Here is a 72,089-nt window from a genome sequence, read left to right as displayed (position 1 = left end):
ATGTTGCTAAGAAGATTGGGACATTGGTTGGTCTTCCAAGATAATTTCTCTTGAAATTTCCATTCTCATAACAAACTAAAGGCTCCTACTTCCAACATGGAGTTTTACAAGAAGGAACCGTGTGTGTGTGTGTAGGTGAAGGTGGTGTGCCTCACCGTGCTTGATCGTGTTCATCGGTCAGTGTCCAATCATCCACATTTATCTCTTTATTTTTTATACATACAAAGAATAAGAATCTCTCACTTATTCTCATATTGTGCTCATACGATGAGATTTGGGAGTTCCACCCACATCTTGTGCTCTCTCTCTCTCTCTCGTGCATTCTCTCCATCTTCATTACACGCATGCACGTCTATGATCCATTCCTTCACAATTGGTATCAGAGCTACGGCGATGAACGGCGTGCACAATGGCTTCTCGACAAGACGGAAGAGACGGAGCTCGGCTGTGGCGGCTTGAGCTTGGTAGCGGCGGTGAAGAGATCAAGAAAGCTTGGAAGATTTGTAAGAATATTAATGGGAGCTTGTGGGTTGAGAGTGATATTTTCTCTTGTGGAAGCTCAAAAGACAGTATGGAAAATTGTGTGTAAGTGAAAGTGCTGCCCTAAAAACTATGTGTACAGTAGCATTGTCTTTAGAGTCGGTTTTTTAGCTTGTAGAAGACACATCGTAATATGCTGCCCTCCATGCCCATACATTTCAACGTGGTCTACAACTTTGCAGAAGAAATTTTTTTAATGTAACATTACCAACTGCAGCTATCAAAGGATGGTAGTATAACCAGTAACCCTCCTTCCATTACTCAGAAAAAAGCATGGATAGCTAGCACCTCACCATGCAGTCAGCCTTTATATTCCCCATCAGTGTCAAAACACCAAGATAATAACCATATGGAAGATTCGATGTCATCTACTAGTATTACAACTTAAAAAAGGCATCAGATTCAAAACAATCCTAACCTGTGAGGCACCGGGTGTCGAATATTATGTTTTCAAGAGATGAATCAATCAAGCACCATTCCTTCCTCTCATTCTTTCCCAAGAAAAAATAACAAAGTCTAAGTGAGGGAGCAGAAGATCCCTCACCTCTTTATATATGGTCTTGAAGCACCAAGGAGGATCACATAATGCACTCTTTAATGTGATAGCAACCTGGTTTAGAGCCCGAGCAAATGCAAGATACCACAAAAAGGCAATCCCCAAAGAGATTCGGGGCCGCGATACAGTATGAGAGCCGCGACAGTTTGATGAAAACCAAGCAGAGTCAATGAACTCGAAAGCCGCCCAAATACTCAAGAGGCCAAAGTATAGGTTTGTAGTTAAGAGATAGATTAGGGGGTAGTATCCATAGGGTAGCCCCAAAAGTTGGTAAAAAGCACTAACTTCACCAGCAGTTGTACAGCACAGGGTAGCAACTCAGTTTTACCAAGTGTGTGTGTGTGTGTGTGTGTGTGTGTGTGTACCCGCCCTAACCCAAGCACCATACACAATGGATCTTGGCAGTAGGCCCATTGTGTATGGGCCTACTGCCTCACCAGAAAGATGAGATTTTTAATTTCATGAGTATAGAAAAATTAAGAGTGACCTTCAAAAGGGAAGAAATGTCTGTAGATAAAAGTCCTCAAGGAAGACATTACTCATGTAGGAGTTTTAAGGAGTGAACCTCTCTCTCTCTCTCTCTCTCTCTCTCTCTCTCTCTCTCTCTCTCTCTCTCTCTCTCTCTCTTCGTACACGCACTGCATTCACACACTCACAATTGGTATCTAAGTGCATGGTGATCACGGGAAGCAAGATAGTGTCAAGAAATTTGAGGCAATAGATTGCTTGCTCTTGCCAGTTGAGAGATCAAGAAACCTTGGAAGCTTTATGAGAACGCAATGGGAGCTTGTGAGCTCACCTGAGAGTGATGTATGCTCTTGTGGAAGCACAAAAGAGTGTGTGGCAGATAGTGTGTAGGTGATGGTGTTTCGCTAAAAACTATGTACACAACAACACTATTTTAAAATTCATTTTCTCTCCTTGTAGTTTGGAGATTTGAAAATTCTACCCTAGGTATCCCTTTGTTTTGACGTAGTCTACAAATTTACAGAATAAAATTTTACAAATTCCTCACCGTTTTGCTGATATTCAGCTCATACTACCTGTATGTAGAACATTTCAGGTTTTTTCTTTCACACAATGTGTGAGTTTGATGCACTTTTGGAAGCATGGCAAGTCCTCAAATTTAGGTGCATAGATTCTGAGCTGAAGATGCAATTTCAGCTTGTGAAAAGCTTGTGGTTTGAGAGTTTTTAGTAAATTCTGGCAAAGAATTTACGGAGGCATGTGACACACCATGAAAGCAATCTCTTGAGAGTATGATCTTTGTGGGTTGATATATTTTGCTTAGTTTATAGTGGTTGAGAGCTTCTTCACTTTGGCATCTTGGATGCAGTTTATGGCTTGAGAATTTGCATTGAGATTTTGCTCATTTTGTACAAGAGGCTTTGTTTGATTTTTCCTAATTTTTTTACCATAGTTTTGGCTTGATTGCCATAAACTTTTTGTGGTCATTGTATCGAGACGGTGATTCCCTCTTGTTTTGTCGACGTTTCTCCCACATTGACAGGCATATGGTTGTTTTTAGACATGGATTGATATTCTTGTATCCACTCTTGCAAGAGTGAGATTTGTGTATGCTCATAATGGCTACAAGTAGACAATTGCACAGCACAATATGGTTGCACTATTGCGGGAGACTTTATGTGTTGATGTGCTTGAGTACTACAAGTGCTGGTGAGCTCTTTTGAGAGTTTTTTTTCCTTGCAAGGAGCTCCTTTTGTTCTAGGTTTGGTGCACTTCTCTTCAACATTGGTTTATGCATATTGCCCTTGTACATGCATTAGAGCCATAGCTCTTGCTTATCCCATGTTGAAATTCACTTATGGCAACTGATATGTGTGATAGTTCTGAGTCCATGATGATGACTCATGTAAGACATTGGTCTCATTCACGTTGACACTTGAGATGTTGGCATTTCATGGGGTTTAGGCAGATCCGTTAAGTGTGGTACTCAATGAAAAATGATTGATGTGATCTCTTTGTTCCTTTTGAGTGCATGCAAATGTTGGCATTTCATGGGGTTTAGGCAGATCCGTTAAGTGTGGTACTCAATGAAAAATGATTGATGTGATCTCTTTGTTCCTTTTGAGTGCATGCAAATGTCATCCATAAACAATTTCCAAAAATTCCAAATATTTTTTTGGAAAGCATGGCACATTATGTGCTAAAAATAAGCTGGAGATTTGTGAGCCCAAAAAGAATCATACAATATGCAAATATGACCGATTCAATAGAAAAAGCCATCTTATGTTGGTCTAGAGGTGCCATCCAAATATGATCGATTCAATGGAAAAAGCCATCTTATGTTGGTATAGAGGTGCTATGCAAATGTGACCGATTCAATGGAAATAGGCATCTTATGTTTGTCTAGAGGTGCTTCCTTTCTTAATACACCCTCTAGTACATGGTTTCTGATGGGCAAAGGGTAATTATCTCAGATGGTGGAAATATTAACTTCTTAAAGATAGATAAAAACTCAATGTTTTCCGTTCTTTTTAGGCATTACCAAATTTGGAGACACCACTCTATATGCTTAATTTTGTAGAGAAACTCTACCTCTAGCAAGTCCTTGATTTTTTTGGCAAGTGTTTCATTATAGGCATAAGAACCTTGTTTGTGACGTTCGGCTTGGCTCCATCCTTGAGAGGGATTATGTGTTGGCAAATTAAAGGATCCACCCTTGTTACATCCTTGTACGATCAGAAAATATGTCCTTGTACTCCTTAAAAGTAGAAATCAACAAAGTCTTCTTGGATTTACTTAGGCATGTGGCTATCCACACCATTGTGGAGATTCAATCAATTCAGCTAAACCCACTTGTTTAGCCTTTTTTTGGCTAGTGGATGATTCTCAAACTAGCCCTGCTAGTTCTCGCGCTTGGGCCTTTCCAACACAATCTTTTGATCTTGTGTTGTATAACATTTGAAGTCTACTTTCATTTTGGGTTTTGGTCTCCTTTACTTGCACTTGTCTCCACAAGCTCTTCCTAGGCCTCTTAAGGATCTCATTTAAGGATATTGTTATGTTCTTTGTGTATTTATTCTCCACCTTGGAAGGCTTTAAGAAATTTTTTTGCTTGTTTTTTACTCTTTAAAAGAGTCTCATATTTGGTCAGTTTTTGATCTATTTGGTCAGCTTATGGATTCACTCGACATCTTTTTGGGCCAAATCTCACATTGTTTATGCCATATCCCTTGTTTCCATTGTACTACTACTTCTATATTTTCATAAGCCTCGGCATGGAGTAGGAATTTCGTTTTTTATTACAAAGTCCTTTGGCCTCTTTGTGGCCTTGGACTAGTGCATTTTTGTTTCCTTATCTACCTTTCCTACTTCATCTCACAATACTGAGTGTATATAAATATTACAAAAACAAAAAGTTACAATTAAAGCCATGCTCCAATCGAGCTAGGGCATCTACCAACGCCTAACCCACCATCACATCCAGGTTATTAGGCTAGAATTCTATTGTGAACAACTGTTTTACCAAGATTATTTCATAGTCCATGTTGGTATCTTTGTTTATAGTGCCATTTCCTAAGAACTCTCAAAGCCACTACATGAATCCTAGGAACTCGTACCTGGTGTTTAAATGTTGAACTATGATCTTTCTATCTTGACTCATATACTTTTTGTAGTGAGAGGATGCATCAAATTTGTCAGTGTTCAACCCCTCTTCACTCTCCATTTGGGTCATCCAAACCTCTTTCAAGGTTTTCTTCAGCTTCTTGTATTCATGTTTTTGCTTAGTTTTTGTCATCTTTGATGATGTTTCACATATGTGTTTGGATTTCCTTTGGATTCCTTTTTGGCGAAGCTTGTTTCACTTGTTTTCATGTGAAATTGTCCCTGACACAGTTATTTTCTCCCATGAACATCAAAAACTTCCTTCTGTTCTTTAAAAGAGGCATGGATTTTCCTTGCATATTTTCCTAGTTCTTCATGCATTTTGCTCGATACCTGTTTTGTATTCTAAATTTTTGGTTAGGAAAATCATAGAGAAACACCTCATTTTGGTTTCATTTTGTTTCATCATCCGAGCTACTCAATAGCTCGTCCTCATCACCAATCTCTCTAGCGTATTGGCTAGTAAATCTTGGAACTCTTTGTCACTTTCATCACTCACATCTTGGATGGAAACCTCTTCAATTATTCATTTGCACTCAACCATTGCAGGTATGTCAGCCATCTTTGCTTCAAAGTCTGGTTGATCTTCCATCTGTCCTCGTACGTTTATAATAGAGCACTAGTGTGGCCGGCGGCTTCGCCGCTCTCTCTCTCTCTCTCTCTCTCTCTCTCTCTCTCTCTCTCTCTCTCTCTCTCTCTCTCTCTCTCTCTCTCTCTCTCTCTCTGCGGCCCGGTTCTCTCTCTCTCTGTCTCTCAGCGACAGGTTGCAGTGCGCACACCTCCGGAGCTGGCCGGTTGAAGCTGCTCACGAAACGTGGCCAGGGGGGGGCGGAATCCCCTCCCCTTTTATCTATTAGTATAGATGCAAGGATTCTAGTACTTTTTCCACTAAGACTGGACCTCTTGATGATATTTTGGAAGACACCACTCCTTCCACCCTTTCCTTGTTTTCTTTTTCGCGTATAAGGTTCTCCCTTCTTTGTTGTAGCTATGTCTCCAAGGCAGTCTTTTCTTTTATCCTCTTAGCTTTCATTTTGTCTCTTTTTTATTTCCAGGATTTTCTCCAAGTCCTTCCTGTTATGCTCTCAAATTCAATCTGATTTGGCAATTTTTTCTCGTCCTAGACCGGCATGTTTCTTACAGCTTCCTGAGCCTAAGCTCCCATCACTAAGCTCCCATCACCACTTTAATAGGAATTTTTTATTTTGTTTTTTATCCGTTCAAATAATACAAAACTCCAATCACATTTTTTGTTGCTTTTCCTTTGTTTTCATGATTCTTGGGGCACTTTGGAAGTAAATGGTCTATCGGACAACCATCACAAAACCCAAAAATCTTTGTGCACTCACCCTTGTGTGGATAAATTTGTGCCCAATGATTACCTCCACATTTATAGCAAGGACCTTCTGGTTGAGTGCCTTGTTATGTCCCCAGTGGTTGTCCTATGCTAGGAGGGTATTCCCTAGGTTTTTAGTTCAGATTTGCTATGATCATGAGCATGTTTTGTCCATTGTATAATGATTCTGTGTTGGCTAAGCAATGTATGAAGGTTCTACAACCTTGTCTGAGCTTATCTAGGAAGGATAGACCTCGTTGGCATACGTAATAGCCTCAGGTTTTCTCCATAGGTCTCTACTGGCTCTTCATAATATGAAGTTGGTGGAAAATTTTGTTGACTTGTGAGTGCTTCTACTGGCTACGTATATCAAACAATTGCCATGTTGTCTTGAGGTAAGGGAGGTTGTTGGCCCAACATAGGTTGAGTCTTGTCTCCTCTTTGTGTTGCATTATTTTGACCTATTCGGTAATTCGATGGTGGCGACAGAGGTTGTACCCTTGGAGGTCCATATGGCATTTCCCCCACGTGTTTTTGTTTGTAAAAATACTTGTTGTCTCATGATTGGTGTACTTCTACTCGATCGCACACCACGTCCATATGGAATTTCCCTAACGTATTTTTGTTTGTAAAAATACTTGTTTGTCTCATTATTGGTGTACTTCTACTCAATCGCAAACCACTTCAACATTCATGGTACATTTTCTATTGCAGGTGGTTGTTGTTGTAGGTTTGCATTTTGTCGATAGCTCTGGTCTCCTAACCACCTCCTTAAGCATATGAGCAACATTTGGTGCATTTGAAATCTAAGCACTCAGCTTCGTTGAAGGCTCGCTTGTGGTTGAAGAGGCACTGCTAATGATATGGTGTGCATCTTTTGATGCCTCCATAAACCTTGCAATTGTCAACTAGATACAAAGCTTCTCTATTGACGTACTCGAATTTGGTGCACACTTTCAGGTGCAGGTCCTTTTGAGAGTCTTGTTTCTGAAGCCCTCATAAAGGAAGTGATAATATCTTGGCTTGCAGTAACTCTCTAACAAGTCATCTCTCGATGTATTCAAGTATGCAAAGCTTCCTTCATCGTTTTGTTCTCTTTCTACTTAAAAGTGTAGATTTGGAAAATTGTGCGATGCTTGATTCTCCTTTTTAAGAATTCCTCCGCAAACTCTCACAAGAGTTTCTCTATGTTAGGGAAATCTTTGTTGTTCAATGGTTGGCACCATGTCAACGATGATCCTTCCAAAGTTAATCCAATCCCTCATACTGAGTATAGAAATCTACTACTTGTTCAACTCTCAACACTTGCTTAAAGAGTGAAATATCTACATATGGATCCCCTGACCCATTGTACTCTTTGGCAACACATTTTTCCACTTGAGATGGTCTCATGGTTGCATCTGTCATGTTTTGGCAACCATTCTCATAACTCTAAGTTCTTCTAAAACAACATGTCTAGCTTCATAACCCCAACTAGGAGCTCTAGTTGGAGTTCTCTCGGTGACCCTCTCATGTGGTTGCATATCCCTCGATTCAGCCCAGACATCTGGAACTTTTGTAGTATGGATTGTGCATGGACCTTCAATGCCCCTGTGTGTAATCATTTGGACCCTCAAATTCAAGGATCCCATTGGTGTTGATACTAAAAATTGTGGTTGGCTAAATGAGTCTTCCACCGTGGTTCTATGAGGACTCACTCTTTACATTTCTGGTCTGGTTTTTGAAACGGTAGGTCTCAACATGCTAGGCGTGACATAATATTGATGGAGTGGTCCTCCAAAGTATGTATATCTCTCTAACTCCTTGAGGTCCACTCTAGAGTATCTTTTCCCTACTTATCAAGCATGATTACATGGGTATGTCTGCCTTCTATATGTGTAAAAATATACAAGCATTTTTGTTTCAGCAACACTCCAATGTAGGGCTTGTCACACTTATAATAGAGCATTTTTTCTTCGTTATCATACTTATATAACCCCACATGAGTGTTATCCATGTTGACTCAAGTCATCTCGTCCACTTGTTTTAGCTTTGCATCAAGAATTGCAACAATAGCAAAATTGATAATGATTATACTTAAATGAAAGATCATGAGACAAAGAACACAATGCACTTCTCGAGAATAAAATTATGATTACCAAATTATGAGAAAAATTAGTTACAAGTTGTTGTTGAATAGCCTCTCACAGTTGTACGTACAAAAGCTCTTCAAAACGCTTTCTGATAATGTTACAATGGTCCTCTCAGACTAAGGATCTTTGAGATTTATACCTAGGGCTTTTCATATGGCCAATGGCCGGCTTACAAGGCTTTTAGGCTCGTGACAAAAGAATACATCTTTAAATATACAACGTTCGGTTTTGAAAATCATAATGTCTCTTTTACAAGGCTTTTCGGTAAAATGATATAGATTACATCAAAATTTTAGACTTGGGCAAGGCGTGGTCAGCTAGGAGGGCACCCATCGGCTACATTTGTCAAAAGTTGAAAATCTAGGTAAGCTTGAGGTTACCATATTAATAGGGTCCTTCAAAACACCACAGAGGGAAGAAGTGATAACACATGTACCCAACACCTCGACATGAAAGCCACACAAAATAGTATAGTAGGGAGACACGCTCTTAGAGCTTTTTGTGTTATAGGATTACTTCAAGCTTTTTGACCCATGGGATCATTCTCATAGCGATGCAGTGATTCTTGCACTCCCTATTAAAAGAGCAGTTGTTATCATGGCATTTTTAGAGGCAAAAAGGGATGCAATAAGTTGTCCCACACAAGCTATGGGTAGTTTTTTATTTTATAAGTTTTTGATTTTTTTTTGCATAAGCTTTATTTGTATGTTATCGGCATTCCCACAAGTTCTTTTTATGGTTGTTTTCATACACCAAAAATAATTTTAAAATTACCAAGTATCACCTCATGCACTATTTCCTTGAGTACATCTTTGCACTTATTTAAAGCACCGTGCAAAACCCAGAGTTCAAACCACAACAACACCAACTAGAGATAGCATTTTCTTCAATTGAATTGGATTCATAGGAGGTATGAGGAACAAAATATTTGAGGGAGAGGAAGAGGTCAAGTGAAAGGATGAAGACATGTAATTTGTCATAGATATGGAAGATGAGGACACTATGCTAGGGACTGTTTTGAATGGAAAGTCAATTTTTTAGAAGAGGGAGATAGAAATGAAGAGGAGAGAATTGAGAGAGGTCAAAAAACCTTTGAAAGAATGTTTTGATTTTCCCATTGTATTGTTTTCATGCACATTGTTGGGGTTTGGGCCACTCATTGTTGGATTGAAGGAACTTGGGGCACCATGGGTGAGCTACACTACCACTAGAGGTGTCTAGGACATGGATGTGTACAATTTGTAACTTTGAGGGGTTTGTTAAATTCCTTGTATGGGAAGAATGGAAAGATGCTTTTGTGAGAGGAGGAGGCTGAGTCAGTCTAGTCACTAGTGGAAGCCTATTTAAAGGCCCTTTTAAAATGAATTAGATGTGTGCTCTTTTCTCTAGAATGAATGGTGAAAATTGGAATCCGCCTTAGTTTTCTTCATCCCCTACACCTATAAAATATGTCACTGGCACATTACCTGGGATGCATTGGGGGGTGCACAAGGAGATATGAGAGGATAGCACAAGATATTTGTCTTTGGGACTCTCACATAGGTGATCACTGAGAGCATATAAATTTAGGGATATACTCTATGAGAATAAGGATACATTACCATGTACACACAAATTAGCATGTTTGGGGACCATATTATGAAAGCACTCGTGATAAAGGGAGTGATAGGGAACATATGCATGCTACCCACCATAATAGAGTTTGGACTATAAAAGGTATTGAGGTGAGGGTATTATGAGCACCACACCATAGTTGTGACAGGTGAAGCAAATGGGATAATGAGCACGACCTATGCACCATATAGTTGGTTTGGGAGCACTAGGAACACATTGGCAAAGCAAGCATTGCATCCCTCTATTCCTTGAAGTGAGGGTATTATGAGCACCATATCATGGTTGTGAGAGGTGAAGCAAATGGGAGAATGAATACTACATATGCACCACATACTTGGTTTTTGGTCTCTAGCAAGAAAGGAAGACCAAAAACTCTAATAGCCATTGTTACTAAATTTTAACTTACAATAATAATCATTTAAATAATTTTTTCACTATTTAATTATGATAATTTATTGATGTAGACATTCAAAAAAATTAGACATTGACACAATATAGAGGGCTGAATTTTTTGCGGCCAATCCGCACTTGAAAGAACTTTTCCATCATGATGGTAATTCCAATTACATGTAGCAAGAGATTATATTATTTTGAGTGACTAAGTGCAGTGGACAGCAAGCTGTATTTTGACCATAACTCTTCACTGGAGCAAAAAAAGAGAATACACTCTAAATGATGAGTTTAATTAACACTAGATTGGTAACATGACACTTTTATGTCATGTTAACCAAGCAATTTCCTAGAATTATTGTAGGAGATACTAATTTGGTGTTTGAATGTTTGATACTCACAAAGATAGCTTATGCGCTGAAAAAAACTTGAAATATTTTTGGCCTATTGATTTTTGCTCTAACATGGTGTTTGATAAGGATTTTCCAACCTAAACTGTCCCAAAAAATGTGTGCTATTTTCTATCATTTTCCATAAAATTGGCTTCTAAGGCATAACAAGTGTATAATTCAAAGCTATTGCCTAATTATCAAAAAAATTTCGATAAAGATTTAGTGAGAAATTTCACAATTTCATGATTTTTTTAGATATGTTCATGTTGTACAAAGGTAGTTTTGATTATGCATATAGTCTCATAACTATGTAAGGCTTATTTCATGAGTTTTGGGGATCCTAATACCCCAAAGAGCTAAAAATACAAAGTCAAAAAGAAAATTTCACTTTACCAAAATCACATTCATTTTGAATTAGAAATGTATTATGTTCAATATTGGTCATTACATTCAATGAACATTGTCAACTTCTAGCTTAGGTCCATATCTAAGCATGCAAACCCAATTTGGGTATAAGTAGATTTTTTTCAAGGAGGCTAGGATGACCGCAATGTGGAACCCAATTTTTTCATTCTCACAATTTTTTGTGTCTTTTGGTTGTGTCTAGAATGATCATAATAATACATGTTTGCATGTCTTTGATAGTTTTTGGATGTCAATATGAGGGTGAACTACCAAGATATATCAATAGACACGTTATATAGTGCAAAATATGGGCGTGGGCAAGCAAACACGGAGAATAGGTCAATAGAATGCAAAAAATGCCACTTTTTGGTATCTAATTCTACACATAGTTTAAGAATTTTTTGTGGCTATAGCAGCCATATACTAAGACTAGGAACCCATTGAAGTTCATGGGGAAAATAGGATTGTAGCATGAACAATTTTATATATGGTGTACCATGGGGGTAACTATGAAAGTATGTTGTTTTTGGTAAAATGCAGCACTAGCTACCTTGACTTTGGAAGCTTGTCATGACCAAGAAATAAAGGGATAGGTATGTTACTTATTTTTCAGAATTGGAATGGGTTCTTAGCTTGAAGCTCATGTAAAGATTTTTGAAAATTCACACATATACTATGAGTTGATTTTTTTTCAAAACCCTAAAAGGACACTCTTATGTCCTGCTAGGTTAACAAACTACTTTTAATCTCTGATTCAAAGGGTCCAACCTGATTCATATCGCTTTAGGAGATACGGCCAAAATAGTGTCCCTACCGCCTATGTGACAACATTAAAGAAAAGGGTTCTTGTTATGCATCTACATGATCATAAACACATTGTATGCTTATATCACTATGCTAAACACAATGGGACAAGCATGGAACATAATTCTACACCTCTGGGAAGCCCATACTTGCCTATGTACATTGAAAAGCAACCATCGAGTGCGTAGTTTCTTGAAAACAAAATTAGAGAGAGAAATAAATGATGGCTATGGAATTTAGAACTCCTTACCGTGAAGAAGAAGTGATTATTGGTGATCAAAATTCTTCTTTCTTCTCTACAAGAGAGCGGTGATGAGTGCTACATAGAGGATTCTGCCACGAAGTTGATGTAGAGTGCATACACCATAAAAAGAGAAGAGAATCAAGAAAGAGAGTAGAAAGATGGTTCTTCTTCTTCTTATTCACATGCACAAGAGGGATATTCTTATGGAGATGGTGATAGAGAGCTTGCACCACCTCTATATAATACGTATGTAGAGTTTCATTGTATTCTATGCAACTAACAATCGTGAAAATTGAGTAGTATTGCTCTTTACAAACTATTTATGTCAGGTCAGAGTGCCCCCCAAGCTGACAGATCTTGTCCCTCTCTCTTGCGAGGAATAGATCTTGCTTTTGGAAAAAGACTCAAGTCTTTTTTTTTAAACAAGGGTTTTACTTTTTTAAGTCGACGCTAGTCATACTCTTCAATTTAATTGCAGTAATTGGCTCCGTAAAACAACATCTATACAACTAATGAGACCATAAGTGGACTAGACCATATCACAATTTTGCGATATAATCAGAACACTTATTGTACCGCCTCGGTGTATTTATGATGCCGCTTTTGATAAAAACAAATTCCCATAAAAATTTTGTTTAATCTTGTTTCTCTAGCGTATGCTCGATTTTCATTGGCATATGGTGATCAAAAATAATATTTTTGAGATTAGACCATTTTAAAAAGCACATTGCTTGTTGGGAATGCTAGAAAGCACAAAATTTCTAAAAAGGCACGAAAAGCTTACAAAAAAATTCAAAAATTGAACCGTGTCTTCATCTATAGCCTACTTGAACTAGAAAATGGACCTGTTTTCCATCAAAAAGCACCGAAAGATGCAAGAAGTGCAAAAGCACTCAAAAATTAGATTTTTACAAAATTGAACCTTAGTTCCCCTAGAACTTCTAGATTAAAAATATGGCCCTACTTTTCACAAAAAAAAGCATCAAAAAGCACAAAAAGAAAGAGAAAGCAATTCTTTTTCAAATTTGAACCAAGCATCTGTCAACCTATCAAAACATGGACATGGCCTTGCTTTCCACTTTAAAACCTTCCAACATTCCAGAAGCATCCTAACCAAAAATAAAGTAATGTATGCTGGAAATCTAGTTTTCATATTTTTAAAAGAGACCCAAAAATTGGGGATCTTACACAATGTGCCTAGCTTGCAATTCCCATGTGAGTGGGTTAAAAATCAAGAACTCTTTCTCAATAAACCCTGTCACAAAACATTCGTCAAAGGTTTGCAAATAATGTGATGGAACCTTGCATACATCCCATGATTATTTTCTTTGAGATACTATTCCATAGATCCCAACATAATCCCCTATTACCTTCAATGAACACCATCCATGGTTGTCTAGCCTACTCCACACCATATAAAGATTATATAGTTGGGATTATCATTTTGGAAATTTTGCACAACATATAACATGCTAAATCTTAAACATCCCTTGAGAGAGTCATTGTTGTTCTCAAAGTCTACACCATGTAAGTTTGAGAGGGAATTTCCCTTTCAGAGAGACTCACTAACATTGGATAATTGAGCATTATTTTCTAGCGATCTTCCATGCGACAAAAGATATCCATGCCATTCTTCTAGAGATTGGGCAAAAGTGGGGTTGAATCTAATATGTTGAGGTGTAAATTTGTGATATGTTTCATGAGCAAGACTTTTCTCTAGCCACATGGTTCTCCATAAAGGTCAGTTATTAATATCAGTGTTTCTTTTTTATTTGTTACTGCAACCCCTTGTGCATTGAGTTTGAGGGTTGGCAGCAACTTCTTTCTCCATAAGTACACTTCATGTTTGAGTAGAGGAAGTGAGAGCATCTCATGTAGTGCTATTGAAGACATAATCTTCAATTCCCACTTCATGTATTCTTTGGTCATTCCCTTTGGCATCTCTTTGATCCGTTTTGCCATTTCCTCCTTTTCATGAACCATTGTCTCTTGAGGCTCTTAATCTTGATAGAGAGAATCCGCTTGCAAGATGCTTGTGGAAAATTTGACCTAGACTTGAGCACTTCTAATGGTAGTATTGAATCAAATTACATTGCCAAAGTGATTGTTGTGTTTTGATCTCTTGCTCCATTTTTACTTTTCCCTTGTCTAATGGTTCTTCCATTTCTTTAATTCTTTGTTTTCTTTAAGAATTTGTGGCCATAATGTTACTAACTAGAAGTTGTCAATGTGCTTTTTCTACTTTAAATTCTCTATCTAGTCTTGCCAATTCTTCATCATGTATTGAGCTTGATAGAGTGTCCATTGAAGTTTGTAACACCAAATTTAGCAATATTTGTAGATAAAGTGGATTAACTATGTCGTAAGTTGTAACAAATGTTCTCATTGTTTTGTTGCTCTTTGGTCCCTTCTTCCAACTGTTGTATTGTTTCTAGATTTTGGCTATCCTCTGCAATGAGAGACTAAACATCTTCTTGGGTAAGGTGCAAATCCTCTTCCAGATTCTTCTTTTCTCTTTAAGACCTCTCTCTCTCTCTCTCTCTCTCTCTCTCTCTCTCTCTCTCTCTCTCTCTCATTTTTCCTTAAGCTTTATTCTTTAGTCACTTTGGCTCCATATGCAACTTTTACCTTGTATAATTTATTTTCTTGAATGGGAATGATTGATTTGTGGCTCATAAATTTTGTTTCGAGCATTCCAAGAATCACATCCATGTCAAAGTCTTTGAAAACTTGAAGTTTTCTTCATAGAGCATCTATTCTACTCTATCAAAATCTACTGATGTTTGTGTGCTAGCTTGTCCATGGTCTTGAGAAGGTCCACCAACTTCAATGGTGTCTATGCTCTTGTGTGGTGACAATATTTTCTCGCCCATATCTTGCTCCTTAGATTCTTGCTCACCCGGATTTTCCATTTGATCTTGACTTGAATTTTGACCTTTGTCATTTCTTCAGAAGTTCCAACCACCTCAATTGCATCCACTTGATGACTCGCAAGTAGTATTCTTTCATCCAAAGATGGTTCTTGTGGCTCCAACGTCGAAAGATTAGCAGCATGATCTGAGGGAGTAGATTGGGTCTATGTGCCCCGGCTATTCCATGATTTATTGCTCTTTTAATGTTATGTTCTTAATTGTTGTTGTAGTTGCAATCTCTTGGGATGCCTTTGCCGCTTCTTCTTTTCTTAGTTTTGTCAATGGATCCTCAGTTGTTGAAGCATGGGATTGCTCCACTTTGTCTTGAGAGATTAGGGAAAAAAATGACTTAAAGTTGACATTGAGATAACATTTTAATTGTTTGAGAAGCCTCTACAGCATGGGGAAATGGACACTAAAGTTCCAAAAGCCCAAGACATATACATTATGATGGGGCAAATTATTCAAGAAAACCAGCAAAACTCCTACATTCAAAAGGAAGAATCTCATTTTTTCACAGGGGGAGATTGTACCCAATGCTAGTCTCTCTCTCTCTCTCTCTCTCTCTCTCTCTCTCTCTCTCTCTCTCCTCCTCTTGATATTGTGCATACGTAGCACTCTGGTTGCAAAAGGGTGTCACGCCACAGGGTATTGTAGCAGGTATGCTAAGATCTTCCTAGGAAAAAAGGGACATTATATGAAAAATAACAAATAATCCATAAAGTTTCTCTTCTCTCTTGAAAAAATATGAAAGAATGTGGATTTTGACATTTTTCAAACGCATAGAGATGTCATAAAACAAAGAGAAAGACAGTGTAAAAGCTATTTCTCACAATATGTAGACTAGTTACACTAATCAATGATGTCTATGTGTTTTCCAAGTCCATTCTTTACTGCACAAGGAGAGTTCAAAAAGGATGTATTGTCAAAGTGTATGATTGCATCATTACTTATGGTTTTTTTTCTTTCCATGTTTCATCCGATAGGAAGCTACACTCAAAAGCGCTTTTTGATCCATAAGGTAACTTTCCAAAGTGCAAGAACCACAATATAATTGTTGCATGGGGTAAGCTCAATTAAAGATTTCCTTCGAGAGTGAAATTCAACTCAGTCAACAAAATGCAAGAAAAATAACAGGTTTGTATGCCTAGATACATACCCAAACCAAGCTTTGTCCTTATCTACTCAAAATCGTTATAACTTCTAGGCCCTATTTTTGGGTGTGCTCATAAGACTTACTATAACCTTATCTGATGTTTTGATAAGGACATTGCAACAAGGAGAAAAGAAGGAGAAACTATTTAATCTTCGCTCTTTGCATTTATGAAACAAAAATATTTGATGCAAGTTCAATATCTTACCTTATTAGATGCAATGGTTAAATCTCTTACCTTATTAAAGGCGAAGGTTCAATAAATTCCTTCAGAGATATTCCAAAGTTTTATCATATACAATAAAAATTCCTAGATTCACAGGTCTACTCTTATTGATAACAAGAACAAGCCAAAAATGTGTGTTGATCATGGTCTTACAAATGATAGAACAAGCAATGGAGTTGTGTTGATGTCGAAGGCATAGGAATACAATGATTTGTAAACCTTGTCAAAGTGGAACGAAAGCAAGAAGAATGAGAGAGAGAGAGAGAGAGAGAGAGAGAGAGAATAATGAAAATGCAAAGGGCAAGCTGCCCATTCTCTGGACCAAGGTGCACTCCCCATGGGGATGGCACCACACAAATGCTCGATGCTTTGAGAGAGGGGGCAGGGCTAACTCTATATGGAAATAAATCCCAGTAGATCAAACATAGCAAAAACCCACAATCTATAAATCTAAATATGGAAAAGAAGCCCTACGATAGGGCACCCTAGAAACAAAATTATAAGACATTCAAATGGTCTAGCTAGCCACAATTTGGCATGGCTAGATTGCAACCTAAATGAGAAAGCATGGGTGGCCATCTTGGGAGCACCCTAGCCAATCAAGTTGTAAACTATTCCCAAACCCAATGTGGTTTCCTAATGAGTAAGATATGGTTTTTGTTCTTTGTAGAATTGTATTTTTCATGTTTGTTGTGCATGTGTCATAAAAGAGATATCTTTCTTCAAAACCTTCACCTACCAATCAACTCTCGTATCTTGACTCTGACAATTGTTTTCATTGCATTAAGAAAATTTTGACTCCAATTGAGCTCTTTTGATTAAGGAGTGATTAGGAATGGATCAACCACCTACTACCTAGGAAGCAATAGGTATGTCAATTTTTTTCCTCTATTTTTCATGGTTAGCCAACCAAAACCACTTTGTGGAAGGCTTCACTATGGTTTCAATTTTCAAAGATGTTACGGAGGGTATGTTTCACTTGTCAAAGATGTTATGGAGGGTAGGATCCTTCCTGGCACAAAGTTTAAAATATTAAGGGAATATTCAAGTTTGGAACTTGAAAATGGTGGCAACCACAATTCAAGTAAGAGGTTTTTAAATGTTGAAAGTTAAGACTAAGTGGTCTCATACACATGGCGTGGCCATATTAGAGACTCAAAGGCGGGCAAAAGTAGCGTTCATGTGTGGTGTGGCCAAACTGGCACACATGCTAGAAATCCTCCATACATTTTGTTGTATAAAGAGGAGACCATGCGAGAGAAATTTAAGGCAATGCCCAATAGTAGTCATCATCATCAGACTCCCAATGGCATATACTAATAAGATCCATCTCTCATCATATTCTATTATAGAGTGAGAGTCATACATACACCTTTTTTTCCAAAAAAATTTGAAAGCCTTATTGAGAAACCTATTGGCTATTAAATATTCAACCTCTTTTAAAATCCCTATGAAGATTTGAATCTAGCATTTTTAAACATTTTTTTTAAACTTGCAACTCAAAAGTAGAGCCACAAGGCTATTATAGTCCTTACAAGAGGAAGAGGGGTGCATTCAAGAGGCCAAAAACCACTTGGTGGTTTCTCATGTCTCCTTAAGCACCCACAAGTTAGCAACTTAATCAAAGTCCTTTACAAGGCCCATATGAGGTCCAAAAATTTTCTAATGGCACCCAGTGTGCTATTTGTATCTTCCACTAGCTCATCCATATAACCATCATTGGGATGTATTGATTTTGGACATGCCCATTGCACCACCATTATCGTATCAATTTTGCCTTAACAATTTCCACTTCTTTTAATGTTGTTGTTCTCCACTTTACGCACATTGTCTTGTTGAGCATGTTTTACAACATACTTGAAGCGAAGTTGAAAGATGTGTTTTTGATGCCACTTGCACGGGCATTCCCTTCCATGCATTACATTTTTCCCCCTCCATTTTACACCTCTTGAATTGCATTTCAATTCACTTGAGCCTCATCTTCCATGTAGCCACGGAAGTCCGATAACTCACAATCGTGTTTGACCACAACTCCATTCAAAAATTGCCAAAAGAGATATTGTGAATCCAACATCCATGTTCTCCTCTTTGATTTTGCAAGTGGAAATTGTGAGTAGTTCTTGCATGATGCGATATCAACCATGGCTCACACAATGTCCTGAAGCATTTCAAATGATAGAGAAAGAGGAAGGAAAATGAAAGCCAGCTTTGGATCATAGACATGGAAATTCATAGTCACCCAATCATAGACATGGAAAACCATAGAAAAGTTAAGGATAGAAGCTAAGATGAATATTTGGAGGTAAGGGTTTTGTTGGAGCAGCTCCATCGTTTTCCCTGCAATCTGTAAGGCATGAAGTTGAGGAGCTTGAAGATGGTGCTACGATAGGGTGTGGTGAAGATATAGCATGATGGGGATCATGTGCGTAGAGGTGCTGGAAGGCGATTCTCTCTGCTATGAGGAACTTGGAGGGGGCTACCCTCCTCATCTATGGCCTCTCTATGCCCCCCCCCCGCCTCTGGTTTGCAATATAAAGAAGTGTCTGCTCTTGGGCCACCACCACGCTTTCCACTTGAACTTGGACTCGCATACATGCAATAAGGAGCTCTCAAGCCCTTCAACAGCTTTTTTGATCATCAGTCTTTCAATCCCATCAGGGTGGAACTGGGTAGCCAATTGTTCTCTTCCTTTCCATCTCTTGTTGTTGCTATCCCAAAAATAAGCAGTCGTTTGAGCCCTTTCTTATTGATCTTTTTTGCAATTTCTCTCCAGAATGGGTTCAATAAGATGCTTCCTGCTTTAGAGAACCAACGGGACTAATGAGTTATGGATTTTTGAAATACCTACTTATCTCTATCCACTCCAAAGCCTTCGTTTCTCTAGTACACTTTTGTTCTAGCTTGCCTGTTATGTCTCCTAGTCTTAGGTTGGTCCATTGAGGGGTAAGCAATTTGTCATGCACCTCTAGGTCTTTCCATTGGACACCTTGAGAGAAAAGTTTCACCTTGTCAATCATGTCCTTTGTCATAATAGCCCACGTCTGGTCTTGCTTATTGATTGAGGTCGCAAATTTGGCACATATGGTCTTGCTTAGTGATTGAGGTCACAAATTTGGCACACTGAGCCTCTGCGTGGATAGCAAAGTTGAGGATCCCGATGCCACCTTGCTCCACTAGTCTCATGATAGACTCCCATTTGGCCCACTGCTAGGGCATCAAGTCTTTGGTGTAATTTTCCATAAGCATCTTTTCACCATTTTCAAGAATTCTTTCTAGTCACACTTGGCTAACTTGAGGAGCGGACCAGTAAAGGCTATGTACGAGAGCATAAACGAATTGATCACTTCACCCTGCTCGAGAAGGGAGGTGGGACATACTCTCACATTTTCATCTTGTTGCTTATCTTATCTAAGACCCATTGGAATCTTTGCTTGTGCCTTACGTTAACCCCCAGCGGACCACCCGGGTGACAGAAGATCTTTCCTTTTGATACTATATCTCCAGTCTACATAGATGCATCAAAGGAGTCATTTTTTACAAGTGAAATCAACCTAGATTTTTCAATGTTGCACTTCGACCTCGAGGATGTGGCAAATGTTTGCACAATCTCTAGAGCCTTCCTAATTATCCAAAAGCAAGCTTTGAGGAAGAGAAGAGAGTCATCCTTTAAAAATTTCTCTAATAGTTGGTCATTGTTAGGCAGGGTCAGCTTGTGGATCTCCCCTCTTGCAGCACTGTCTTCAAACATGGTAAGTAGAGGATGGGAGCCGATGGAAAATGGAAATGGGGCTAGCAGATATCTTTGCTTGATTGATTATTTGACTTCAAATGCATGCACCCACAATTCTATTATTAAAAAGGAGCTCAGATTGGCTGCTAGCACCAAGGGTGAACCAACCGACACAATCACGGCCCAAAGCCCAAAGATTTCATGACATCTTCTATGAATGACCATGTGATCGGGTCATAGGATTTGTCTACATCCAGCTGAAGCAGGATAGACTCTTTCTTGGTGGAGGTTGTGTACCCTACGCCAACCATTGCTACCAAAATGTTATCATATATTTACTTTCCTTTGAGATGATAAATCCATGTTGGCGAGGAGTAATTGCTTTGTCCAAGATGGGAGAGAGCCTAAGGGCTATTTTGGAAATAATTTTATATATCGCTAACATCATAGTAATGGGACAGGAGTGTTTCAGCTAAGAGCAACAGATTTGCTTTGGGGTAGATTTTATTAGGTCCCTTTTTATGCTTGTTCTAGGACTCCATCGACCAAGGCCGGGTTAGTCATTCACATGATCTAGGACTTAAGATCCTCCCAAAATTCTTCCAAGAACTTAGTAGTCAATCCGTCCCATCCAGGGGACTTCATGCATGTAGCACAGAGGAGCATTTCTCCTCAGTAAAAGCCTTCTCAAGCGAGTTGGCTTATAATTGAGGTATCGTCTTCTTGACACTCCTGAGAAGAGTTTCCTGGCTTCATTCACTTCAAGGGAGTGCTTGCCTCTGATTTGGGATAAGTGGTCCAACATCAATTTAGCCATTTTATCTTGGTCCTTCACTACATTACCTTACCCATATGTGAGCGAGTGGAGAAGGTCTCTACTTCTCTTGACTTTTAGGGCCCTGAAGAAGTTTGCTTCATTAGCCACCTCTCGCTATAGGTAGGTTTCATTGGATAATAATCTAGCCTTCCTAACTTCCTCAAGTTGTTGTTCGGACAGGTTATTTTTTGCTTCCAGCCACCTTTTGTGCTCAGCTTTGGAGATTGACCTTTCCTGTTTTTTAGTGGTTAGTCGTTCTACTTTATCTGCAAGTTGCTTCAGACTCTCCTCGTAGGACTTCTTCATTCTTGGGCCTGAATTTTTTACCGCTTTTTGAATGCTCCTGGCAAAGGTATCCCAAGCTTTAGGGTTTGTTGAATCAACTTCTTTACAAAGCTTGCTCATAGCTTTATTGACTAGGCTTTTGAAAAGAGAATCTTTGAAAAGGAGCACCCCTATAATAAGTAGCTTCTTAGACCTTTGGGGTATTGTCCTTCTCCTTTGGATTTTTTGAGTTTCATGAAAAGTGGCAAGTGATCTGACAGAGACTGTAAGGTTACCACCTTCATTTCAAGTAGCAATAGAATCTGGTCGGCTTGATGAGAGTAGTAGAACTTGTCAAGCCGAGATGCGGTTTGGTCATACTGCAGACTTGTGTACGTAAAGCCTGACATGTTGTTCCAAGCACCAGCCTCCCACATGTCAACCATTTCCCATTTCCCACACAACCTTAGCCATTTTCTTTTTTCATATCTAGTTAGCAGACTTAAGGAGCGTCTTCTGTCCTTTCTCTTCTCCACCATATTAAACTCTCCAATAAGGATCCATTCCTCTTCTACAGGGGTGTCTTTGAGGTACACCCACAAATTGCTCTTTCCTTAGCAGTGCAAGTGCCATATATGTTAATAATGGTGATTGGTTGATCACCCAATGGACCCTCACTCCTAGAGCTCTTGTGGATGGATGATTTTAGACCACCTTAGGCTCTAGGGCCTTGTCTACAGTTGTGAGGGTAGCATTGTACCCATCAACTCCTTCTCCATAAAATACCATCTTCTTCCCCATTGCTTGCTTACTTTTGCTGGAAGCATAGAGGTGATGCTCTTGGATGGGTTAAATAGTTAACTTCCTTATCTTTTCTAACTTCCTCCCATAAGAGGGTGTTCTTCTTCCAAGTTTTTAAACCTTTCACATTCCATGACTGGATAGTGGCATCTTCCATTATTGAGAAAGGGGTACGAACATTATTGAGAGATGGGTACAAACTCCTCCACTTCAAGGAATCTTCCTCAATGATCTCTTTCTTGATGTCCTCCTCCATTGGCACTTTCCCACATAGTCTGTGAGCTTGCCATCTTATTTGTGATGATATTCTTGGGATTTAAACCGCTTATAGGAAATGTTTGGATACATGCTGCCAACCTTCGTCCTCCTTCCTAAAGGAGGGTGACAACAAAAAAGAATTGGAACACTGGGGTTTTCGTTTTCTAATGGACGGTGGACGAGAATCGATATCATAGGGTGGCCTTTCCATTGCTATTGTGGGATTGCAAGGGCTTCTCTTATTTCTCTAGGTTTTTGATGTTCTCATTAAGCTGCTTATCCTTCCCTAATTGTTCGATAACGTTATGTGGTGGGGCCCCCATTTTTTAGTAGATGTCTGAGGTGTTGCTGGCTTGTCTTTTTTCCCATCAATATAGCCTACTGCCATGATCGAGGCAGCGAACAATACCTTGCAAAGTTCCTGGATTTGTTACACTTTAAGCATCCACCAAAAAAGGTACCAAAGTCCAATGGGATGAACTTCACGTTGGCCCCCACATTCACTACAATGTTCTTGGGCTAGGGCTTTCTGAGGTCCCACCATATGCAAACCTTATTTGTTATTGAACCTGCTGCCCTTGTAGATGGCACAAATAGTGAGGTACCAGGGGATGTTGCCAAGTCTTTCAATTTGTTCCTCAACCACAACGGGAGGTTTATGAACACCCGCACCAGGCACATGTGTTTGAATGCATCAGTGGATTCAAAGAAGGATCCCAAGGAAGTACGCATTTTGGTGCCTGGTTGAAGAACAGGGGGCTTTTGGCTAAGTTTTTAGCCACTATTTCCTGATCGTTAACAGGTATTGAGAAGAAGCCTTTTGCAAGGTATCGGGAAATCACAATTGATCCACTGTGATTGAGGACATTAGTGCGTTATAGCCAATTTATGAGTTTGGCTTTGGTGGGTACCCTGCCCATAAACACGAAGACTAGTGTCGAGCTAGCCAACTTGGCGAGACTGTTAAGGGGTTTTGTCTGATAGCAAATACAAAGTGTTCTCGATTAGTGGGGGGTCAAACTGTTAATTGAATAAATGCATCATCCACTGTTTTTAAGTAGATTCACCCTCTAGGGATTGAAGGTTCTACAAGAAAAGAACCATTTTGGACCAAGATCAATTCTCAGATGTAGAAAGTATACCATCCAATGCCCAGGTAGCTACCTTGTTGTTTACGAAGTTTCTATAGGAGTGTAAGATGGCGGCCAGAGAATTACGCTTGAAAATCATGAGGGAAAATCTAGAGAGTGATAATCTCGGCTATTTTCCCATTGAAGTGGAAGCCATCATTGTCTCCAAGGGCAAGGTTCAAGGTTCAAAAAAGGGCAAAGGAAAAGGGAAGCTTGATGAGGACAGTGGTGACCAGAATTCCATTGAGAAAAACGACATGTCTCACGTGGCAGCAACCACATTGGCCTTGGCTACGGGCAGTGTTTACTACAACATGCTTTAGCTAGAGAGAGGCTTATGAGCGGTAGAGAGGGCAAAAGAATCTCCCTAACGAACGATTTGGACCCATGTGTTGGAGTTCAAGGCACATGCATCTGGCAAGGACCCAACACAACGTATACAAAACACTATGGATGTGTGCACACAATCCATTGTTGTTGGCCAGATTATGGATACGATGTGTTTTAAAAGTTCATTGTCTAGAAAAGTGTGGACGTGATGTGTTCATAGTTCACGAATGGGGATTCTTGGATGTGTTATGGTCTACATTTCAATTTTTTGTGAGGCAACCCATGCTTAAGATGGCATTTTTCTGAGGAGTGGGTTGGTAGTTGCAAATTAAAGGCATATTTGATAGTAGATGTACTACTAGGGTGTCCATGGTAGCTTCTTCATCGAGTTGGCCTTCCTACATATGTCCATTATGAGCTGCAAAGAGGGTGTTAAAGTTATAGCATCTCAAGTGAATGGCCCAATGTCATGTCAATATTTATTTTGGCTTTAGGTATTTATTTTACTTATTTTTCAAACTTTTAAGTGAGGCAATTTGTTGAGGGGCCCTTAGGCTAGTATATAAGAAACACATAGCCCCCATTGTGTAATCATCTATTTCATGGCCCAAGTTGGTTGGTTCGGCAGTCTCTCTCTCTCTCTCTCTCTCTCTCTCTCTCTCTCTCTCTCTCTCTCTCTGAACCTAGTTTACTGCAAAACTTTTTTAAAAAAAATTAATTACATAGGTGCTTTGAACTCTTCATAGTTGATAGTTAAGAAGCAAATAAAATTCACGGGCTATAATATAATATAAAGGCTACACGTCAAAGCATTTGTAACACCAATTGATCTAATGTTGTGAAAGTATCAAAATATGTAAACTAAACACAATCATGATGAGTTCAAGCCCCACTTCACGTGAGATAGTACTTCTCACCAAAAACTTTTTTCCTAACCAGAGAGGAAAAGGGCATACCTAGAATTCTTCCAATTTTTTTGTCAAAATTTGAAGAATTTTTTAAGTTTCTCCCTAAAACTTGTATTCTTTACCAGTTTCTTCAAGGCAAACTCAGTCCCTAGCCTAGGTTTTCAAATTTTAGCCGGTTGAAAATGCACTAAAGGCCGATTTTATGTGAACATTGGTTCAATAGGATCCCACATGTCAACAAACATTTATTCTAAATCCATGGATCCATTACACAACCATTATCTGGAATTTAAGTCTATCATGACATTTTAATCAACAGACTTGGTTGCTAGGTTGTAATAGCATAACCAGAGGAAAAAAATTCACGCTCAAAACTTTTTCGAATTTTTAGTGAAAACTTAAAGATGTAGCCAATTTTAACACCGAAACTTGTCAAATTTTAGCAACTTTCTTCAAGAAAACCTTTAAAAATAGCCAAGATTTTGAAATTTTAGCCCAATAAGGATCATTTTAGCAACAAAGATTGTCTCATTTCTAAAACTAATGCATAGACCCTAACGATGAGGTACCTATTATGGAGTGAAAATCATAAGATTCATTTAAGATGTTAAAAAAATAAAAAGTATTGAAGAATCTTTAATTTGCGATTGCTTGTCATTCAAGGAAAAAAGTTGTCCTTTAGAAACTTTTGTCTATACAACAACAAGAAAGCATTTCCACTGTGAACCTTAACTTATTGGGGTTGAAACTAATGTGACTTCAATATTTTTATTGGATGAAGGTTGTTCAATTCTAGTTGTGAAACATGTCCCTCAAAAATCCTTAAAAGTCTTAAAGAAAAAGACATCATGTCCTTTCAAATGCTATTTCTGAGAGCTGCATTCATTTTTTGTATAAAAGGCTATAGCAGGAATAAAGGGTGTATACATAATAGTTTGATCCATATTGTGAAGTGTCGATTCAATATTTGTTTTTTAATATTTTGATTCATAAAGAGTCCTTTCATTTAAAGACTTCACAAAAATTTCTATGCTTATTGAATCTACCTTTTTTACATAGACATTAAATATTCTTTTGTTTTAGTTTTTCAATGTATCTTTTTGTTTTATTGTTTTTATTTTATTTTATTTTGGTTTCAAATGATGACGGGCAATGTACACCTTTCACTTTATTATTTTGAAAGATCACCAAAATACACCCCTAATGTGTGAAAAATCCCAAAATATCCCTCAAGTTCCAAAGATTTCCAAAATACCCTTGTATCTATTTTGGTTGGATTGTTCAAAATGTTTTAATGATTATTCCTTTTTGACAATTGAGATGCGCTTTTGAATGATTAGCGTGTAATTTGTCACAAATTACTTCGCAAAGAAGGCCAATATGTCTAAAACTAATGAAACAATTAATCTCTAAAGCCTACATAACTAACTCAAAATTCTAGTTTTAGCATCTTGTATTCATAGGCAATCAATCTTCTTATGAAAGCCTACAATTTTTTTAATCTTTGGAGATATTTAATATCACAACTAGGGGTTTTTGGGAATTTTGGAAAATTTGAAGGGTATTTGGAAATTTATGACATAATATTGGGGGTATTTTTGGAAGTTTTGAAATCTAAGAAGTATTTTGGAAATTTTTACAAACTACATGGATATTTTGGTAAACATTTTTTCTTATGTATATATAATGGATAATATAATTTCTATTAAAACACAACAATAATTCCATGTGATTTTAAGCATTTATTAAAACTCTCTTCATAAATCTCATACTCCCCTTAACTTAGCATGCCTTTGTGCTTCCTCACCTTGTTGATTTACTTTGGGCTAATACTAGCGTAAACATCTATATTATCATGTTTAGCCAATTATTGGTTTCTAAAACTTTCTCTAAATGTTTTGATCAACTCAGCTTTGAAATTGAAAGTTAAGAGTTACCTCTCAATTTGTAGGTGGGAATACACTCAAGAGCATAGGGTTTTTGAGCACTGTGCGACATGAGGGTATAGTGTTTACACCGCAAAATGGAGCATTTTCTATTATGCTGAAGGGCTACAAAAATTAATATCTACAGAGACGTTTGCAAAAATGATAAGAATTTTCAATTGGAAATGTTTTAGGACATTTAGAAATTTTGATTTAAAAATTGCGTGTTTTAAGAGGTATTTTAATTTGTGTGATTGACAGTTGCCCCCCACCCCCTCCCACTCCCAGACACACGAACACAAAAAAAAAACTGCTAGATATGGAAAAATAAGTGTTGTATATGCTAATTGTGCCCCTATTGAAAACACCCCTTCCTTACACTCGCATGATATTATACGGAAGGACAGTGAATCCCCAAACATCTCCAAAGCTCTGACAAGAAGAGCTCCAAAGTCCCTAAGTTTTGCAGATTGTGTTCTCTGTATTCCCTCATCACTCGTCGAAAGTGATTACAAGTATCATATGACAATTCTCTAGAAGTCAATCTTCGAGTGTTAATAGAAACAACCCAACCAAAGTCGCTGTAGTCAACAGGATTATTACCACAAGCAAGCATTCCAAATCTTGCAAATTCTTGTCCAGTCAGAAAAATTTGTTAAATATTAGTACTAGGGACATGACCTTAGCAACAAGAAGACTTAGTAGACTTCTTAATGTCTTAGCAACGGCACCAACAAACCTACAAGACCAACCCGACAAGTCTTGCAAGAGGGAAATGCAATCGGGAATCTACTGCAATTGGGTGATAGAAGAGTGCCACGAGTCAAAGATTGGCGTGTAAGGGTGCTGCAAACAATTGGACCTGCATCAGCAATAGATTTGGTTCTGTTGATGGCACATTCACACCATACAAGCCCAACCACTACTGAACACAGTGGGATAAACACATTACCATAAGAATAAGTGCAACTAAGTATGTAGCTGCAAGCAAGCACAATCTATAATATTTGCATTTGATAACACTTCAGCCAATTGAAAGTAAGATCTCAAACATCCAAATGCAATATTTGTGATTGCCTTTGGTGAGGCACTAACACAGACCGTCCTCGAGGACATCACACAGCATTATAAAACAAGATAGTATGGGCCAGCCCGATATAACTCTTGGAACTAGAATCGATAATGGTAAGAGAAAAAATGGTGGAATAGTGAAGATCGCCCAAAATTGGCCATAGGTGCAAGATATGAACAGTAATTAGCTTCAGTTGAAGAGGCAATAGAGAAGATTTCCAAATGCAATAATCAAAAGTGATTTCCAAGTGTCCACTACCAAAATCATTTTCACCAAACTCTAGCCCCACATTCACCACAACCTAATAATCTTGACCCAAGCTAAAAAAACCGAAGGTCTGCAAAAAAAAAAAAAGCCAGACTTAATCTAGAGGAAGCGGCTCAATAAATAGAGGTTAACAATACATTCGTTCACCGTACAGAGAATCTAGACTTCAAGCAAATATCTCACTGCTTTAACACATACTCTCTCAACAAAACCTTCCATAATCATGACCAGTTAGCACAAACTTGAGTGCATGTTATACAGAGCAATTGTCATGCCAACACTTCTGCCTCCCAGGGTGACACCACCAAAACATTAACTGTCAAACACTACTCATGTTGTTGCTCTGCTGCTGTCATTCGCCCAGCTTTCAAACAAATTCTCCACTGGCTGTCAGTTGACATTTTCGCTAAAGATACTAGAGACCCAGCAGCAATAACAACACTAATCTCCGGCAACCTTCCAAACATTAAAATCGTTACATCCACTTGGTTTCCATACAATGATCCATTTGCAGTCGTAAATTTGCATTGAGCAACCTGTATTCCTCAATTCTGGGAGTAAGACGACAGCAAAGATTGTTGAAAAATCTTTAGTGCACAGCTCTATTGAGTTTTTAACATCGCAGTTATGAGAGCATGCAGCCACGCTAACAGCCCGATAAATCTCCACTGCCCCAACGTTCACCACTCCATATGAAGACACTCGCCACTTTCTTACCAAACGCAATGGCATCCCAGCTGAATTATAATCACCGCACTCAGTTAGAACTACTGCAGCCAGCTCCAAACACAGGTAGAACATTCAAGCCATTTCAAAACATCAGAGTACCAGATGAGTGACCATCAGGTATTGTGCAATTCTGCCATCCCCTTTGAGCCATTTCAGGCTAAAAACCATTAATGAGTAAGTGAGGAAAGCAAGCCCCTCTACCGAAACATCAGGAGTGCCGAAGAATCACTTCACGGATCGTAGAACTCTTGTCACTACAGTCATGCCTGCAACCCAAAGAAAAAAAGAATTGTGATGGTCCATTCACAAACAGTTCTTGTCTAATTCAGCATGAACCTAAGCATATTAGGGCAAACATACAGAAGAAAGAACCCCAGAAAAAGCAGCAACTTAAAGCAACCAGACACTTGATGAGAAACAATGGATGGAAAAAGAAAAGTGATATACAAGGGACAATTTGATAGATGGCATGTGCATGTGCGTGCGCAAGAGAGAAATGAAATGATATATTAGCGTCTTCAAGAGGCCAAAATGACCTATGAGACCAAGCTGTTACAAACTGGTGAATCTGATACCATGTTTTGGGGGGGGGGGGGAGAGAGAGAGAGAGAGAAATGAAACGTTATGTTATATTAAACATCTTCAAAAGGCCAAAATGACCTATGAGACCAAACAGATACAATCCTTGTGGATCTAATCCAATATTTGGGTACAAAAATCAAATGAAGTAAAGTGAAAGACTAATCGTCAAACTGAAAATCATCATCATCATCATCCATGCCCGAGGATGCCCGGCACTGAGCGTTGTCCAAGAAAGTATTGCGTCGGTCGTCGAAGAGCTTCGTCAATGTCCACCTCTGTAAATAGTCCTTCTCATGTCCTACTAGGATAGTCCTGATTCTCTGGTGGAGTCTCCGTCTAGCTCTTCCACTAATATACCTCTGGTAGAAGTGGGCTCTGAAGTCTGCTGTGAAGCATGCACACCCAGCTGCTGAGTCCCTGCTCTAAAGAAGTCAGAGGTCTCCCTCTGTGAATGTCTCCCACTACCTGGTCTCCTCAAGAGACTTTCCCGCTGTCTGTGCAGCTCTAGCAAAAACAACCCAAGACATCTCTAATCCTGATATCTCATAACTCTAGCCAACGGTCCAAAGCCCTCTCTGAATAGACAGTGGAAGCGGACTCGTATCTCATAGTATACCAGACAATGACAAATGTGATGTAACTCTGTCTCTAGCTCTATATGGCATAACGGGCATATCCTGGCTTCTGCTGGTACTCTCCTAAATCTACCAGTCTCAATCTCTAGCTGATGCGATGATGTACGCATCTGACCAATAGCACATCGTATCCCATAGGATAAATGAGTATACCTACATGAATCCAGGATAAGCCCAGATTCACCCCTGAAGGAAAGTGCCAGGTATAGACCCATGGTAGTCACCCACAAGACAATATAACCATCAGCTCCATCATGCATAGTATTGACTAAATACCACGACATCCCCACTAACGTCGTCAGTGCCCAATAGTGGGTGTAGAACTAGGTACTAACATATGCTCCCCAACACAACACACACTACACGCACACACACATGAGCATACATCAACACAAAGTTCAGCGTACTGAGTTTCTGTCATGACTCCAGAGATCAAGGGCAGACTCAGCCATAATGAAGCCTAGCACTAAAAGAAGCATGAAATCGAAAAAATTAGCACAAAAATAAAGTAGTTGATAGGGCATACGCACCACAAAAGATAGAAAGAATTAGCACAATATCTTCAGGGTTGGCAGGCAAAGCATGATGGACTAAGCTGGTACTGACAAAGATATCGGAGCATCCACTGCCCACCAAGATATCAATGGAGTTATCATTGAGAAATCCAAGGAGACTCAGAACCTGGTTGGCGAGGATCACTACGATTCAAGTCTCGTTTGATACTACCATCGTTATGAACTATGATCCTAATAATTGCGTTGTTTCACTGGCCTTAGCAAGAACAGGGTTTCCAAAGGTTGATGGTGCTTCTGCATTCGGGTTTCTACGCAAATTTGAACAATTTGGTTGCATGCTGGCATACCAGCGGTGATCATCTACAAGCTCCCTTCTGCCTTCGTACAAGTTTCCTTTTGCCTTTGCACTCAGAGGCTGGTTTCCGTCCATCCTGAGGAAACATTTGAGCACAAACCGTGCATAATCCATCATGCTTTGGATTTTGAGAATCCTTTTTGAGTTTTAGAATGCCGATCCGCAGAGAAATCACGTCCTTTACCATGATTCAGTTGAACATATCACATCCTTTACCATGATTCAGTCAAACATTTACGAGAGATCTGCCTTGATCACCATTACAATGCCGAACTTGTGAGTAGGACCTTGAAGTCGAAGAAGGCACTGTTGATTTCTGCCTAAATTGAGAATGGTGCACTTCAAAGGAGGTATGTTGACAGTAATGCTGAGAACCTCTAGTATCACTGTCAAAGAGTGATCACCATAAGATCCATTGCCAAAGTGTTTGAAGTCCCTAAGTGTTTGCACAGAGCTCACCTCACGCCAAGAGTACTCACTGATCATCAATCAAGAAAGAAGTATTGAAAGGGGCGCTAGACTTTGGGGCCAGTGCATTTGGAAGCGGAACTCTACCGCTTCATGCCGACTTCTCTCTCTCTCTCTCTCTCTCTTCTCTTCTCTCTCTCTCTCTCTCTCTCTCTCTCTATATATATATATATATATATATATATATATATATATATATATATATATATATATATATATATATATAGAGAGAGAGAGAGAGAGAGAGAGAGAGAGAGAGAGAGAGAGAAGTCGGCATTTCTAGCTCGATTAGAGCAGGATTTATACCAATTGTTTTTGAGCCAGGACTCTAGTGAGGCATGGCGACTCTTCCATGGGTGTATTTTTCCTATTGCCTTCTTTGAATATGTACTACATATTTTTATTTATTTTATTTTTACTTGTTTTCCATAGAACCCTTGAAAAGGTGCAAGTGGACATTGCATGGCCAGTGTGAAACGGCTTCGTGACATAGTTAACAGTTGCCACGTCCTCGTGGACAGATACTGTCTACGAAGCATCCTCGTACAATTATGCTACCGAAATCGGGCCAGAATAGGTCATTTTTAGCCCGGATTATGCGAGACATCTCGTAAGAGATCACAGATTCTATTCCCACTTTAAATACAATAAAGAAATACCGAAAGGGTGCTTGGTAAGCCGTGTGTGTTTGAAGTGTCAATTCCCGTTACAGGTTTTTATTTGCAAAGTTTCTTTGTGTCCTAAAGTCTAAAGTAAAGGTTCGGGTGAAAGCTGTCACAAGACGGGCACCACGTGCCAATAGAAAAGAACAGACTGAACAAACTTTTAACACTTCAATAACAACTGAACTGAAAGAGAGAGACGACACGCGACACGGAGTGGCGGAATTCCACCCCAAAGAGTATTGGCCCCAAACCTTGGCGCCCCTTTCGGTATTTCTTTATATTGCATCAACACAGTACAAGCAGGTACTCCAGACTCTGCACTTCCTCCAGGAAGCATGCTAGAGAATGAGCCCTAGCCTCATATTTAAAGGCCCTTGGCCTGAAAAGCAGTTACAGTAAAAAGCCTTTAAAACTCAAAAGCTTCTGGTTCAAAAGCAAAGCCAAAAAGCTGCCAGCGCAATTTACGAAAATCCGTACAACCTGCCACGTCCTCAGCCAGCGCAAAATGCGGAAATCCGTATAACCTGCCACGTCATCATGTCAGTGCAATTTTCGGAATCTGTCTGCTTCCCTTAGGGTTAGGGTTAGGGTTAGGGTTTTTGCAGTTTTAGGGTTAGGGTTTCCACAATTAGGGTTTCAACAGTTAGGGTTTCTGGTGGAAATTAGGGTTTAGGCCCCTCGGCCACATCTATAAGTTGACTCCATTCTTTAGGCTTTGACACGTCAACAGTTTGTTACATCTCCCCTTCTTGAAAGAGAGTAATCGTCCGCGATTACAGCATATTTTCGAGGGTCATTCCGAGGGACAATCAATTTGCTCTTTTTATTAAGGAGTTAGCTTCTCCTTTCTGCTCTTTTGATCAAGGAGTTAGCTTCTCCTTTCGGCTGTTTTGATCAAGGAGTTAGCTTCTCCTTTCATCCAGATCAGAACTCTTGATATTCCGGCGTAGTAAAATTAGCAATCACACCCAGACCGTACTGATCTTCCACGGGTGTCTTGATGCACTAAAATTACATAGCCAGGTAATCTCATCCAATTAGGAATATTCAGTAATTGGCACATCACAATGCAACACAAATGCTTACATATGCATGTTACAAGACACAACAAACAGCGCCGTTGAGCACTCCCCTGAGACAAACGGTCTGCGGTATGAAGCTACTCAACGACTACCTCGTCACTCCCTCCACAAATAACCTAAAAAAGGTCCGAGCCATGAGCTCAGAGGACTATACAACCAAACGCTCCCCAGACCCCAGTCTGCGTCGCTTGGAGGTTCAAGCATACAACCAAACACTCCCCAAGCATCAGCCTGCATCGTTCCGAGGTTTTCTAGCATACAACGAAACGCTCCCTAGGCATCGGCCTGCGTCGTTCCGAGGTTCAAACAATACCAAAACAGTATTTCTCACTTCTCCACCCGTGAGTAAAAATCACCAATCAATGCCAATCAATGAAACCAGTATTAAAACCAGAGTCAAACATTTCAAATCGGCACCAAAGCAGGTTCAAAACAGATACCATCCATTTCAAACAGATTCCAAACAGAATCACCAAACAAGATCAAACAGAACTCAAACTTAAAAAGCAATCTCGCCATCACTCGAGCTCGAAAAGTCGACTGACTTTTCATCTTGAAACCTACACCAAAAATTAGGGTTAGGTTCCTTCCATGAGAACAGACTGAGCAAACTTTTAACACTTCAATAACAACTGAACTGAAAGAGAGAGACGACACGCGACACGGAGTGGCGGAATTCCACCCCAGAGAGTATTGGCCCCAAACCTTGGCGCCCCTTTCTGTATTTCTTTATATTGCATCAACACAATACAAGCCGATACTCCAGACTCTGCACTTTCTCCAAGAAGCATGCCAGAGAATGAGCCCTAGCCTCATATTTAAAGGCCCTTGGCCTAAAAAGCAGTTACAATAAAAAGCCTTTAAAACTCAAAAGCTTCTGGTGCAAAAGCAAAGCCAAAAAGCTGCCAGCGCAATTTACGAAAATTCGTACAGCCTGCCACGTCATCAGCCAGCGCAAAATGCAAAAATTAATACAACCTACCACGTCATCATGTCAGTGCAATTTTCGGAATGTGTCTGCTTCCCTTAGGGTTAGGGTTAGGGTTTCTGCAATTTTAGGGTTAGGGTTTTCAAAATTAGGGTTTCAACAGTTAGGATTTCTAGCAAAAATTAGGGTTTAGGCCCCTCGGCCACATCTGTAAGTTGACTCCATTCTTTAGGCTTTGACACGTCAGCAGTTTCTTATAAAAGCCAAAGTCTACAAAAGGGCCCAGGGGCGCCAGTCTTTGGGGCCAGTGCGTCTTGGCTCGGAACTCCGTCATGTTGTGTCGACTCTCCTTCTCTCTCGCTATTTAAGTTCAGTGATTTTTGCAATTTCTGTTTGTGTATTGCTATTGATTTCTCAATTGGAGTGTCCAAGCCTGTAACAATTGTATCAGAGCTCAAAACGATTCTTCTTCTACAAAGAATCCGATCCCTTCTGTAGCACAAATGGGTTCTCTCAGAGAATTCGACAGAGACAACACCCCTACGTGAAACCGGCCCGTAGGGCGGTAGGTGTTGGCTTTCACCCGAAATTCTTTACTTTAGACACACACAGAGCACTTTGTAAAGGTAACCTGTAACGGGGATTAACACCTAAGTACACACACGGCTCGAAAGCTAGAATGCTCCGAGCAGACACTGACAACTTGTAGGCCCCAAAATTGGCACCCCTTTCGGTATTTCTTTATTCTTTAGCAAAGGGAATAAAACCTGTGATCTCCTACGAGCTGCCCTGCACAATCTAGGCTAAGAAACACCTGTTTTGGCCCGATTTCGGTAGCATAACTGTACTAGGACGCTTCACAGTCAGTATCCCCACGCAATAGATGACTTTCCCGACGCATACGGACACTTTGCAAAACCTGGCGAGAATCTGCAGCACGCTGAATTCTCTGTTTTCTGGCCCATAAATGCGCCAGATCACCTGTACAACTGTCCCCTTGTGAAACCGGCCTGTTCAATCCAAAAAGGACGGTCGACTTTACTTCAAACCTTGATTTAGCTTTCACCCATTATTAGCCGTCTATTTTACCTGTACTTTCAAGACACAACAAAGGGGAGAGGGCTACAGGCTGCTAGATTGCACCTGTATGAGTAGACCGACACCAGATTGGCCCCTAACTTAGGGGCCCCTTTCGGTATTTCTTTATTGCTTAAAAGAGGGAATAAACGTTGTGGTTCCCTACAAGCTGCCCCGCACAAACTTGGCTGAATTTCAACTGTTCCGGCCCGATTTCAACAGCATAATTGTACTAGGACCCTTCACAGTCAGTATTCCCCCGCATTGAATGACCTTCCCGATGCATACGGGCACTTTGCAAAACCTGGCGAGAATCTGCAGCACGCTGAATTCTCTGTTTTCAGCCCCGAAAATGCGCCAGATCACCTGTACAGCGGTCCCCTCACGTCCCCGAACCTCCTGGGGGTATTAGGGACCGTTTAGGGCCAAAACCCTAAACCTGCAAAAATACACAGCAGGCTGTAATTTACTGTTTCGGGCTCCATTTCGCGTGCCGGTCGCATCCGTAGCAAGTCCTCAAGCTCCCGCACCTGTAGGGCTACTTGCCCTTTGAATCGGACGAGATTTCTGGCGTGAAACCTCTCCGAATTCACTTGTACCTACGGGGGATCAGCCGCTAGCTAATCCAGTACCTGTGCAAGAGGCTCTTGCCTCGGCAATCGCGCATGAACCCACACAACTGTACATTGGTCAATTGAAAAGCCCACTAGAGGGGCATAACATACTGCCATAGAGGAGAGAGAGGACAGTGCGTAGAGTGCAGGGCATCACTCCTGGCACCGCACTGTACATAGGAGGGAAAGCAAGCACTCCATAGCTCTTAACTTGTGACAAAATCTACAAATGAGCCTCTCCCAGCTTAAAATTCAGCGCCACCTTCTCTTGCATGAGGAAAGTGCACCAGAATGTGCCACTTGGCGCATTTACAAGCATTTTCCCGTTTCGGAGTTGCCGCCTAAAAATATCCTAACCGGTTGTCCAGTTGACTTCGCGGCAGAGTAATAAAATGTTCCTCGTGTCATTCCGGAGGTAATGACGCGAACACATTTTCAGGTCCCAAAATAGCAGTTCCCTAAATTTTAGGAGATGCTGCCATTGTATCTTTCTAGGTCATCAGACCCCCTTTGTACACTGCAGCCACACCCAGAACTGAAATATAGCCTCTGTAGCAAAGGATTCCACTTTGGCTAGTCAATGACCCCACTTTGGCTAACCATAGTCCTTGTCCAACCTTAGTGCTCTCTTGCCCTCAGGCCTGGACTCCCTCTGGACAGTTCCACACTAGCTATGCAATGCAGGGCAGTTAGATTTCCCGAGGGGTGTTTCCAAAAAGTGAAAGTAAATAAATAATAAGAAAGAAATCAACAAAAAGGATAGATAGTAGTCACACGCTGGTGACACCTCGCGTCCATGAAACTCCTAGGGGTATTAGGGTCCGTTTAGGGGAAAAACCCTAAACCTGCAAAAATACACAGTAGGCTGTAATTCCCTGTTTTAGGCTCCGTTTCGAGTGCCGGTCGCATCTGTAGCAAGACCTCGAGCTCCCGCACCTATAGGGCTACTTGCCCTTTGAATCAGACGAGATTTCTCATGTGAAACCTCTTCGAATTCACTTGTACCTGCGGGGATTAACCGCTAGCTGATCCAGTACCTGTGCAAGAGGCTCTTGCCTCGACAATCGCCCATGAACCCACATAACTGTACATTGGTCAAATGAAAAGCCCACTAGAGGGGCATAACGTACTGCTCATAGGGGAGAGAGAGAGCAATACGTAGCGTGTAGGGCATCACTCCTAGCACCGCACTGTACATAAGAGGGAAAGGAAGCACTCCAGAGCTCTTAACCTGTGACAGTTTGCAAATGAGGCCTCTCCCAACATGAAATTCAGCACCACTTCTTCTTGCATGAGGAAAGTGCACAGAAATGTGCCACTTGGCGCGTTTACAAGCCATTTCCCGTTTCGGGGTTGCCGCCTAAAAATCTCCCGATCGGTTGCCCGGTTGACTTCGCGGCAGAGTAATAAAATGTTCCCCTTGTCATAACGAAGGTAATGACGCGAACACATTTCACGGCCCAAAATAGCAGTTCCCTAAATTTTAGGAAATGATTCCGTTGGGCTCCCAGCAGTCATCTAACCGTCTATCTTCATGGGGACCGCATCCAAAAGTGCAATGTCGCCCAACTGTCAGATACTTTCTGTTGCTAGTCACACCTTGACTTTAGGCCTTTATTGAGTTCACTCCCTAGTATCCACTAACTTGCTAAGTGCGACGGGGGGACCTATATGATCTTGCTCTTAGCCTAGACATGCTCTTACTATACGAATTCTAGTGCCGACCACTTCCCGTTTGCGGGTGAAACTACCGTTCACATTGGCCATACAATGTCCGACCGTTTGCTACTTCAAGAAGAGGGTCCCAAAAATAAAACAAAACCCATTGGAAAGAAACCAACAACTAAAGTTAGCAGTTGCCACGTCCTCGTGACATAGTTAATAGCTGCCACGTCCCCGTGACATACCCCTCTCTTGAAATCACAAACGTCCTCGATTGCATACCATAAATACACGCCACTGATGATCTTGTGCTATTAACACTCTTTTATCATCGCATGTATCCGCAAGAAAGGTCATAACACATAGATACAAATGACTTAATGAGACCTTCATACTTTTGTCATTTCCATCTAGTACACCAAATTCATATGTACATTTGATGTACTAGCTCTATCATTACCCCTCCTTTGCACACGTTGGGTTGGGGCATAAGTAGGCTGTAACCCAAAGGCTTCAAGGTAAAGCTACAATTCATTGGGTGACTCTGACAGTTCATGCTCTTCCATCCACTTTGCATCCATAGGCGGATAGTTCTTGAACTTCACCAAATAGCGTCTTGCAACTTGTCCTTTAATTTTTCTGTCCTTATGTGCCAAAACTTGCTCAGGTTTTAGGATCTCATCAAGTTTCTCAACTTCTGGCTGATCCTCATCTGACATATCTTCTGGCACATCACCCACGAAGGGTCTTAGAAGACTCACGTGAAACGCATTATGAATCTTCCATGCATCAGGCAATTTCAGCCTGTAAGCCACATCGTTGATCTTGTCAAGCACTTGGAACGGCCCATAGTAACGCATGCTGAGCTTAGGAAACAACCGTTCCTTGCCCTTCATCTTCTTTAACCTTGCCTTTTCGAACCTTAACAAAACCCAATCACCAAGTAATAACAGCAATTCACGACGGTGACGATCAGCAGCCTTTTTCTGCTTTGCCTGAGTCTTCTCCAAGGTAACTTTAATTTTCTTATACATCTCATCCATGTTCTCAACATATCGATCTGCCTCAAAGAACTTGTCCTTTGTATGCAGAATGGGAGGAACCTTTTTGCCGCCTTCAACAATTTCAAAAGGTGCTTTGCCAGTAGACGAATGCACCGTATTATTGTACGCATACTCAAGCATAGGGAAATACTGTTCCCACTTGCCCTTATTATCTGACACATAGCATTTCAGCAGATCTAAGACAGTAGAATTAGCCTCTTCTGACTGTCCCTCAATTTGTGGATAAAATGAAGACGAGAACTTGAGCGTAGTGCACATGTTCTCAAACAATCCTCTCCAGAACAAACTGGTCATGCGAGGATCACGATCACTGATAATCGATTGTGGCATACCATGGTACTTAAACACATTGTACATGAACAAGCGTGCCATCTGATCAGATTTTATCTTCTTCCTGACAGGGATAAAATGGGCCTGCTTGCTGAACCTGCAAATAATGGTCCATATACCATCATTCCCTGTTGGCGTTCTTGGAAGATCAAAGATAAAAGTCCATAGCAATGCTTTCCCATGGCTTATCCGGAATCGACAGTGGTTGTAACAACCATGGTGGCTTTTGCCTGTCAAACTTGACCTTTTAGCAAACTATGCATGCTCGCACAAAGGCATCCACATCTCTCCTCAAAGATAGGCCAATAGAAGAATGTCTCTACTGCTTTAACTGTGGCATCAATGCCACGATGCCCTGCATACGGTGGGACATGACTCTCTTCCATGACCTTATGTCGCAGTCTGCCATGCATCATCATAAAACCATCTCTGAGGAGGTAGTGCTCGAGATGTTGCCCCTCTTGTAACTGTTCAAAGATCCTTGCAAAATCTTCATCAGCAGTATACTGTTCCTTCATGTCATCTAGCTCATGATGATAAGGAATTGACACAGCTGAAATTTGTGGCTTTCTTGATAACGCATCAGCCACAACATTCTTCTTGCCTTCCACATGCATAATCTGGAAGTGGAACATGGAAAGAATGTTTGCCCATTGCATATGCTTTTCGGATAACTTTGACTATGTCAAGAAGTATCGCAAGGTCTGATGGTCTGTTTGGACAACAAAATCAGCACCTAAGAGGTAGTGCTTCCAGCTAGAAAGCGCATGAATCACGGCCAAGAGCTCTTTCTCATAGACTTGCATAGTCCTCTCTGGCCCTTGCAAAATTCGGCTTTCATAAGCTACTACACGTCTATCTTGCATTAGCACTGCTCCGATGCTACTACCACACGATCACGTGCAAAAATCAAGTACACAGAAAGATGATTCTTTATTACAGAAGTGATAGCAAAAGCAAATACAATAGGGACTGACTCTCCTTTAAGCTTTACATCCAAGATGTGAGTTTTGTCCCTGTGCTGTAAAGTGATCTTTTTGTTGTAGGCATCCAAGACTCCATGCACTCGGAACATCCACGGGATCCCCAGCAAGGCGTCACAACCTTCCAGCAGCATGATGTAGAACTCTTCTGTGTCCACATACGACTGAATATGCAGACGCAGTTTTCCAATGATGGGAGTAACACACTCTGAGTGTCAAGACATGCCAACCCTGCCTCTGCTGTGTACCCCATCTCTTCAGCTCTGATGCCCAGCTTCATAGCTAACTCTGGTGAGATAAAGTTGGCTTTGGTACCTGGATCAAAGAAGATGAGTGCCGTCTGATCCCTAACTTTACCCCATGCCCTGCATAACTCACTGGCATCTATGCTGGGCCTGTCACCCACCATGTCTGGCACTAAACCTGCCGTGGGTTTAGGCTTCTTGCCTTTCTGGTCTTCTTTATCCTCTGAGTCAGCTAGTCTTTTCCTTTGTGGACAATTGATAACAAAGTGACCAAGCTGCTCGCATATAAAGCATTTGTTCTCAGCCATTAGGACCTTCTTTTCCTCGAGTGACTTGCGCACAAAAGGCTTCCTTTTCCGTTTCTTTGCCTGCGCTCCACAAGTCCCGGCTGAATCCTCGTCTCTGGTGGCCTTTTCTGACCCCTGTGACGCATCAAGAGCCGTTTTCACAAAGTAGTGCTTCGCTGAATTTTTCTTTTGCTACCCTCCTTTATGTTGCTCATAAATCCACTGTCCTCTCCTTTCAACAAGGCAAGACCAGTGTTCGCAACTTCCATAAGCTGAGTGAGGGTAGCCACTCTGTTCTTGTACAGTAATCGTGAAGCCCTTTAGGCAGCCCACAACAGTACTTCTCTATCTGCTCTATCAATGGCACAAATCTATAGGAGGTCACTGAGAGTAACGCTTTACAAAACCTCCTATTGTACTCCAGCAAGCTCTTGCACGAAGTTGAAGTAAGCTGGTGCCAATCTATCATGACGTCGGCTTCAAATTCAGCAGATGCAAACATTTGCTTGAAGTAAACCCAAGTGGCAGATGCCTGTCCTTGCATTAACAATGTCGTCCACCATGTGAGCGCATTGTCCTTTAAGAAAGTGGCAGCTTTCCTAACTTTCGAGGCCTCTGTCAAATTCCCTCCTGCATATGCTGTATCAAACTGCTGGAGGAAGGTAAGAGCCTTTGTCTTATCCTCGAAACCACTGAAGGTATTGAACTTTACAGCTGCACCACCTTCTTTGTAAGCCTTCAGCTTCTCTAGTGCCCCCAAGTTGTCATAAGGGATGGTCTGCAACATGGGCACTGTAGTAGGCATGATCGGCACATCTTGGCCATTGACATTTTGCGTCAGAGGTGCGATATCTAGCTGCTGTCTAGAAAAACCAGCCATGCCAAAATGACCCTGTGGCACCCCAAACTAGCCCTGGTTGCAGTGAAAACCTTGCTGCATGCCGATACTACCATACATGGGGTTTGGCATGATGCCTTGCATACCCCCGAACACTGTTCTTGGCATTTACGGCTGACTCCCAGGCGCATAACCAGCCATACTTTGGAACACTGATCCACTCCCAAAATACCCAGGTTGTACCGTGGGTGGTGGAAAAACTGGGTGCATAGCCTGGTATCCAGTTCCCTGTCCATTCAAGACAGCATGCTGGCTTTGAAAGGCGGCGGGCTGAACTAGCATAAGTTGTGGAATAGGCGTTCTAGCCACCTGTTCAAGGACGGGAAGAACCTGTTTTGGAGCCCCTGACTCCGCAACATGCGAGTGTTCCCTATCCTCCTGAGCCGCATGAAGTACCTGGGCTTGAGCCTCAACAAGCTCCGTACGCGGCGTAGGTTGCCTATTTTGTTGTTGCACTGGTGGCGCTTGCAAGAACTCCATAAACCTTGGATTCTGCACCAGCTGCGAAAAGACATTCACCGCGGCAACTAACTGAGTCTTGAACGTATCATCCTCAAGTTGCCCAGTCATAAAGCCCTGTACTACTGGAGGGACATTCACATTGACAGGAGGTACAAACTGACGTGGCCGTGAGCTCTCGCCAATCTCGAAAACCATAGGGATCTCCTGCCTGTCCTTTGAAGAGGAACCCTCTTCCATAATGCCCTTGCCCTTGTCGGCCATAGTGTAATCCCACATTCCTGCACTTTGTATCTTTACCCAAAACAACCGAGGCTCACTCTTTAAGGAAAAAGTGATTGATGTCCCGGCAATGGAACCATGAAACTGGCCCGTAGGGCGGTAGGTATTGGCTTTCACCCGAAATTCTTTACTTTAGACACACACGAAGCACTTTGCAAAGGTAACCTGTAACAGGGATTAACACCTAAGTACACACACGGCTCGAAAGCTAGAATGCTCCGAGCAGACGCCGACAACCTGTAGGCCCCAAAATTGGAGTCCCTTTCGGTATTTCTTTATTCTGTAGCAGAGGGAAATAACACCTGTGATCTCCTACGAGCTGCCCCGCACAATCTAAGCTAAGAAACAGCTGTTCTGGCCCGATTTCGCCAACATAACTGTACTAGGACGCTTCACAGTCAGTATCCCCACGCAATAGATGACTTTCCCGACGCATACGAACACTTTGCAAAACCTGGCGAGAATCTGCAGCACTCTGAATTCTCTGTTTTCTGGCCCGAAAATGCGCCAGATCACCTGTACAGCGGTCTCCTCGCGTCCCCGAACCTCCTGGGGGTATTAGGGTCCGTTTAGGGCCGAAACCCTAAACCTGCAAAAATACACAGCAGCCTGTAATTCCCTGTTTTGGGCTCCGTTTCGCGTCCCGGTCGCATCTGCAGCAAGACCTCGAGCTCCCGCACCTGTAGGGCTACTTGCCCTTTGAATCGGACGAGATTTCTCACGTGAAACCTCTCTGAATTCACCTGTACCTGCGGGGGATTAGCCGCTAGCTAATCTAGTACCTATGCAAGAGGCTCTTGCCTCGGCAATCGCACATGAACCCACATAACTGTACATTGGTCAAATGAAAAGCCCAATAGAGGGGCATAGCATACTGCTCATAGGGGGGAGAGAGAGCAGTGCGTAGCGTGCAGGGTATCACTCCTGGCACCGCACTCTACATAAAAGGGAAAGGAAGTGTAACAAACTTGGACACTCCAAGTCAAGAATCAACCGCGACAGCACCAAATAACCACTTCAAAACAATTCACAGATCACAATAGATTTGCACTGGCCCGGCGGAGTTCTGTGCCTAGAGATATTGGCCCCAAAGACTGGCGCCCCTTTCGGTATTTCTTTTTGTATTAATCAATCATCAAAGTACAAGAGAGCGGTTAGGGTTTCACTCTCAGACTCTGCGTCCAGATGCTCTGAGAAGTGAGGCCCTCACCACTAATTTAAAGGTTACAAGGGATGCCCAAAAGCAGAGCCCCAAAAGCTTTTAAAATCAAAAGCATCAGTTCTCTCTCTCTTAGAGAGTCTTTTCTCTTTTTTTTTAATAAAAAAAAAGCAAAAGCAAAATTCGCGTCGCTCATCATTTTCCACCAAAATAATAATAATAATAATAATAATAATAATCCGCCTCCGCGATTTCCGGAATTTAGGGTTTTTGGCAAAAATTAGGGTTTGCAGGAATTTTAGGGTTTCTGCTGTCCGCCACGTCATCACTTTGTGACATACCCCCCTCTTGAAAGCATTGTAATCGACCGCGATTACGCCTGCAAAAACCGACAAAAGCCATAAACCGTCTTAGCAGACACTGACTGTTAGTACCTACGTACTAGGAACACACATCTAGCACATGTACAAAATCGACAGTCACATCACACGACATCACAGGACATCACCAGACATCACAGGACATCACATGACATTCAACATTCATTCGGATCTTAGACCATGATTTATCGGCAATGTAGCTAGCAATCACATCTAGATCCAATCGAGACCTCATCGATGTCCGATTGACTAACCCCTATTGCAACCATGTCTATTCGAGATCAATCAGACCAAAATGCCACAGTCATTTCGTCTATCTGTTCCTGCACTCAAAAGAAGTCAAGAACAAATCAGTATCATAATCAGGAATTCCATTTCATAAAGTCATCCAGTGGAATATTGTCAGCTCTCAGTATCCCTAAAGTTTAGAGAGACATCAGTGACTTTAGTATTAAAATCAAGGCATCTGTTGACAAAGGAGCGGAGTGACTCCCCTCTTGTGCATCCCACTGCACCAGATCTCCGGCCAAGCTGAATTCTGGGTTCCATTTGGAGTAGACTATGCTAAACCAAAAGCATCGAGGTAAAGTTTCACAATCTGAGGAGTATCTGCTAGGTCCTCCTCCTCCATCCACTTCGCATCCAATGCAGGATAGTTCTTGAACTTAACCAAGAACCGCCTTCGGACTTTACCTTTCTTCGTATCATTATGTGCCAAAATCTGTTCAGGAACAAGGATCTCCTCGTTTTCTTCCACTTCAGGTTGCTCATCAGGCTCCCCATCATCAGGCACATCACCCTTAACAGGGTTCAAGAGACTCACATGCAATGCATTATGAATCCTCCAAGTATCTGGCAGGTCCAATCGGAAGGAGACATCATTTATCTTGTCAGTAATCTGGAAAGGTCCGTAGTATCACATACTAAGCTTTGGAAAAAGCCTCTCCTTTCCCTTTTTTTTTTTCTTAGGCGTGCCTTCTCAAAAGTAAGAGCACCCAATCATCCTCCTTCAGTTTCCAGTCGCGACGATGGCGATCCGCTGCCTTTTTCTGTCGTTCTTGAGACTTCTGTAAAGTCTCGTGAACCTTGGCAAAAGCCGTATCCAAATCTCGCGAATATTCATCCGCTTCAAATTTCTAATCTTTCGTGCTCAGGAAGGATGGAACCTTCGCAGCAGTTTCAACAATCTCTCATGGCGTCTTCCCCGTCGAAGAGTGTATCGTGTTATTGTAGGCAAATTCCACCAAAGGTAAGTTCTTTTCCCATTGAGTCTTCTGATGCGAGATACAAGACTTCAATAAATCTAAAATCACTGAATTGGCAATCTCAAATTGCCCGTCAGTCTGCAAGTGGAACGATGACGAGAACTGCAACCGCGTCCCAATGTTCTCCCAAATTGCCTTCCAAAACAAACTCATAAATCTGGGGTCTCTGTCGGAGACAATCGTCTCAGGCGTGCCATGTAATCGGAAAATCATCGTGATCATTCTGTATTCTCGGGAGATTAAAAAAAATGAAATCCATTTCAATATTTTCCCAGGGGCGGGTGGGTGGGTATGGGTAAAGGCTGTAACAATCCCTGTGCCTTATGCCTGTCAAACTTGACCTTCTAGCATACCAAGCAACTGCGCACAAACTCCTCCACATCCTTCTTCAGTCTCCGCCAAAAGAAATCTCTCTCTACCCCTTTCATGGTGGTAGCAATGCTGCGGTGACCCGTAAAAGGTGGACAGTGGCAATCAGTCATAACCTTTTCCCTCAACGGCTGTGTAACGCACAACATAGTCTTTTTCATCAAGTAGCCTTCCCGAAGGGAGTATCCAGCTACTGTCTCCCCATCCCGTATCCGTGTGAAAATATCTGCAAAATCTGTATCTGTGGCACACTGATCGACCATATCCTCGAAGCTCCTATGATGTATCGCGGAAATAGCCAGAACCAACGGTTTCCGAGACAAAGCATCTGCCACCACATTCTTCTGTCCCTGCACATGGACAATCTGGAAGTGAAACTGTGACAAGATGTTCGCCCACCGCATCTGCTTTTCCGAAAGCTGCTTCTGTGACAAGAAGTAGCGCAAACTCTGATGGTCTGTAAAGACAATAAAATCCGCTCCGAGTAGGTAATGCCGCCACTGAGTAAGAGCATGGATAACCGCCAAAAGCTCTTTCCCATAGATCTGTGCTGTCATCTCCGGCCTAGAGAACAAACGGCTCTCATAAGCTATGACATGGCCTTCTTGCATCAAGACCGCACCCAGACTACGACCACAAGCATCACAAAATACTTCAAATGACTTCTGCAAGTCCGACAAAGTCAAATCTGGTCCTGTAGTCAATTTCTCTTTCAATGTCCGAAAGGCAGTCACCTCTGTGGGTCCCCACGAAAAAGGTATTCCTTTCTGTGTCAAGGTATGAAAAGGGGAAGCAACCTCTGCAAACTTTCGTATGAACCGCCTGTAGTATGAACATAGTCCCAAGAAGCTTCTAACTTCATGGACATTCCTCAAATCGGGCCAATCACGGATAGTCTCTATCTTGGCCGGGTCCATTCGCACTCCTGCTGCTGACACAATGTGTCCCAAAAAGTGTATCTCTAGTAGGAAAAATTCACTTTTCTTTGCATTAATCACTAACGTGTGATCTCGTAATGCCTAAAAGACTTGAAGCAGATGATCTTTGTGTTCTGCCTCATTCTTCGAGAAAACAATGATGTCGTCAAAGAAAGTGCCAACAAATAGCCTGTACTCTCGAAAAATCCTGTCCATCATCCGGTTAAATGTCGCAGGAGCATTGGTTAAGCCAAAAGGCATCACCAAAAACTCAAATAACCCAAAAGTCGTCCGAAAAGCTGTCTTGTAGACATCTCCTGGCGCTATCCTGATCTGATGATATCCACTCTTCAAGTCAATCCTGCTAAAGCACGAGGATCCCTGTAACCTGTCGAGTATATCATCGATCCTAGGAATCGAAAATCTGTTCTTGATGGTGATTTCGTTGAGAGTGCTATAATCGATGCACATTCTCCAAGATCTGTCTTTCTTCAAAATCAACAACACTGGAGAGCAATACGGTGAAGTACTAAGCTGGACAAGACCCTTTTCCAAGAGGTCTTTCACTGAGTTCATAATCTTTTCATTCTGTACTCGGCTCACACAATAAGGTGGCCGATTCGGTGGTGTGCTTCCAGATATCAGATCAATGGTATGATCTTCAGGCCCTCTCAAAAGCAATCGGCATGAGTGTGGAGAAAAAAATCTTGGCGTTCTTTTCTTCAGGTCAAAACATATTCAACTTTTATCCATCGTTCAGTTCTCCCAAAAGAATGAGTAAGAAAACTGAAGTTCATCAAGTACAATCTCTAAGCCCTTCATTTATCAAAGTCGCTTTCTCGGCCCGGTAGTCAACCACGGCGTAGTTCTTGTGGTACCAAGGGATCCCGAGTAGAACGTCACTCACGTGCCCTGAACACCCCTGTCATTGCAAACGAAGTTTGCCAATGCTCGGTGTAATGGCAACATCCCATCCGGGTGCCAGTCGAACTACCTCCGCCTGTGGCGTCAGTCTGTCGGGCGTAGTTCCAAATCGAGCCGCCAATTCCAAGTGAAAAGAAGTTGGCCTTGGCTCCTTCAAAAGAGCTTCCTGATCCTTCGCTTTGCCCCGAAAGCGGCAAGGTTTGTACTTTCATTCATTTGATTCGGTGCAAGTCCCACGCCATGTGGTACCAGTTCTGCTTTTCTATCTGCCTTTTCTGCCACATTCCTCAGCTGCTCTCGAACTCTCAGACCTATCGTCGTCTTTATCATTCTGTTCTTTCTGTGCCTTATCAGGGCACTTTGCGGAAATATGTCCATGTTTCCCGCATCCAAAGCACTTCCCCTCTCTGATGAAGCGAGCTGTCTCCTCAGGAGTAAGCTTGGGTCGTGCATCTTTTTTTTTTCTCTGGGTTGCTCTTTTTCATTCTACTTTCATTCCCAGAAGTCTGTTCGGCTCATTGTGTCATGGCCTCATCTGTGGGGTAGGTCAGACTGCCAGAGTGAATGGCAAAGCCCCGCTTCGCATGACTCATCAACTCCTGAATAGAAGCTGACTTCTGTTCCAAGCAGTGATCTCGGATCTCTGTAGGTAGACCCAAGGTAAACCGCTCAATCTGTTCTCTGAACGAGATCTTCTTGAATGAAGAGGCGGGTAGAAAAGAGCTCCAGAATCTTTCACAATAAGAATTCACTGTATCGCTCTTGGTCATCCGGAGATGGTTCCAAGCAGCTCGTATATCTCGCTCAAACTCTTGAGTCAACCAAGAAGAAATAAAAAGCCTCTTGAATTTCAGCCATGTAACTGGCACAGTCTTGCTTAATAGAAGCGTGGACCACCAAGTACGAGCATTCCCCTCAGAGTAAGAGGCAGCTCTCCGAATCTTGGAGTGCTCTGAATAGCGTCCTCCCGCGAAAGCGATGTCAAACTGCTGTATAAGAGACAAAGCCTTCGAAGCATCTGAGTATCCTGAAAAGTATCAAACTTGATCGAGTGGCCACCTTCCTTAAACTCTCGGACTTTCTTGCTGTTATCTTCGAGAAAGTCATACTGGTTGGCTTTGTAAAAATTCTTCTTGTTCGCATAAAACTTTCCGTCATCGGAATCTGAGCTGTCTGTAGACGAGTCCTCAGTAGAACTGTCAGTCTCTGGGCAAGATGTAGCCTTCTTTGCCTTTTTCTTGCCCGTTCCGAAGCTTTGTGTCTTGCTTCGCTTTTTGCTTTTTTTCTGTCTTCTTCGCTCTAATCCGAGGAGCTAGAAGAACTGTCAGAAGAAGAAGAAGAAGAACTGGGTACTCCTTCAAATCGAACACGCTTCTTCCGTTTCTTTGCTTTGTCGAATGTCGACTGACGACCCAAATATCCCGGGAAGTCAGTACCTTTGTTCTGCTTTTTGCCTTTCTTTTGCACGTCGAAAAGCTGAGCAATCCGTGCATCAACCACGTTCTCCAGTTCCTTCTCCATATATTTCTTGGAGGTAGAAGGTTTCTTGAGAGCGGGTTTCGGGAGTGGTGTTGTGGTTCTCTGCCACTCCATCTGTACCTCTTTCAAAGAGGTCTGGTTCATATATTTTACCATCTTCGGGTCCTTGGCAAAATTGAGCATCATCTTTGTTGCATCGCCAATCAATTGACAACGCTCCATCTCTGTTTGCTCCGCCTGAGTAGGCCGAGGCGGGCCATACTCTCTGTCTGAATCTTCGTTGTGATCCCAGCCCGCATCTCCAGATGCAGAGGGAGTCGACTGATCATTGCCTGAAGCCATAGGTGCCGCGGAAAAAAAAATTCGGGGATCGGATTTCCCGTAGAAGAGAAATCGGCCGTGCTCTGATACCACTGTAACAAACTTGGACACTCCAAGTCAAGAATCAACCGCGACAGCACCAAATAACCACTTCAAAACAATTCACAGATCACAATAGATTTGCACTGGCCCGGCGGAGTTCCGTGCCTAGAGATATTGGCCCCAAAGACTGGCGCCCCTTTCGGTATTTCTTTTTGTATTAATCAATCATCAAAGTACAAGAGAGCGGTTAGGGTTTCACTCTCAGACTCTGCGTCCAGATGCTCTGAGAAGTGAGGCCCTCACCACTAATTTAAAGGTTACAAGGGATGCCCAAAAGCAGAGCCCCAAAAGCTTTTAAAATCAAAAGCATCAGTTCTCTCTCTCTCTTAGAGAGTCTTTTCTCTTTTTTTTTTATAAAAAAAAAAGCAAAAGCAAAATTCGCGTCGCTCATCATTTTCCAAAAAAAAAAAAAAAAAATTAATAATCCGCCTCCGCGATTTCCGGAATTTAGGGTTTTTGGCAAAAATTAGGGTTTGCAGGAATTTTAGGGTTTCTGCTGTCCGCCACGTCATCACTTTGTGACAGGAAGCACTCCATAGCTCTTAACCTGTGACAGTTTGCAAATGAGGCCTCTCCCAACATGAAATTCAGCGCCACTTCTTCTTGCATGAGGAAAGTGCACAGAAATATGCCGCTTGGCGCGTTTACAAGCCATTTCCCGTTTCGGGGTTGCCGCCTAAAAATCTCCCGATCGGTTGCCCGGTTGACTTCGCGGCAGAGTAATAAAATGTTCCCCTTGTCATACCAAAGGTAATGACGCGAACACATTTCACGGCCCAAAATAGCAGTTCCCTAAATTCTAAGAAATGATTCCGTTGGGCTCCCAGCGGTCATCTAACCGTCTATCTTCATGGGGACCGCATCCAAAAGTGCAATGTGGCCCAACTGTCGGATACTTTTTGTTGGTAGTCACACCTTGACTTTAGGCCTTTATTCAGTTCACTCCCTAGTATCCACCAACTTGCTAAGTGCGACGGGGGGACCTATATGATCTTGCTCTGAGCCTAGACATCCTCTTACTATACGAATTCCAGTGCCGACCACTTCCCGTCTGCGGGTGAAACTACCATTCACATTGGCCATACAATGTTCGACCGTTTGCTACTTCAAGAAGAGGGTCTCAAAAATAAAATAAACCCATTGGAAAGAAACCAACAACTAAAGTTAGCAGTTGCCACGTCCTCGTGACATAGTTCACAGTTGCCACGTCCCCGTAACACTATGACTCTTGGTCGTTGGGGAGATAAAGAAAAGTTGAAACTCGACCTGGCAGCTGAAGAAACCAACAGAGATTTTGACAAAATTTCGGCGGGAAATCTCGACAAAAAGGAGTACAAACGTCGACTACACGTTGACACGTGTGAAACGATTGATTAAGTACTCCAAAGATCCAAAGTATGTGAATCACCTGAAGAATTACTCAATCAATGAGATTTACTCAAGATGGCGAGAGGCCGTCGATTCTCCTTTCAAGGTGGTAAAGAAAGCTAAAACGTCAAGTGTAGACAAGCGAAAATTGTACTCGAAGAAAGAGTTGGACAGAGCTAATGAACCACTTAAGAAAGGAAGAAGAGGAAATCACTGGATCTCCCCCGTTATTTGGGCCGAAAGTTGTGGTAACCTGTAACAGACTTGGACACTCCAAGTCAAGAATCAATCACGACAGCACCAAATAACCACTTCAAAACAGTTCACAGTTAACAATAGATTTACACTGGCCCCGCGGAGTCCCTGCCTGAGATATTGGCCCCAAAGACTGGCGCCCCTTTCGGTACTTCTTTATGTATTAATCAGTTCAAAGTACAAGAAAGCGGCTAGGGTTTCACTCTCAGACTCTACGTCTAGATGCCCTGCAGAGTGAGCCCAAACCGTTTATTTATTGTTTACAAGGGATGCCAAAAGCAGAGCCCCAAAAGCTTAAAATCAAAAGCAGGGTTCTCTCTCTCTTTCACACAAGCTCTGTTGAGCTTTTAATCAAAAATAAAGCAATAGTGCTCTCACTCTCTCTCTCTCTCTCTCTCTCTCTCTCTCTCTCTCTCTCTCTCTCCCCCATGCGTAGGAAAATAAAGCAAAGTTGACGCAAAAGCAATAGAAAAACTGCCGCAAATTCAGCCAGCGCCATTTTCGGATTTTCAGCCTGCTGCTAGGGTTAGGGTTAGGGTTAGGGTTTTTGGCAGATTTTAGGGTTTGCAGGTTTTAGGGTTAGGGCTTGCAGAAAAAAGTTTTCAGCAACAATCAGGGCTAGGGTTTCCCGCATGCTCTCAGGCAGACACGTCATCACTTTATGACATACCCCCCTCTTGAAAGCATTGTAATCGCCCTCGATTACGCCTGCAAAACAAATAGAAGCCATAAACCGTCTTAGCAAACACTAACTGTTAGTACCTACGTACTAGGAACACACATCTAGCACATGTATCAATCGACAGTCACATCACAGGACATCACTAGACATCACAGGATATCACATGACATTCAACATTCATTCGGATCTTAGACCATGATTTATCGGTAATGTAGCTAGCAATCGCATCTAGATCCAATCGAGACCTCATCGATGTCCGATTGACTAACCCCTATTGCAACCATGTCTATTCAAGATCAATCAGACCAAAATGCCGCAGTCATTTCGTCTATCTGTTCCTGCACTCAAAAGAAGTCAAGAACAAATCAGTATCATAATCAGGAATTCCATTTCATAAAGTCATCCAGTAGAATATTGTCAGCTCTCAGTATCCCTAAAGTTTAGAGAGACATCAGTGACTTTAGTATTAAAATCAAGGCATCTGTTGACAAAGGAGCGGAGTGACTCCCCTCTTGTGCATCCCACTGCACCAGATCTCCGGCCAAGCTGAATTCTGGGTTCCATTTGGAGTAGACTATGCTAAACCAAAAGCATCGAGGTAAAGTTTCACAATCTGAGGAGTATCTGCTAGGTCCTCCTCCTCCATCCACTTCGCATCCAATGCAGGATAGTTCTTGAACTTAACCAAGAACCGCCTTCAGACTTTACCTTTATTCTTCGTATCTTTATGTGCCAAAATCTGTTCAGGAACAAGGATCTCCTCGTTTTCTTCCACTTCGGGTTGCTCATAAGGCTCCCCCGTCATCAGGCACTCACGTGAAATGCATTGTGAATCCTCCAAGTATCAGGCAGTTTTAGACGGAAGGAGACATCATTTATCTTTTCAGTGATCTGGAAAGGTCCGTAGTATCGCATACTAAGCTTTGGAAAAAGCCTCTCCTTTCCCTTTTCTTTCTCAGGCGTGCCTTCTCAAAGCGTAAGAGCACCCAATCATCCTCCTTCAATTTCAAGTCGCGACGATGACGATCCGCTGCCTTTTTCTGTCGTTCTTGAGATTTCTGCAAAGTCTCGCGAACCTTGGCAAAAGCCGTATCTAAGTCTCGCGTATATTCATCTGCTTCAAAAATCTTACCTTTCGTGCTTAGGAAGGGTGGAACCTTCGCAACACCTTCAACAATCTCAAATGGTGCCTTCCCCGTCGAAGAGTGTATCGTGTTATTGTAGGCAAATTCTACCAAAGGTAGGTACTTTTCCCATTGAGTCTTCTAATCCGAGATATAAGACTTCAATAAATCTAAACCACTGAATTGGCAATCTTAGATTGCCGATCAGTCTGCGGGTGTGGAACGATGACGAGAACTGCAACCACGTGCCAATGTTCTCGCAAACTGCCTTCCAAAACATACTCGTAATCTGGGGTCTCTGTCGGAGACAATCGTCTCAGGCATGCGATGTAATCCGAAGATCTGGGCCACAAACAGTCTCGATAAGTGATCCGGCTTGACTGTCTTCTTCACTGGAATGAAATGAGCCTGTTTGCTAAATCTGTCAATAACAGTCCAGATTCCATCGTGACCACTCTGTGTTCTCCGGAGATTAAAAATGAAATCCATTGCAATACTTTCTCAGGGGCGGGTGGGTATGGGCAAAGGCTGTCACAATCCCTGTGCTTTATGCCTGTCAAACCTGACCTTCCCGCATACTAAGCAACTGTGCACAAACTCTTCCACGTCCTTCTTGAGTCTCGGCCAAAAGAAGTATCTCTCTACCCCTTTCATAGAGGTAGCAATGCCGCGGTGACCCGTAAAAGATGGACAGTGGCATTCAGTCATAACCTTTTTCCCTCAACGGCTGTGTAACGCACAACATGGTTTTTCTCATCAAGTAGCCATCCCGAATGGAATATCCCACTGATGTCTCCCCATCCCGTATCCGTGTGAAAACATTTGCAAAATCTGTATCTGTGGCATACTGATCAACCATATCCTCGAAGCTTCTATGATGTATCGTGGAAATAGCCAGAACCAACGGCTTCCGAGACAAAGCATCTGCCACCACATTCTTTTGTCCCTGAACATAGACAATCTGGAAGTGAAACTGTGACAAGATGTTCGCCCACCGCATCTGCTTTTCCGAAAGCTGCTTCTGTGACAAGAAGTAGCGCAAACTCGGATGGTCTGTAAAGACAGTAAAATACGCTCCGGGTAGGTAATGCCGCCACTGAGTAAGAGCATAGATAACCGCCAAAAGCTCTTTCTCATAAATCTGTGTTGTCATCTCTGGCCTTGAGAATAATCGGCTCTCGTAAGCAATGACATGGCCTTCTTGCATTAAGACCGCACCCAGACTACGACCACAAGCATCACAATATACTTCAAATGACTTTTGCAAGTCCGGCAAAGTCAAAACTGGTCTCGTAGTCAATTTATCTTTCAATGTCTGAAAGGCAGTCACCTCTGTAAATCCCCACGAGAAAGGGACTCCTTTCTGTGTCATATGCAAAGGGGAAGCAACCTCTGCAAACTTTTGAATGAACTGCCTATAGTACGAACACAGTCCCAAGAAGCTTCCAACTTCATGGACATTCTTCAAATCGGGCCAATCACGGATAGTCTCTATCTTGGCCGTATCCATTTGCACTCTTGCTGCTGAGACAATGTGTCCCAAAAAGTGTATCTCTGGTAGGAAAAATTCACTTTTCTTTGCATTAATCACTGTTAGGTGCAGCGGAATGAATGTTTGAACTTTGCTCAAGCTGAGTGCTCCGAACTGTGCTCAAGGATCCTTTTGTTCTTATGGAAGGGAGAGCCTTCCGTTCTTAATGAGAGAATGCTATGATCGCAAACAAAGTGAATGGACACTGTGCGTGCATTGTGCAAGTGTATGAGACTGAGAGATAGAGAGAGTAGAGAGATACGATACCAGAGACATAAAACCCTCCTCCGAAGGCCCGCTCTCGTTGGCGAGAATTGTCTACTTATGATTGCACAATCTGGTACAAACTGAATGCATGTGAATGATGCAAGACTAGGCTATGTCGACGACGACGACGAGGATGACGACACCGACATCAGGGCTGAAATCTGCAATCTGGTATCTGCTGTCTAAAAATGCTATGGGCTGAAATCTGCGGCTAGTCCAAAAACGTTGATTTTGGGGGCTATTTCTGTAGGTCTTTGTCGCTGAAAATCTGCAGGTTTAGGGCTGAAAATTGAGGTTCTTGGTCTTTACGGGCTGAATCTACTACTCTTTTAGGGCTGAATTTGCAGGTTTTTCATGGCTGAAAAACGCTGAATGCTGAGATTTCTACTGCTAAAAACGCTAGGTCAAGGATTCCCAAAAACGCTAGGCTGATGTCTGTCAAAAACGCTAGGCTGTTGGGCTTCTAGCGATGAGGATCTGCTGATGCAAAAACGCTAAGGCAAGGGACTTTCCGGTGATGATCCAAATGTTGAAAACGCAATGCTGATGCAGATCTCGGCGATGGTGCTTGATGGAGAAAACGCTAGAGGGATGGTTCTTCTTGCTTGGAGGGGGAAACCGCCAAGGTCTTGTTGGAGAAGTTGCCTGCTGAGCTTGGCTCCCGTTGCCTCTTCTGCCATTTTGTGCTAGCTTTGCGTTGCTTATATACAAACTTACTCAATTTGCCCTACCTACTTTCCAACAAAAGTCACTTAAAAATAATAAGTGAAAAATGTCAAAAATAGGTAAAATAGGCTAAATGCACTGGAAAATTCCCTTGATGGATTCTGATGGATTCTGATGGGGCTGCTTATGCTCATGATGTGTACAACCGGAGGATATGCATCTACACTAAGTGACTGGGCATGCACGGTCTACGAATAGACTCACAAAAGTGCCAGATCACTTCTAATCTAGACTGACTGGACTGACTGAACCTTGATCATGCTGTAGCTTGTCCACGGACACATAGGGTTGGATGTGTCACGTGACAATCACTAACTTGTGATCTCGTAATGCCTGAAAGACCTGAAGCAGATGATCTCTGTGATCTACCTCATTCTTGGAGAAAACAATGATGTCGTCAAAGAAAGGGCGAACAAATAGCCTGTACTCTCGAAAAATTTTGTCCATCATCCAGTTAAATGTCGCAGGAGCATTGGTTAAGCCAAAAAGGCATCACCAAAAACTCAAATAACCCAAAAGTCGTTCGAAAAGCTGTCTTGTAGACGTCTCTCGGCGCGATTCTGATCTGATGATATCCACTCTTCAGATCAATCCTGCTAAAGCACGAGGATCCCTGTAATCTGTCGAGAATATCATCGATCCTAGGAATCAGAAATCTGTCCTTGATGGTGATTTTGTTGAGAGCTCTATAATCGATACACATTCTCCAAGATCCGTCTTTCTTCAAAACCAACAACATTGGAGAGCAATATGGTGAAGTACTAGGCTGGACAATCCCTGTAATCTGTCGAGTATATCATCGATCCTAGGAATCAGAAATCTGTCCTTGATGGTGATTTTGTTGAGAGCTCTATAATCGATACACATTCTCCAAGCTCCGTCTTTCTTCAAAACCAACAACACTGGAGAGCAATATGGTGAAGTACTAGGCTGGACAAGACCCTTTTCCAAGAGGTCTTTCACTTGGTTCATAATCTCTTCATTCTGTGCTCGGCTCGCATGGTAAGGTGGCCGGTTCGGTGGTGTGCTTCCAAGTATCAGATCAATGGTATGATCTACAAGCCCTCTAAAAAGCAATCGGCATGAGTGTGGAGAAAAATCTTGGCTTTCATTTGTTCAGGTCAAAACATATTCGACCTTTATCCATCGTTCAGTTCTCTCCCCAAAGAATGAGTAAAGAAACTAAAGTTCATCAAGTACAATCTCTGAGCCCTTCATTTGTCCAAGTCGCTTTCTCAACCCGGTAGTCAACCACGGCATAGTTCTTGTGGAACCAAGAGATTTCGAGTAGAACGTCACTCGCGTACCCTGAACACCCCTGTCATTGCAAACGACGTTTGCCAATGCTCGGTGCAATAGCAACATCTCGTCCGCGTGCCACTCGAACTACCTCCGCCTGTCGGGCGTAGTTCCAAATCGAGCCGCCAATTCCAAGTGAAAAGAAGTTGGCCTTGGCTCCTTCAAAAGAGCTTCCTGATCCTTCACATTGCCCCAAAAACGGCAAAGTTTGTACTTTCATTCATTTGATTCGATTCAGGTCCCACGCCATGTGGTACCAGTTCTGCTTTTTCTGCCACGTCTCTCAGTTGCTTTAGAACTTTCTGGCCTTTCTTCATCTTGTTCATTCGGGACCTTGTTAGGGCACTTCGCGGAGATATGTCCATGTTCCCCGCATCCAAAGCACTTCCCCTCCCTGATGAAGCGAGCTCTCTCCTCAGAAGTAAGCTTGGGTCGTACATCCTTCTTTTCTGGGTCGCTCTTTCTCTTTCTACTTTCATTCGTTAAAGTGTGTTCGGCTCGTTGTCTCATGACCTCATCCGTAGAGTAGGTCAGACTGCCAGAGTGAATGGCAAAACCCCGCTTCGCATGACTCATCAACTCCTGAATAGAAGCTGACTTCTGTTCCAAGCAGTGATCTCGGATCTCTGTAGGTAGACCCTAGGTAAACCGCTCAATCTGTTCTCTGAACGAGATCTTCTTGAATGAAGAGACGGGTAGAAAAGAGCTCCAGAATCTCTTGCAATAAGCATCCATTGTATCTCTCTTGGTCATCCGAAGATAGTTCCAAGCAGCTCGTATATCGTGTTCATACTCTTGAGTCAACCAAGAAGAAATAAAAAGCTTCTTAAATTTCAACCATTTAATTGGCGCAGTCTTGTTTAAAAGAAGCGTGGACCACCAAGTTCGAGCATTCCTCTTAAAATAAGAGGCAGCTCTCTGAATCTTGGAGTGTTCTGAGTAGCGTCCTCCCGCAAAAGCAATGTCAAACTGCTGTATAAAAGACAAAGCCTTCGAAGCATCTTTGTATCTTGAAAAAGTGTTAAATTTGATCGACTGTCCACCTTCCTTAAACTCTCGGACTTTCTTGCTTTTATCTTCCAGAAAGTCATACTGGTTGGCTTTATAAAAATTCTTCTTGTTCGCATAAAATTTTCCGTCATCGGAGTCTGAACTGTTTGTAGACGAGTCCTCTGTAGAACTGTCACTCACTGGGCGAGATTTAGACTTCTTTGCCTTTTTCTTGCCCTTACCGAAGTGTTGTTTCTTGCTTCGCTTTTTGCCTTTTCGGTCTTCTTCGCTCGAATCTGAAGAGCTAGAAGAATTGTCAAAAGAAGAAGAAGAAGAAGAGGAAGAAGAAGAAGAAGAAATGGGTAAGAACTGGGTACTCCTTCAAATCGAACACGCTTCTTCTGTTTCTTTGCCTTATCAAATGTCGACTGACGATCCAAATAACCCGGGAAGTCAATGCCTTTCTTCTAATTTTTGTTGTGCTTTTTGGCTTTCTTCTGCGCGTCAAAAAGCTGAGCAATCCGTGCATCAACCACCTCTTCTAATTCCTTCTCTGAATATTGCTTGTGATCAGAAGGTTTCTTGAGAGCGGGTTTCGGGGGTGGTGTTTGGTTTTCTGCCACTACTCGTGCACTTCCTAAAAAGAAGTCTCGCTCATATATTTTGTCAATTTTGGGTCCTGTGCAAAATTGAGCATCATCTTTGTTGCATTGCCGATCAATTGACGAGCTTCATCTCTCGTTGCTCCGCCTGAGTAGGCCGAGGCAGGCCATACTCTCTGCCGGAATCTTCGTTGTGATCCCTGCCCGCATCTCCGGATGCAAAGGGAGTCGATTGATCCTTGCGTGAAGCCATAGGTGCCGCGGAAAAAAATTTGGTATCGGATTTCCCGTAGAAGAGAAATCGGCCATGCTCTGATACCGCTGTAACAGACTTGGACACTCCAAGTCAAGAATCAATCACGACAGCACCAAATAACCACTTCAAAACAATTCACAATAGATTTACACTGGCTCGGCGGAATTCCATGCCTAGAGATATTGGCCCCAAAGACTGGCGCCCCTTTCGGTATTTCTTTATGTATTAATCAGTTCAAAGTACAAGAGAGCGGTTAGGGTTTCACTCTCAGACTCTGCGTCCAGATGCTCTGCAGAGTGAGCCCAAACCGCTTATTTATTGTTTACAAGGGACGCCAAAAGCAGAGCCCCAAAAGCTTAAAATCAAAAAAAGGGTTTCCTCTCTCTCACACAAGCTCTCTTGAGCTTTTAATCAAAAATAAAGCAATAGTGCTCTCTCTCTCGCTCTCTATCTCCCATGCGTGCGAAAATAAAGCAAAGTTGACGAAAAAGCAACAGAAAAACTGCCGCAAATTCAGCCAACGCCATTTTCGGATTTTTAGCCTGCTGCTAGGGTTAGGGTTAGGGTTTAGGACAGTTTTGAGGGTTAGGGTTAGGGTTTTTGGCAGATTTTAGGGTTTGCAGGTTTTAGGGTTACGGTTTGCAGAATAGGGTTTTCAGCAGCAGTCACCGCTAGGGTTTCTCGCATGCTCTCGGGCAGACACGTCATCGCTTTGTGACATACCCCCCTCTTGAAAGCATTGTAATCGCCCTCGATTACGCCTGCAAAACAGATAGAAGCCATAAACCGTCTTTGCAGACATTGACTGTTAGTACCTACATACTAGGAACACACATCTAGCACATGTACCAATCGACAGTCACTTCACAAGACATCACAGGACATCACTAGACATCACATGACATTCAACTTTCATTCGGATCTTAGACCATGATTTATCGGCAATGTAGCTAGCAATCGCATCTAGATCCAATCGGGACCTCATCGATGTCCGGTTGACTAACCACTATTGCAACCATGTCTACTCGAGATCAATCAGACCAAAATGCTGCAGTCATTTCGTCTATCAGTTCCTGCACTCAAAACAAGTCAAGAACAAATCAGTATCATAATCAGGAATTCCATTTCATAAAGTCATCCAGTAGAATATTGTCGGCTCTCAGTATCCCTGAAGCTCAAAGAGACATCAGTGACTTTAGTATCAAAATCAAGGCATTTGTTGACAAAGGAGCGGAGTGACTCCCCTCTTGTGCATCCCACTGCACCATATCTCCGGCCAAGCTGAATTCTGGGTTCCATTTGGAGTAGACTATGCTAAACCAAAAGCATCGAGGTAAAGTTTCACAGTCTGAGGAGTATCTACTAGGTCCTCTTCCTCCATCCACTTCGCATTTAATGCAGGATAGTTCTTGAACTTAACCAAGAACCGCCTTCATCTCTCGTTGCTTCGCCTGAGTAGGCCGAGGCAGGCCATACTCTCTGCCGGAATCTTCGTTGTGATCCCTGCCCACATCTCCGGATGCAGAGGGAGTCGATTGATCCTTGCGTGAAGCCATAGGTGCCACGGAAAACAAATTGGGATCCGATTCCCCGTAGAAGAGAAATCGACCGTGCTCTGATACCACTGTAACAGACTTGGACACTCCAAGTCAAGAATCAATCACTACAGCACCAAATAACCACTTCAAAACAGTTCACAGCTCACAACAGATTTACACTAGCCCGGGGAGTTCCGTGCCTAGCGATATTGGCCCCAAAGACTGGCCCCCCTTTCGGTGTTTCTTTATGTATTAATCAGTTCAAAGTACAAGAGAGCGGTTAGGGTTTCACTCTCAAACTCTGCGTCCAAATGCTCTGCAAAGAGCCCAAACCGCTTATTTATTGTTTACAAGGAGAGCCCCAAACGCTTAAAATCAAAAGCAAGGTTTTCTCTCTCTCTCACACAAGCTCTCTTGAGCTTTTAATCAAAAATAAAGCAATAATGCTCTCTCTCTCTCTCTATCTCCCATGCGTAGGAAAATAAAGCAAAGTTGACGCAAAAGCAACAGAAAAACTGTCGCAAATTCAGCCAGCACCATTTTCGGATTTTCAGCTTGGTGCTAGGGTTAGGGTTAGGGTTTAGGACAGTTTTTAGGGTTAGGGTTTGCAAAATAGGGTTTTCAGCAACAGTCCGGGCTAGGGTTTCCCGCATGCTCTCGGGCAGACACATCATAACTTTGTGACATACCCTCCTCTTGAAAGCATTGTAATCGCCCTCGATTACGCCTGCAAAACAGCCATAAACCGTCTTAGCAGACACTCACTGTTAGTACCTACGTACTAGGAACGCACATCTAGCACATGTACCAATCGACAGTCACATCACAAGACATCACATGACATTCAACATTCATTCGGATCTTAGACCATGATTTATCGGCAATGTAGCTAGCAATCGCATCTAGATCCAATATGAACCTCATCGATGTCCGGTTGGCTAACTCCTATTGCAACCATGTCTATGCGAGATCAATCAGACCAAAATGCTGCAGTCATTTTGTCTATCAGTTCCTGCACTCAAAAGAAGTCAAGAACAAATCAATATCATAATCAAGAATTCCATTTTATAAAGTCATCTAGTAGAATACTTTCAGCTCTCAGTATCCCTGAAGCTCAAAGAGACATCAGTGAGTTTAGTATCAAAATCAAGGCATCTGTTGACAAAGAAGCGGAGTGACTCCCCTCTTGTGCATCCCACTGCACAAGATCTCCGACCAAGCTGAATTCTGGGTTCCATTGAAGTAGACTATGCTAAACCAAAAGCATCGAGGTAAAGTTTCACAATCTGAGGAGTATCTGCTAGGTCCTCCTCCTCCATCCACTTCGCATCCAATGCACGATAGTTCTTGAACTTAACCAAGAACCGCCTTCGGACTTCACCTTTATTCTTCGTATCCTTATGTGCCAAAATCTGTTCACGAACAAGGATCTTCTCGTTTTCTTCCACTTCGGGTTGCTCATCGGGCTCCCCATCATCAGGAGCATCACTTTGTGACATAACCAGATCCAAGAAGCGATTTGGTTTCAAAAATGACCCAAATTTTTATTCGTCTAAGAGAATTCTGACAGTTTGTCGTCCTCTAGTTCCAAAAAGGATGAGAAAAGGCCGAAAAAGCGGAGAAAAAGCGAGAAAGGCAAGAAAAGTAGATTTTTGAAATAGTCTAAAAGGAATGGGAGGCCATCTAGTAGTTTAGTGGAGGAGAGCTCGTCGTGTTCTAACAGTGAATAAATAGACAATAAGACCAAGGAGTCAAGGATGGTGGTCAAGCAGTCAAGTTTGACACGTTTTCAGGCTACCAGGACACCCAAGGAGCCCTTGAGGTCATAAAGCAGTTTGACGCCTTCTCGGGAGGTCAGTTCTAAGAACGCTCCAAGGTGCAAAGGGCGACATCTTACTTGAAAGGAAATACACAAGACATGGTGCTCTACTCTGTTGTTACCCAGATAAGCACCTAAGAAGTGGGTAAAATTCAAGAGAAGTTTCACTCCTATTTGGATAAAAGAAGAATATGAAGAAGATAACAGAAGCATCTTACTTGATAGGAAATGCACAGACATGGTGGTCTACTCTATTGTTACGCAGAGAAGCACCTAAGAAGTGGGTAGCTTTTGATTGCGTAAATGGACATGCAATACCTCAAGTGCAGACTCTACTGACTCGAATGATGATTGTCACCGAGGTAACTCCTCAAGACAAGGCACCTCTGGGGCTGATTTGATGCACGTTTAAATCCTTCTCGATGTGGGATTGCACATAGCCACCAAGGGGTAGATTTGGGGCTCATTTGCGCTCCCAATGTGAGAGGAATGAATGGCTGAAAACACAGATCTTGATGTCGGCGATGACGGATAGCAATGGAGCACTCGATGCCGGCAAGGTAGAGGTTCGATGGGCTGCCAAAGTACCGGACCACAGCGGGGAGATCGCAAAGGCAGATCCAAGCCGTTTTCAATGACGGAAAGGTGCTGAAATCTGAAAACGCTGGCTGCTAGTTTGAAACGGTGGCGCTGATCTGAAAACACTGCGAGCTTGAGCCACACCAAATAGAGGACCAAAGTACAACTAAACCAGCCCATGAATCCCACTGTGATTTTGCGTAGCAAATTGCGAGAAGCCATATGAAAATAGCTGATGTGGCACTTTTGCGCTATTTGCTTTTTTAGGTATCGGTTATTGAAAGCATTCATTTTTTAGCTTTTGGGGCCGTCAATTTTAGAAGCTGATCACCTTTAGTGCTTTTTGGGTAATTTTATTTGAAGAAATCGATAATAAAGAAATACTGCTAGGGGCGCCTAGTTAGAGGCCATTGCCACTCCAAATCTCGTCCCAAGTGTGAAGTTTGCTCTAAGTTCAAGATTTAAAGTGTCGCAAATTTGTTCCAGTTGTTACTTTCAGTGGGCACATGGTGCCCTTCCAGACCCCAGTTCACAACCAGAAGCACCTCTTGACTTTGACCTCTGTGGTCCCCCTATGATTGTATCTAACATTCATTTCATGTCTCTGATTAAAATTAGGCTTCAGCACTCTCCTCTCTGCTCCATTGGCTATCATTCGACTTCCATTTTGCACTCCAACACAAAAGGATTATAAGGGGATAAAGGCTCAATTTATAGCTGATATCCAATCTGCCTCCCTTGGAACACCCAAATACAAGGGAAGGATAAGCCAATCCACTTTAACAATGATAAATTCGTTAACAAAGAGGGTGCTTTGTCCACTCTTTACCCGGACGTAACATAATAAATACATAATATGGGTCATGTTGCAGTGGAGTAGGCCAAGTATCTTTTTCATCACAAACCCATCTCACAATCGCTTTGGGAACATGTCCTACCCAAGAATATATAGTGGCATGCTTCTAGACTTCAAGAATGCCTCTTAGATAACGATCAAAAAAACCACTTTGGGTAGCGTAAAACTCATGGCACATACTATCTCCTATGCATGAGAAATACTCTATAGGCACACAAGCCATGCAGCGTTCAAAAAAAATCCTCCAACCTAGCGTCACTCCATACGCTTGAAAACTATAAATCCATACAGATCAAAATAAGAATGGATTGATCAAAATCCTAGATGAAAAGAGTGACTAAGAGAGAAAAAAAAATCATACCAAGATCAAACACTTCCCCAAATAAATTTCCTTGTATATCAAACATAAGATCATAAACCTTGTCCAAAAAAATTCATTAAAAGAATTTCATCTTTCATGCACCATGGGTCATAGACCTAGGCTCAGAAACAAAACCTTCAAGGCTGCAACAGTTTCTCATGAATTATCTTAATAAATCACCACAATAATATAAAAGCTTGTAACACGTGGTTATTCCTTCAGCACAACCACTTTAGAAGCAAAAAACCACACGTACACAGATGCACGTGCCAGTGTAACACTTCAAGCACGTAATATAAAAAAAGGACTGCAAATTGTACACATTGAGAGCATCGTAATAATACTTACCCATGAATGGGCAAAACTTTACAGGCTGAAAATCTGGTGATTATCAAAACAGCCAAGCGCCCAGGTTAACAGCTTGCTTCATGTTCGAAAGGGTCCTTGAATGCAGATTACCTACCAGCAACTTCCTCAAGTTCATCCCTTTCAACAGACAGATCCTCTTTATCCTCCTGAGATGGCTTCAAGACTTCAAGTAAGAACTTTTTAGCAGAATCCTCCTGTGTTCTCTTTAAGCCAAACAAATCTTCTTTGAGGTGATAGGAACCATTGAAAAAGGACCACAAAATCTTGGACATGCAACATTGCGGAGTAATGGTCACACTTTCTTCCAGCTGCTTTGTGAGAGAGAGCTCACAATCAGGTTGTAGCATGAAGGCTAACTCATGCAGAAGGACCTCATGTTCAGGCATCCAATTGCGGGGTAATGGTGTAAGGTCTACATCAGGAGTTTGAGAAACTTTGTGAAACTCAATTCCTGGTATTTCTCCCTCCACGAACCCTTTTTTCATCATTCTTTTGTAATGCTCTGAGAGCCCTTTTTTGTCCTTTATAGGAAGGCTCAGGTCACCACTCCCAACTTTATACACCTGAGCCCTTGAACGCAGCTTGTACTTTGCTGCATACAACTTAGCCACTGATGAACGCAAGATATACTGACAGAAACTTACCGCTTTTTTCCGGTTGTCAGCATATTTGAACCACTCAGCTAAATTTTCAAGGACATTATTAATTTGAGTATTGGTTATGGACTGTGGGGCATGAAAAAGACGAAAACAAGGCTGAGCATCTACCTTTCCCTTCAAAAATCCAATCTTCCTGAGATGTACCATACAAGCTTGCAAGCTCGCATTCATAGAAAGCACACTTCCAAGCACTTTTGCCCTCAGAAACTTGCCATCTGGCGTAGTGCGTCGGATCATCGTATGCTTGATTCTGCGTGAGATGAGATGATCAAGAAAGAGAACACCCTTCTTCACATGAACAAGCTTAGAGGCACTTTCGTCAAGTTTCAGTTTGAGATCATTCTCACAGAACTCGATAATTCGGTTGCGCATTTCCACAGCATCACATCTAGGCCCTCGAAACCCAACAAGGAATTGGGTGCCATACCTTATATAATCCATTCTATGAGTCTTCACTACCCCTGGTGCGGCTGGAACAAATTGAACGAATGCATCCCCTTCTGCCATTACTTCTTCTTCTATGTTCCATATAGAATCTGACGGAGATACTTTCAAGTACTCTCCAATCCTTTTCTCCATCCATCTATCTAGTTGATCAAAGTATATATTTAACAAGAGGGAGCTTAAAACACCACAAGCCCCCCAACTAGGTCTTCTTTCAACTTCTTGTGGTGCAAACCCAAAAAAAGTTTCCATCCAGTAAGGGTCTGGTTTAGGCCCTCCTTCACTTATTCTCTTTGTCCACTCCTTTTTACTTTTGGGTTTTGGTTTTTTAGGGAGGGGTGGCGGAGGATCTGTCATGACCCCCGACTTTATTACGCTCAAGATTTTCTTATCCTTGACAGAATGATACATGGCTTGCATGAGCAAGCCTGGCTTCACCAAATCCAAAGACTCACGCACGTCTCCTTTAAAGTACCAAACATAGCCTGGGAAAGAGCGTCGTATGACACGCAAAGCAGTGTGAGCATCACGTCCAGGTCGAAAGCCGTGGGATTTTGGAGAAAAGCGAGATTCATAAATGGGATCGAGGATCATCAGGAGCACCTCCTGGACAATCCGATCTTGGAAGACAGGCGATGAGTGGATGCGCCGGAGGTATTTTAATCTCCTGGTTGAACCCATTTCATCAATCACCTCCTTTTCGGCTGGGGAAATGATGAAAATTTTGCCATAACCACCCCAAACAAACTCTTTCTCCACCACAGCATTACTGAGTGCTTGCAAATTGAAGAGCAAGGCCCTGTCGTGAGCACTTTCATATGAATACGAGCCCAAAGTCTCAATGCATATTTTCTGATAGGCAGCAAACCACAGCTCTTGCTTCTTCAGTAGAGGAGACAAGTTTTCAAAAGTCTTGCTCCTGTTCTTGTAGCAACTTATCCACCAGTCTGCACATATTTTCAAGCCATCAGGACCACGGTTGTAGCCATAGTTAGGCCTGCTTTCAAGAGCGACGGTGCTGCTTAACCGAATGTGGGAAAGCAATGCAATCTGCGCGTTTCGAGATAGCTTGGCATCGTTCAGATGAACAGAAATCAAGCCTGCACTACGGCCGGAGTGAACCTTAAATTTGCCAGTAATTACGATGCAACGTTGAGATGCGCGAGCCCCTAGGGACAGACTGCGCTGCATTCTTCTGTAGAAGCTTTAGGTGCCATGGCGGCTTTGATCCCCCGACATCAGAGCAGTGAAGGACTTCGCCATTGGGGGGTTTTAAGGTCTGATAAATAATTGTGCAAGAGGGGGGGGGGGAAGGGAGGGAGGGAGGGAGGGGGGTTTGAGTCTTAGAGAGAGAGAGAGAGAGAGAGAGAGAGAGAGAATAGGTTACAAGAGGAATGGGTGTGGGCAGATATGCCACACGTTGCTGATAAAGGGTAACGAAATAACGTTGCATGTGATTCGCAAAGAGCAGAAGAGAGACCCTGGCAAGTCCTTCGCCAAAATTTGGGCGCTCTAAACCCTTGATCGAAAATCGTGCACGACATGGCACTGACCTCGCAGCCAATAAGGATCGATGTCTTGTGAAGTTTTGATGTGTGTAACGTGCACAATGCCCAAATAAAATGTATCACAGATAGTTTTGGCGAGCATCGGCATAGTGTGTAAAGCTCCTTAGTCTTGTACTCAAGATGTGATACACACACACACACACACACACACACACACACACACACACACACACACACAGAGGAGAAATGTAGCCATCATGTGAATTATAGAGCTGTTTGCAAAAAAATTAAAGAAAGGTAAACTAAAACCTGAAAGAGGTGAAATATATGCAGTGGTTGGTGCAACAATGCTAATACAAAGATGGGGTACAATACTAGGTGCAGGGGGGTGGGTGTGGGCGGTGCGCTATGAAGAGGCTCATGATCATGGGAAGGTAACCATTTGCCCAAGAAGTGTCACATGGGTCCATGGAAAGAAGGGAGAAAGACTCGATCTCTAACAATAATATCTTGTATTCTCCATTGTGAATGTTGTTTGTGTATCGATCTCCCTTGAAGCCTTAGGCATCTTAAGCTACATTATTGTTTATCCTACCATTTCTTCAACAGCAAGGAGGTAGTGGCTTGGGAAGAATTCAGCTCTTGCAAAGAACCCTTGTACTATGCGTTCATCCACAAAATAGATCATTGGGCTCAAAGGTCATCCCATGCTTGTCGGCACTCAACCTATTGAGCATTGGATGCATTAGGTTAGCTATGTTCTATCTTCAATCAGGCAAAGTAGCACCTTTAAAAACTTCATCATTAGTTGCATAGTGAACTCTGGCACTGAGGAGTACATTCTAAGCATGTCCCTTGCGGCTTGTAAAAATCATTTTTTTGTGAGTTATGCATCAAGAGGGAGAGGAGGAAACATGGGAAAGTTCTTAGCTATTGGATAGTTCCTTCTTATTACTAGCTACATGTGATCCCGGGTGTGGCACTAAGGAGTTGGGCAATAAGTAGGATCCACCCTTTGTTCCCTAGTAGAATCATAATAGACTTGTCAAAATTTGAGGAACATACAGAACCACCCCATTCACCATTCTTGTTGTCCCTCTTTAAATCTCCTTTGTACTCATCCTTGTTAGGCCATCGAGCGGATCATACTAATTGTGTGTCGGCATGACATGTTCAATCTCCCAATCTTATAGGTCTTCATTTTTTGAATTGTCATGGACAATTGTATACTATCCTCTTCAAGCAATTATGAGATGCAAATCTTTTATGGTATCTAGAATTTTCTCAATATCTACCACTTGCCTCTAATGAGATATTGTTGCTAATGGTTCAAAGGTTTTCCTTACAAACATCTAGGGCTGCTTTGCTTCTTTAGGGCCCTTCACTAGCCTCTTCAAAATGTAAAGAGGGTCAATATATGCAAAGGTGGCTCTATATCTTGTTTGTAGAGCACCATTGTGTGTGACTCTTTTGAGCTTCTCTTCTTTCAACCTATTTAGCTCCTTTAGCCCAAGTTTGTTCCTCTTGATTTTTCCTTAGTTCTTAATCTCTCACCCAAGCCTGCTCTCCCTTCCTTTGTAGCTAGCTTCTTATATCGTAGCTTGATTAGATTGTTCGGTTGGCATTATGTTCTTTTCATCCATTTTATCTTCCACAGCATGAAGTCTTTACTTGAGCTCTCGATTTTTGTTCCTTAGCCTAGCTCTTTCTTCTTGCTCTACTAGAAGGATCTTCACTTGATCTTCTAGTTGTTTCTTGGAGTTGTTGGCCTCCATCAAGGAGGCAAAGTGTGTCGTGGATGCCTTTGGTTGTTGTTCTCTATAGTTGCATGCAGTTATGGCCTTCACTGGTGTTTCCTAAGTACAGAGGAGTTGCACTTTTAATAAGGTTATGTCCTCCTTTGCCAAATGCTTAGCTTCTTGGACAATAGTATCTTTGTGGACATGCTTAGGTTCACCTGAAAGCTAGTGCAAGGAGCTGGACCCTCGACATAATTTCGAAGAAAGTACGAGACGTTGAAGATGCTTCCTCAAGGTAAGCATCCAAGAGGCATATAAAAGGGCACAACAAAAAAACTTGAAGACCTATGGTGCCAGAGGGAGCCAAAAGCCCATTCAACAAAAGCACACTACAAAAGTAACAATTGCAGCACCTCCTAAGGAAGTTGAGGCAACCCAAACACCAAGAGCGTCTCAAACAATGCCACCAATAGCTACGGAGCAAGAAGAAAAATCAATGAAAGAGGCTAACACACAATCCATGTTAGAAGAAATAGAGAAAAATGATCAAGTTAACAACATACAAGAGGAAAACATCGATGAGGAGATCGAGTTGAAAACAAGGAAAAAAGAACCCGCTACCACGTTGCCAACAAAGGGCGCCCTGAATTTTTCATTCTCTGTAGATCATAGGGTAAGGACTCTCAAAATAAAGATTGTGAAGCAACTCACAGCTCGCAAAAGAAAGCTACAACATGTAGAGATGAACCTCCAACCAAACGACAAGCCCTAGAGGTGGAAGCTGGTGAGATTTTGCCATGTACCATTGACTTTTCTCCACTCACTAGAAGATTTAATGCTACATGCACAACCACAAATGTTAGACTTTGATGATATTGACTAGCTCTTGCAACAAAGCTTGTCAACAAATGCATCAATGATAGAAAAATACATATGGAAAAAGCTCACCAGCAAAGTCAACTCCTAGGATTGGTTTTACGAGGATATAGTGCTAGAACTGCATCACTAGCCACTCAAAGGGAGATTGTCATCCCTAGATATGAAAAGCTATTCAAGGTACATGAAAAAAGAGAAGAAAAGGCTAAAGCAATTTTTGAAGAAAGAAAAAGACAGTGAGGTAGCTAGAGAAAAGATAATGTAGCAGCATAATTAGATCTAATAGATTTGAAGATGTAATGGAAATGGCCTATGAATTTTGAGAATAACAAAATTAAGAGAATTAGAGTGAGCATTTTTGTGAGACTACTTTGAGAACATAGAGGGTGAACTTAATTAGCGGTAGCAACATAACCATTGTACTTAATTAACTTGGCATGAACAATACTTTTGCAAGAGAGAGAGTTAGAGAACTTGACAACAGTTGAGGATCGGATTTATGTGGAGCCGGTCCCCCCTCCAATAGGATTTTTTATTATAGATTCTCCCATCAAGAGAGACTTGGTACAATACACTCTTTGTGTTCCGTGTGACCTAGGTGATGCAATGAAGATGGGAAACTTCATGCATCACAAGCATAGCATGATCCTTTGTAAAAGCATTAACCATCCCCGGCCTCAGTCCCAAGGCCTCAAACACCTTCAAAGTGGAGAGAGCTAGTGGGGAATGAGGGTAGGGAAGAGGAAGAAGAAGCATTCATGGGAGAAAGAAATAGTTCCTCACTTATCATCACTCTTCTTGCTTAGCATAGTAATGAAGATGAAGAAGATGGCAAGCTTAAGCATTGAAGCATGGCTCTTGGTTGGATTTGCATTCTATAGCCAAGAGTGTTGGTGTAGGATCTCAACTTCTCAACAAGCTTGGAGAAGGAGATGGAGCTCTTGCACTTTTCACTTCACACAATGAGAGAGAGAGAGAGGGAGTTTACCCCCCAAGCTAGCCCCCTCCTTGCTTTGGTCGGCCCCCTCTTCTAGCTCACGGTGGAAGCTCATTGGACCCCTTCAAGCATGGCCAATCACATGCAGAGTGCATATCAAGCAAGCATGCCAGCCTTGGGACAAGTGTCCCCCGCATAGCCTTGCCATGGAGAAAATAACCATCTTGCAAGGTAAATGGTTCTTCTTTCTTCCCCAATGAAAGGGCTGACATTATGTCTTTAAAGTCAGGGTCGGTAGCATACTCATCTATCATAGAAGATAGATCATTGTGAGTTGCTAGAGACACCGCATTAACTCTTGGTCGTTGTGAAAGTGCATCGGCCACTTGATTGTGCTTACCACCAATGTGAGCAATATGAAAATAAAATTGCAAAAGAAAATTTGCCCATCTCATTTGTTTGTTGGAAAGCTTGGTTTGCGTCATGAAGTACTTGAGGCTTTGGTGGTCCATTCGCAAAATAAATGGAGTCCCCAATAGATAGTGCTTCCATGTGTGCATGTAGAACATAAAGCTCTTTTTCGTATATGCCCAAGACTCCTTCATCAGCATTGAGCCTTCGACTTTCATATGCTATGGCATGCCCTTCTTGAAGCAAAACTGCTCTAAGGCAATCACCACAAGCATCACATTGGACCTCAAATGGCTTTGAGAGACCTAGAAGCATAAGGACTGGTTGGGAGGTAAGCTTCTCTTTGAGCTTGTCAAAAGCATTTTGCTCTTTAGCATTCCATGAGTACTTAACGTTCCTCTTGGTTAAGTCATGCAATGGTCCCGCTATTTGAGAAAATTTGGCTATGAAGCGTCTATAGTATTCACACATGCCAATAAAGCTTCTTAGCTCATGTAGATTCCTTGGATTAGGCCATGCTTTTATCACCTCCAAATTTGATGGATCCATACAGATACCATCTTGAGAGATAATATGACCTAAGTATTGAATCTCTTGAAGGAAAAATTTGCTCTTCTTTTGATTGATAAAAAGCTTATTCTCCCTCAATGCTTGAAAAATCACCTAGAGATGTTGCTTGTGTTCCTCCAAGGACTTGGAGTAGATGATGATATCATCGAAGAACACTCCAATGAATTTGCGGTAGGGTCTAAAGATTTTCTCCATCAAACGATTGAACATGGCTGAAGCATTAGTCAAGCCAAAAGGCATGACTAGATATGCATAAAGATCAAACTTTGTACGCAATGTGGTCTTTAGGATATCTTGATTCACTATCCTTATTTGATGGTAACCACTAAGGTCAATCCTATTGAAGTAGGTGATAGCCTTGTAGCTTATCAAACACATCTTCTACCCGCGGTATGAAAAATCTATTTTTGATAATGATATGGTTTAGTGCTTGATAGTCCACACACATGCCGCATGTACCATCTTCTTTTGCAATAAAAGGACTGGAGAACAAGAGGGAAAGGAGCTAGGCCTCACCATCCCTTTGTCTACCAATTCTTGTACTTGCCTCATGATCTCCTCTTGTTGAGTTTGGAAAACTCAATAAGGAGGCTTGTTAGGCGGTGAACTTCCTGGTAGGAGCTCAATTCAATGGTAATCATCCCCTCGTTTTGGAGGTAAGTCCATAGGGATATCATTGATGAACACATCTTATAATCCATTTAGAAAATTAGACAAGTCTAACTCTTCTTGACTCCTATCATTTACATTTGATGAAAGATTAGGACCTTTTAGAGACTCTTTGACAAAAATCATTAGGACCTTTTAGAGACTCTTTGACAAAAATCATGTACGTAGAAACTGAGCTTTTCATTGATTTATCAAAAGCAGGAGAATTTACAAGTGTTATAGTACGATCGGACTCACCAGCATCTATATACATGCTCTTTTCGTTGTAGGTGAAGTAGATTCTCCTTCCAGGGTTCGTGTTGGCAACCATGCGGTTGTGAACCATGGTGCCCCTAGGATAACATCTTCATGCTGGAGTGGAGAGATAAAAAAGTCTTCTTTGTCTACGTAGCTTTGGACATGAAGCCTCAACTTCCCAATCAAGGGAGTAACGGAGGCTTGTTGTCCCTTGAAAGCTCCATCGGCAGTTGGAGTGTCTCCCATCTCAAAAGCTTGAATGCCCAACTTAGTGGCCAACTCTGTTGATATGAAGTTGTGAGTAGAGCCAGGGTCAAACAAGATGAAGACATCATGCTCCCTTACCTTTCCCCAAGCATAGGATAGAGGTGGTCCTTTGCAATGAGCATCCTCTTTTGGAGCTTCGATCGTGGAAGCTCTAGGAGTCTCATTGCGGGCATCTCTCTTGGGGCAAGAATGATAGCCATGTCCTTGCTCCCCACACTTAAAAAATTTGTGGTCCTTACGAAAAGCTTCAAGCTCTTCTTCAAGAGAGAGTTTATTTTTACCTTTGTAAACTCCCTTCTCCTTGGACCGATTGTTGTTGTTGGAATTGCCTCGGGAAGAATTTTGGGCATTGTTTTTCCACTTTGCATCACTTTTGTCTTTGCTTTCCATGGGCTTAGTATTCATTTTAGTCCCTTGTTAGAAATTGATGCGTGAAGCAACCATAGGGTGGTGGATTACTTCAGTAATAGAACCATGCTACAAAGAAAGAAATGACATCTCTATGGGGCTATCTTGTTTATTTGTATAGTGCAAGTTA

The 72,089-nt window shown here is 42.0% G+C and overlaps 1 protein-coding gene across 2 annotated transcripts; it reads right to left on the bottom strand.

Moving 5' to 3' along the window:
- Window positions 1–28,022: 28,022 nt before the first annotated feature.
- LOC147438157 (nuclear intron maturase 2, mitochondrial-like) lies at window positions 28,023–65,630 on the bottom strand. Of its 2 annotated transcripts, XM_086487492.1 has the most exons (3): window positions 63,214–65,630; window positions 28,665–28,831; window positions 28,023–28,573 (listed from the first exon to the last, which is right to left on the bottom strand). In XM_086487492.1, exon 1 carries the CDS (start codon window positions 65,526–65,528, stop codon window positions 63,321–63,323), a length of 2,208 nt encoding a protein of 735 aa, XP_086343618.1. In that variant the 5' UTR covers window positions 65,529–65,630; the 3' UTR covers window positions 28,023–28,573; window positions 28,665–28,831; window positions 63,214–63,320. The 2 variants fall into 2 exon arrangements, with proteins under 2 accessions (XP_086343618.1, XP_086343617.1); XM_086487491.1 differs by having other exon boundaries at window positions 28,023–28,831.
- Window positions 65,631–72,089: the final 6,459 nt, after the last annotated feature.

Source organism: Adiantum capillus-veneris, chromosome 17 (genome assembly GCF_014529385.1).
Source record: "Adiantum capillus-veneris isolate H3 chromosome 17, ASM1452938v2, whole genome shotgun sequence".
NCBI classification, from domain to species: domain Eukaryota; kingdom Viridiplantae; phylum Streptophyta; class Polypodiopsida; order Polypodiales; family Pteridaceae; genus Adiantum; species Adiantum capillus-veneris.
The sequence above is the reverse complement of the archived record's forward strand: the minus strand, read 5'-3'. Positions and strand labels throughout refer to the sequence as shown.

Excerpts from the sequence above, each read along its gene's own strand:
- LOC147438157 (XM_086487491.1), bottom strand. The coding sequence starts at position 65,528 with ATGCAGCGCAGTCTGTCCCTAGGGGCTCGCGCATCTCAACGTTGCATC.